At 47.3% G+C, this 72089-nt stretch overlaps 1 protein-coding gene and 1 long non-coding RNA gene across 2 annotated transcripts in view; both read right to left on the bottom strand.

The window, feature by feature from the left end:
• Positions 1 to 3416, bottom strand: part of LOC139274766 (uncharacterized) — an 8079-nt gene extending 4663 nt beyond the window's left edge. Inside the window, exons 1-3 of the long non-coding RNA XR_011595597.1 lie at positions 3349 to 3416; positions 2753 to 2871; positions 1 to 95 (exon numbers count right to left, since the gene is read on the bottom strand). The exon at positions 1 to 95 is cut by the window's left edge and continues 62 nt beyond it. This is a non-coding gene — a long non-coding RNA (uncharacterized lncRNA). The remainder of the gene's footprint in view (positions 96 to 2752; positions 2872 to 3348) is intronic.
• A 13084-nt stretch (positions 3417 to 16500) lies between these two features.
• LOC139274606 (collagenase 3-like) lies at positions 16501 to 66031 on the bottom strand. The gene is made up of 8 exons (XM_070891284.1): positions 65854 to 66031; positions 65067 to 65128; positions 61417 to 61565; positions 49427 to 49572; positions 48938 to 49063; positions 18078 to 18239; positions 17522 to 17720; positions 16501 to 16636 (listed from the first exon to the last, which is right to left on the bottom strand). Exons 1-8 carry the CDS (start codon positions 66029 to 66031, stop codon positions 16501 to 16503), a joined length of 1158 nt encoding a protein of 385 aa, XP_070747385.1.
• Between the last annotated feature and the right edge of the window lie 6058 nt (positions 66032 to 72089).

Here is a 72089-nt window from a genome sequence, read left to right as displayed (position 1 = left end):
TATTTTATTAACACTGTTTGGAAAACCAAGGTCAGAGATGGGCTTTGGGTACCCTGATCGCAGAACAGTCCCACGGAAACTCCAATATTGAGATCCTGCAAGGTGAAGAGCATATAGTTTTTAAAATAATCGCAATATGATTGGCCAATCTTATCACTCAGTTTTATATTAAACAGACCTTATAATACTGTGTATAATTGTGATACTCTATTGTGCTAAAAATATTTGGAATAACTCCGATTATTAACAACTATGAGGAGGAGTATCCTCTAATAACTTGAAAATCATTACTGGAAGGACAATCACGATAATCTTGCAAGTACTAAGTTATAAAGATTGTTTTCTGCAACAACTTTTTGGTTTATATGCACAACAGCAGTGACATGATGCATGTGAATCCAGCCTGTTGTATCATTTCTCCTGGTTTACAAAGCTGCTCATTATTACATTAAATACCATCTCAACTGATCCCACACTCAACTTCACTTAGATTGGTTAGGTATTTTTCCCAAAAGCAGCTACGTTTTTTGTTCGAATGGTGCTGTGAATAATTGCATCAAATTTAAGGAAGTTATTCCAGGAATTAACTCAAGATTGTGCATCAATCAACAACCACCTACCCACAGTACAAAACACCACTGAAAGTGGTATTGTGGAAGTGGTGAGACACTGAAAGGCAGAGAGAAAACAGATTCAGAGATGAAACAGCGAGGAAAAGGAAAATGTAAAGAAAACATAATGAAGAGTGGTTCAGAAATGGTGAGTGCAGGCTCAATAGTTTCTCTACAGGAATAGGAAAATAAATCAACACCACCCTCAGTCGCTGCCGATTTAGATAGAGAGGGTTATATTCCAACCATTGCACTTCAATATGTTTTGCACCACTGTCTTATAGTTCGTATACATAAGTGAGCGATTGGTCAATATATGGAACTCCCTGGAATGTCCTATATTGCTTTGATATGATGGTAGCAAATATTTATATTTCTGAAGATTCTTAACTTTGTTTAAAAGCCTCAGAGATACATTGTAAAGTATGTAAAGTCCATGTTTTCAGTTGTACTGCTGTACAGGAGACTCGAGTGGTGAAGTTACATTTACATTCTCAGGTGTAGTTGCTCCACATATATTTTTGTTCCACAATTTCAGTCTGATAGACAAATCCAACATAATGGGGCTAAAATTCAGACCTCGCCGGGTCTGTATAGAGTAAGTACGCACTCGGCGAGGCCCCGCAAAAGCTGGTTTTCGGCACGCAATGCACATGCGCCGAAAACCGGCTTTTCCGATCTGTCAAGTTTTGGCTTGACAGATTGAATGCATCCCCGCAGCCAGGACATTCGCACAGGAGAGATTGGGCTATTTGCCCAACTCTTGCCCAGCGAATGTCCTTAAAATTCTTGCACCTGGTAAAAGCACCAGCGTAAGAGTTTTAAAACACATAAAAATAAAAATTAAACAGACATTTTATGTTAAAAATATTGTCCACTTACGTAAATTTATTTTAAACCCTATTAAAATACTTTTAAAAAATCCAAAAAATATATATTTTTCCTAAAACATTTAATGAACTTTAATTTCAATTAAATTAAATTATGTGAGGTGTGTTTTTTACTTTTTATGTGTTTAGTGTGTTTGTTTTTTTTCACATTAATAGCAATAAGAACTTGGAGATATGGAGTTCTCATTGCTATTAATGAGAATACAGTACCGGATTGGTTGTGCAGTGCACCATCTGCGTCTGAACCTCAAGGACGGGAGCGCGCTCTGAAGCGTGGGAAGAGAAGGCCTCTGCACTGCAATCACAGGCGCCTCCGGGACCACTGGGTAATTTCGTTAAAAATTCTCGGGTCGGAGGCGTTTGTCCGAAGGAAGCCTCCGACCGGAATTTCTGGCCCATTATAGAGAGAACAGTCTAATCCTGATAATTCAAAATTATTTTGTGTGTTAAAAACTGAATTATCCAATAATTTGAATTAAGCAATATAGATAACACAACAAAGTAGGAATTAAATGTGAATTATCGGATAATATGAACGAAACAATTTTGAATTAAGAAGAGTAAACTCTGTGGGCAGAATCGTCCAGTCAAAATAACGGTGAGTTCAAGACATACACCGTCATTAATGCACAAATCGGCCAGCAAGTTCAGAGGATTAAAAGATACTCTGGGAGTTGCAAATCTCCAGGTCTATTCATGCCGCTCCGCCGTTTGCTTCACAGAAAAGGCATCTTGCCCTTGGCCTCTCCATTATTTTTAAGAAGTTGCTGGATTCGGTCATTAAACTCGCCGCAGAATGTTATGGTTCATAATTCACAGCGTAAGTTTACTTTTAACAACATGATCATTGTTAAATCAATGCCGATCAATCTCTCCAGCCCAGAAGGGGAACAATTTAAACTGTTGAGTCTCATTTCTGCATGTAGTAAATTCATTTTACAGATTTTAACATTTCAAATTTCACTAAGGTCCCAGATGCTCTGTTGTCCTCGCCGTACCGTTATCAGCTCTCACTTACAGCAACTTACAGCACAAATTATATTCAAGCTGAACGGTGAAGGAAAACTTTCAATAATGGTGCATGCTCCAGCAGGATTTGTCCAGGCATTATGCTTGATTTGAAAAACATTATAGAGAAATATCCAAATCAACCAACGTTGCAGCATTACTTTTATGTATCACAGACAGTAGACTATTATTAACATAGCAATAGATATTTTACTAAAAATAAATAAATAGGCAATGTCTAACCAGTAAAAAAATACAGGTTTCTTCTTCCTCTTGCATAGGCAGCATCAATATTTGATTGGGGACTTGGCCACGTGGCTTCAACTGGGATTACCTCTGAAGACCGTGTACTCGTATAGTACCTATATAACAATGAACAAAATTGCATCACTGGTTATCCTGGCGCAGAAATTGATGACATTATTTTCTATGTATGTGTTTATGCCTGGAAACCTCATCAGCTGTCAGTATATACTCAGAAATAACCTCAATATTCTTTAATTTGTCTTTATCGGGGTAGACTTGCTGTGGTTGCTATGTGCAGTAAAGTTGCAAACATCTTGGCCTGGAAATGTTGGGCAGTTTTTTCAGCGCAATTCGCCTGAAATCGGCCAAACCAGCGTAAAAGATCGAGGTATTTCAAGCACAAATTACGTCCAGTGCAACTCAAGTTTCTGTGGTATTTTGCACTAGTTATTTACACATAGAAATCTTTCCCCATATAAATGACCCTCTTGCAGATTTTAAAACTAATTAAATTATCAATAGCCTCATTTAAAGAAAGTTCAGTCGCAGAAAAGATTATGGCCCTCATTTTATGGTGCCTATGTGGTGCATACGTGGTGCGTATAAGGGCCCTGCAAGTTCTGGGTTACCACACGCGAAGAATCTTCTTGATAGATCATAGCCATTCCCGGGAAATGGACCTCCGTGGGCGGAGAGTTGGGCTATTTGCACAACTCATGCCCAGCGAATGCCTGTGAAATTCTTTTATCAGCATAATGTAAAGTAAGGTAAGTTTATTTTTGGCCCCTTTATAAGATTTTAAATTATTTTTCAAAAATTATATTTTTTTTAAATGTTCAATTTAATTGTATTTGAATTAATTTTAAATATGTAATTTTTTTCCATTTATTTTGTATTTAAATGTGTTTTTATGTGATCCTCATTCATGCTTATTGGAATCGCTCTTCTTTCATTGATTGAGCTGGCCCACGTATTCCCACATGTATACCCGTAGAGGCCCAGGAGCACGAGTCTCTGTGGATTCTGAGACAGAAGGTAGACGTGGATTTTATTTGCGGATCGGAGCCAATTCCCCGTGGGAAGCCTCCACCTGCAAATCCAGACCCATTATACATAAAAAGAAAACTTCAACTGCTAGCAATCTGAACTAAAAACAGCAAATATTGGGAAATACACAGCAGATCCAACAGCATCTGAAAAGGATAAACAAACAGGTTAGCACTTTGGGTTTAAACCCTTCATCTGTCGTAAGCCCTTCTGGCAAGTATCGAGCTATCATATTTCTAGTAATTTGATGTTTCATAGCAAAGCTATTGCACTTTTTTTTTAGCTTGCTACCAGTTGCTTGTAGTCTTTTCACAACCTAAAATGAATTTGCACTCTATGGCTGATTTTAGGATCACTGGGTGAAAGGGGGAGTAAGCAGCCCTGAAGTCAGTCCACTGCAGCTTCACGTCCCATTCCATCTCCAATCCTACCCACTGTCTGGTCCTTCACAAGGGCAGCCCTGTAGGGTGTTTGTTTTACACTCTACCTTGATTCGTAGACCCTGGGAATTACAGGAAACGACGACATGTGACGCAAAGTTTAGGCTTAATCCAGTGTCAGTTTTATTACGCAAAAACTAACTAAAAACTACAGAACTAGACTTCTGAGAGAATAGACTGAAGATATACAATTACCCGTCCAGTTCGTAGCTCTAATCGTAGATTGTAGGTTTGTGATCGTTAGTTCCGTGACCGATTGTTCCCTCTTCTGATCGTTCTTTTCAGTTCTGTTCCTTCCGTGTTCATTCCGTTCCTTTCCATTTGCTTCCGTATTTCGCTTCTGAGCTGCTTCTAGCTCATATACTTATATCCATTTTATGAGCTGCGTTTTCCGATAATGTGTTTGGATCAATTCGCTGTTTGTGGTGATCCATTTGACTGACCTGGATGTCCCCAATTTACACACGGAGTCGACAGGGCAAAAGATAATGCCACATCTTAAGTACCCTGTTCTTCAACGATGTACACCTTGTGGGGTCCCTTTGTGTTCTGGTTTCTTGCAGACTTGGAGACTCCAGAGGGAATTGTTTTTCCCCCTCTGGCCAATCAGTTCAGGGGTTCTTCTGTGAGTTTATATCAAATGTATCAAACCCATTGTTTCTATGCATAAAACCAGTCTGGCTCTCCACCGTAGAGATTGTCCTTAATTGGTGATGAGTCACCACCTGCCCCAGGCTGGCGCCCTTTTTCTCCCTTTGTCCACTTAATCCCAAAAACTTGTATTAAATCAATTTAATCAACTGTTTGTTTGTGGCCTCTTTCTGTGCCTTCTGGAAAAGGTGTAACCTTACACACCCCCCTTTAATGTCTCTTAATATAAACTCAGAGATATTACTTTCGGTGATTTCTTATTTTTCATGAGCCTTTTTGGGTGCATTGCAGCCTTCAGTCAAAACTCCAGGTTACATTCCTTTTTACAACAAAACAGCACTTTTCCTGACAAACCAATGCTTTTTACAACAACGCAATGTTCGGCCTTGATCTGACTTTTTCTTACATACAAACACTTTGGCCTTGGTTCATTTTAATAACCCTTCAAGATTCCCTTCCTTCATTTTCTGTTTTAACTTAGAGGATGAGATAAATATTACCAACTGTACAATTACTAATGCGCGTGATACGATTTGAACACAGGGGGATCTCAATATTGAGTCCCAAGTCCCATCGTGGAGGGGCCATCATTTCCTTGATTTCCTCCCTCACTTTCTTATTCGTTTGGTGTAACATGTAATAGTGTTTGTGGGATAGCTCGATGTCCTTTAATAGCTTGGTCAAATGTTCAGGGAATGGCGGGATATTGTATCCAAAACGCGATATGTATTCCTGGAGGTTCAGTAAAGTACTGTTGACTGTGATACTTATGTGTTTGAGGTCTGAGATGGGAATTATCCTTTCTTGTGTTATGAGTGTCTCTACCTGGGGTTTGAAACAAAAGGTAGAATCTGTCACTGGACACCAAGTGTCCTGGTGTACTCTGTACCGACTTTCGCTGGTGGTGACACAGTACGTCCCAATTCCCTTGTACGCAACCTGTGGCAGAACATGGTCATGAGCCGTCACTTCCATGATACAGCTTATCTTGAACCCACGTACCAGCCAGTCGAAAGGATTCAGATGATAGGGGCCAAATATCACTTCTGTACCTCCTCTCTGGCATCCCTCCAGACTAGCACCAGTTATTGAGTCTCCCAATTTCACCACATACTGAGGGGTTCTACGATACTTCACATGTACCCCAGTGTTTTCCACCCAATATAGCGGTAGGGGTCATTGCGACTGATCGAACACCGGTATTCTAAGCACTATCCTCATTCTTTAATAATCAGGGCCATCCACAGGCCTATCCACAACATCCACTTCATCTCATATCCCTGGCTCGATTCGCTCCTATAAAGACAAAATGAAAGAAATACTTTTGCTCTGTGGGGGACTCCCCCTCACAGGTCCTTCTTCAGTTATTCACATAAGTACATGTTCCCTTTTTAAGATCACTGCTTCCCCCTCCTTTTATCCTGATGCTTGGTCTTTCGGAGGCCCGGGGGTGGAGATGGAGGAGGCGTCCAGGGCACCCTAGGTCATGGCACCCGACCACTCTGCCATACTGCTCCATCCCTTACCTCTCCATCATCATCATCCCACAGCATTGGTGGAAGGCTTACATCGATCAAACCCATCACAGTTCCTTGGGTCTTGGCCCGCTTTTTACTTTTCTTTCCGGGGTTGTACAGCTTACACTGGTTTATATGAATCCACTTTATTCGTTTTGGCAGCTGGATCGCGTACACCATAGGGCTTGCCTTGTTTACAATGCTATATTGTTTGGTGTTAGTTGATCTTTTCACAAAATGGGTCGAAGCTTTTCCTTGTAGGGCGTCCACCGCAGTAGTCACAGCAAAGATTCTGGTGTGAGAAGTATTTTCTCGATAGGGACTGCCCTTGATAGTGGAATCAGATCAAGGGAGTCATTTCACCGCAGCGGTAATGTAGGTCATTCTAAAGCTGTTAGGAATACAGGGGAAATGGCATGTGGTGTATAACCCCCAATCATCAGGTCCAGTAGAGAGGACAAACCGGATCTTAAAAGAGAGGCTTAGTACAACGGTTCAAATGCCCCTATTCTGATATAATTCCTGACCATTACCTGATCCCCTACCTTCCATTCCTGTGTAACCCGGGATTCCAGCAGCAGTTTATTCTGCTGGTGCTGTCTGTCCATATTGTTAGCTGCTTCCCAATGCAGCCCCTTCAGAGTACCATACAGATCTCTGACAAACCTATCCCTTCTGACCTCTTTAACCTGCTTTTCGGTCAGGACTGGTGCTAGGATATGGGTCGGGGTCTCATGAGTCTCCCTGTCATCAGTGCATGTGGGGAGTGTCCCGTACTCTTAGAGAGACTGGCTTGGTGGTTCATCAGTATTAGGGGTAGGATCTCATCCCATTTCTTCGGGGTATCTCCTATCTCCTTCCTAAGCCTCTCTTTTAAGATCCGGTTTGTCCTCTCTACTGGACCTGACGATTGGGGGTTATACACCACATGCCATTTCCCCTGTATTCCTAACAGCTTTAGAATGACCTACATTACCGCTGCGGTGAAATGACTCCCTTGATCTGATTCCACTATCAAGGGCAGTCCCTATCGAGAAAATACTTCTCACACCAGAATCTTTGCTGTGACTACTGCGGTGGACGCCCTACAAGGAAAAGCTTCGACCCATTTTGTGAAAAGATCAACTAACACCAAACAATATTTATTGCCTCTGCCTGAGGTGGGCAGTGGCCCAATGTAATCTATCTGTATAGACTGCTATGGCCCCTCTACCCTCCTCGTGTGTCCCAACGAAGCCTTTCTCCGATGGGGGGGGTCTGGATTGTTTGCGGCACATATCAGACAATTCTGACAATAATCCCTTACATCACTTCTATGCCCGGGCCACCATCCCACGGCCTCTACTTTATTCCACATCGTTTCTGGCCCTGGATATCCAGCTCCTGGACCCCCATGAGCTAGCTGCAAGAATTCTTCCCTGCACTGCCCAGGCATGATCCAACTATTTCCCTTAAACTGCATTCCCTGCTTTACTGCTATGTCTGCAGCTCCCAAAGGTCCCACTACAGACTTCCCCTCTATCTTGTCTCTAATTGCTGCTCTAAGGTCTGCATCCCGTAGCTGAGCCTGTTTTAAATCAGGCAATGGTACTTCTTTGGGCCCCTCTCTGCCGGTTACAGCATGATCTGTCCACAGTGATATGGGTCCCAAGGTGTCCCTTCTCCTGCCCCTGTTTTAGCCAGTGTCTACCTTTTTACTCCCTTTCCACTTGGGGTCTGTTTTACAATGTGCTTTGATCTTTTGGATGTAGAAATCCTTCTGGTCCCCACCCATGACGTTCAAAATGACTTTTAACAAAGGAGCCGTCGCCAACGGCTTTCCGTCTGAGGATTTAAACCCTCGCCTAGCCCATATTGCTAAATACTCTGTACAGGAGTTGCAAGTGAACATGGAGTACGAACATATATAGGGAGTTGGGAATTTGTTCGGATGTGTGACCCCGTACGCTACAACTGCCAGCTCGTCCTGCTGCGCGCTTAAAGTGTTGGGGAGTTTTATGGCTTTCTCTATCCCTGCCTCTGGATCGTAAATCTCACAACCTGTTTTTCTCTCTCCTTTTATCAATGAACTAGACCCATCTACATAGATGTCCCTGCCTGTCGGGTGTTCCCTTGCTCGGAATCCCACATCTACATCCCACACTCCTTCCACTGAACACACGTGAGCTGCCCCCGGATAAACCAGGTTCAGGGCTAGCTTTGGTTCTCCTAACCTCTCAACCTTCAGGTCTAACTGAGTAAGCAACAATGTCCAGCGGGCAATCCTGTTACTGCTCACTGTCCCATCTTTCATCCTACCATCCAGTAACATTTGTGTCGGGGTGTGACAGGTCAGCAGAGTCACTGTAGCTAACCCTGTGAGTGACCAAAAATGCTTTACTGCCCAAAAGTTTGCTAACAGATATCGCTCGCAATTTGAAAAGCTCTTTTCTACTTCAGTGAGAACCCGGGAGGCGTAGGCCACCGGTCTCAGCTTGCCGTGTCGCTCCTGGAGTAACACTGCACTCAAACTGTCCCCAGTCGCTGCTACCTCTAGCCTAAAGTCCTGGTCCCCATTTACTGCTCCCAACGCTGGTGTTGTCTGTAACACCTCTTTTAACTGGATGAAAGTTTCTTGACAACTCTCACTCCATTCCTACTCTCCTCCTTTCCTAAGAAGCCTCAACAAAGGAGCTGCCATTGCTGCATATCCTTCGATAAATTCCCTGCAGTAACCCGTTATTCCCAGGAAAGACCTTACTCCAGATACGTCCTTAGGAATGGGTAGTTCCTGGACTGTCTTTCTCTTAGCTCCATCTATGGCTCTCTCTCCTGCTCTAATGGTCAAACCTAGAAACTGCACCAACTCTTGGCCTACCTGAGCTTTCTTGGGATTTACTTTGAAACCTGCTTCTTTCAACAAATGCAGTAACTCACTCAATAATGATCCATGGTCCTCCGCACTTTCGGAGAATAACAACAAGTCGTCCAACCGATCTGGCTGAATATGACCTTTTAGTGCCTCAGCCATACTCTGGTGAAAGATCGAGGGACTATTGTGAAACCCTTGTGGAAGACATGTCCACGTGTAAGGCTGACCCTTAAAGATAAAGGAAAACTTATACTAGTCTTCCGTCTCTGGGGAATGGACCAAAACCCGTTTGAAATGTCCAGCACGGTAAAAGTTATTGCGGCTGCAGGGATACTCCCTATCAAATCTGCTACCATTGCTACCATGGGTGCACAGGCTGGAATATTTTTATTCAGGACTCGGTAATCTACCATCGCCCTCCATGGGTTGTCGGAATTCTTTACTGGTCATAGGGGTGAGTTTACATGCGTGGCTATGGTCCTCAACATACCTTGATCCACCAGGGAATTTAAAGCAGTTTCCAAATTCTTTTCTGCTTCCCGAGGAAAATTATACTGCTTCTGGGGGCATGTCATCGGATCCCCATCTATCTTCACCTCTACCCCAGTTACTCTCCCGTAATCATGCTTGTGCATTGCAAATGCATCCATATTCTCCCGTACATACCCTTGATACCTGGCCGGAAGGTTATTGACTAATCTTTCTAAGTCATAACTCCCTTTCGGCTTCATCATGCAGGTGCTGCCTTTGTCTGTACTGTCCCTGGAATCACTACAATCACTCCCATCCTATCTGCATCAATATCAACTGCCCCCCATAGACAATTGTTCTTCATATCCACTATGGCGTGGTGTGCCAACATTTAGTCGGCTCTGAGAACTTCTTAACCGGGCTGTTCCTACTTCACTAAAATGCATTCACAGTTTGTTATATTAGGTCCTAACTCTATGGTTAAGGGTTTCAACACTGCTCCAGCCTGCTCATTACCCGTAAAACCCACCAGTGTAAATGGGACTCCACTCGACCATGGGGACGTGGTCGGATTCGGTGAGCGGACAACCATGCTAAAGGATCCTGTATCTACTAGATACCTTTCCCTAACTGCTTCCACCTTCACATCAACACATGGCATGCCCCACTCATCATTCATGAGCGGACACAGGTATTCTGGCTGGGCGCAACATCAAAGTGGGGGCGCCAATGCATTGGGTCCCTTTTCTCCCACTGCAGCGTCTAGCCTTCCTCCCCCCATGCCCATAACCTGCTGCAATGCGGCCAATAAAATCGGTACTGGGTCGTCGGCTACCTTCTTTAAGCCTTTTTCTGCCTCAGCACTCTCATACCCTGGCTTCCCTCCTCTCGAGACGCTACAATCCTTGCTCCAGTGTCCCAACTTCCCACAGTTAAAACACCCTCTGGGTCGACCCCCATTACCTCCCTCTTGTCTCCATTCTCTCTTTGGCCGAACCTCTCCTTTTACTTCGTGCACCTTCCCGTTTAGTTTCTACTCCGCCTCTTGCCTGGACTTAAAAGCTAGAGTCAAACGCGTGTGGGAGTTGTGTATAGACCACCAAACAGTAGTAATGAGGATGGGGACAGCATCAAACAAGAAATTAGGGATGCGTGCAATAAAGGTACAGCAGTTATCATGGGCGACTTTAATCTACATATTGACTGGGCTAACCAAACTGGTCGCAATGCGGTGGAGGAAGATTTCCTGGAGTGTATTAGGGATGGTTTTCCAGACCAATATGTCGAGGAACCAACTAGAGGGCTGGCTATCCTAGACTGGGTGATGTGTTAAGAGAAAGGACTAATTAACAATCTTGTTGTGCGAAGCCCCTTGGGGAAGAGTGACCATAATGTGGTAGAATTCATTATTAAGATGAAGAGTGACACAGTTAATTCAGAGACTAGGGTCCTGAACTTGGGGAAAGGTAACTTCGATGGTATGAGACGTGAATTGGCTAGAATAGACTGACGAGTGATACTGAAAGGGTTGACAGTGGATAGGCAATGGCAAACATTTAAAGATCACATGGATGAATTTCAACAATTGTACATCACTGTCTGGAGTAAAAATAAAACGGGGAGGGTGGCTCAACCGTGGCTAACAAGCGAAATTAAGGATAGTGTTAAATCCAAGGAAGTGGCATATAAATTGGCCAGAAAAAGCAGCAAACCTAAGGACTGGGAGAATTTTGTAATACAGCAGAGGAGGGGGAAAATAGAGTATGAGAGGAAGCTTGCTGGGTACATAAAAACTGACTACAAAAGCTTCTATAGATATGTGAAGAGAAAAAGATTAGTGAAGACAAACGTAGGTTCCTTGCAGTCAGATTCAGGCGAATTTATAATGGGAAACAAAGAAATGGCGGACCAGTTAAACAAATACTTTGGTCCTCTTTTCACGAAGGAAGACACAAATAACTTTCTGGAAATACTAGGGGACCGAGGGTCTAGTGAGAAGGAGGAACTGAAGGATATCCTTATAAAGCGGGAAATTGTGTTAAGGAAATTGATGGGATTGAAGGCCGATAAATCCCCGGTGCCTGATAGTCTGCATTCCAGAGTACTTAAGGAAGTGGCCATAGAAAAAGTGGATATATTGGTGATCATTTTCCAACAGTCTATCGAATCTGGATCAGTTGCTATGGACTGGAGGTTAGCTAATGTAACACCACTGTATAAATAAGGAGGGAGAGAGAAAACAGGTAATTATGGACCAGTTAGCCTGACATTAGTAGTAGGGAAAATGTTGGAATCAATTATAAAAGATGAAATAGCAGTGAATTTGGAAAGCAGTGACATGATCGGTCCAAGTCAGCATGGATTTATGAAAAGGAAATCATGCATGACAAATCTTCGAGATTGGTGTGCAAAATCAAAGCACATGGTATTGGGGGTAATGTACTGATGTGGATAGAGAACTGGTTGGCAGACAGGAAGCAGAGAGTTGGGATAAACGGGTCCTTTTTAGAATGGCAGGCAGTGACTAGTGGAGTGCCGCAGGGCTCAGTGCTGGGACCCCAGCTCTTTACAATATACATTAATGATTTAGATTAAGAAATTGAGTGTAATATCTCCAAGTTTACAGATGACACTAAACTGGGTGGCGGTGTGAGCTGTGAGGAGGACGCTAATAGGCTGCAGTGTGACTTGGACAGGTTAGGTGAGTGGGCCAATGCATAGCAGATACAGTATGATGTGGATAAATGTGAGGTCATCCACTTTGGTGGCAAAAACACAAAGGCAGAATATTATCTGAATAGCGGCAGATTAGGAAAAGGGAAAGTGCAATGAGACCTAGGTGTCATGGTTCATTAGTCATTGAAAGTTGGCATGCAGGTACAGCAAGCGGTGAAGAAAGCATATGGTATGTTGGCCTTCATAGCTCGGCGATTTGAGTATCGGAGCAGGGTGGTCTTACTGCAGTTGTACAGGGCCTTGGTGAGGCCTCACCCGGAATATTGTGTTCAATTTTGGTCCCCTAATCTGAGGAAGGACATTCTTGCTATTGAGGGAGTGCAGCGAAGGTTCACCAGACTGATTTCTGGGATGGCGGGACTGACATATGAGGAGAGACTGGATCAACTGGGCCTTTATACACTGGAGTTTAGAAGGATGAGAGGGAATCTCATAGAAACTTATAAGATTCTGACGGGGCTGGACAGGTTAGATGCGGGAAGAATATTCCCAATGATGGGGAAGTCCAGAACCAGGGGACACAGTCTTAGGATAAGGGGTGGGCCATTTAGGACTGAGATGAGGAGAGTTGTTAATCTGTGGAATTCCCTACCGCAGAGAGTTGTTGATGCCAGTTCATTGGATATATTCAAGAGGGAGTTAGATATGGCCCTTACGACTAAAGGGATCAAGGGATATGGAGAGAAAGCGGGAAAGGGGTACTGAGGGAATGATCAGCCGTGATCTTATTGAATGGTGGTGCCGGCTCGAAGGGCCGAATGGCCTACTCCTGCACCTATGTTTCTAATCTTCTCAGCAATCCTGCCTCGGTCTTCTGGAGATCGTCTGGGTCAAACCATGCTTCGACCTTTGCTCTGAGCCCTGGCAAACTGTTATGGTTCTCAGCCAATGATTTCTGGGTTCCCCTATTAAGTCTGCCTGTACCAAATTTCCTCCAGTGGCCCTTAAATAAATAGGCCACAGTCAATCTGCAAACGTATCGGGTGATTTCTTTACTTGTTGCCTAATCTGTTCTTCTTGCCAGAACGGACTACCCTGACTGTACCTTAGCGCTGCCAAGATTTCCTCCTTTAAGCTCTGCGGGGTTACTCCCCCTAACTTAGTGGCTGTCGACAAGCTCTGATAAAGCTTCCCTTCCAGGGAGAGCAGTGTTAACTTCACTTTCTCCTCTTGCTTCAGCCATTGATACCCCCTATCTGCTCTATATTAGCAAAATGAACGGAGGCATCCTCTCCTTGCTTTAATTTTGCCATACCCATCAGCATCTCTTGCAGCTGAAGCTGTGTGTATGGGATCACATAGTCACTCTGTAATGGTGTCGGACCACCATCTGGTGGGGGTAGGCCGAATTTCTGCTGTCTCAAGGGACACATCGGTTTCGGGGGCCCCGATGCTCGCTATACTGGGGCCCATCGTCTGACTCCTTCCCTTCTGGATCCCAACCATCCTTGCCTTCTCCTGGTGCCATGCGACAAATCATCTCTTTGGCCCCGTCTAACTCTGCCATTACCTGGCGGATCTTTTCTTTACAAGGTCCATAATCTGCCCTCTCGTAACCCTGTTTCTGCGCTACCTGATATGCTATCTTAATTTTCCTGAGTTGTTCCTCTGGCTCTTTCTAAGTGCCTTTCACTTTGTTCGGTGTACGTCTGCTGCTGCTTTTTGCACTCGATCACCTGGCATTGCAAATACTCTAAGTGATTACGCACCATTTCTTCCTTCATACCCTGGTCCTGCTTTTCTTTCTCAAAACTGTTTATCTCGCCTCAACTTCTTATTCTCCTCCTCCAGCTGTCCTACCTTTTCTCTTAACAGCTTTTGCAGGCACATGAGCTAAATCACCTCTTTTGACCCTTTGTGGTTGCTACTGACTGTCCACTCTGCTGCTTTTCCCTGCGGATCCCCAGAGTGCAGCATTTCTCGTCTCCATGGCTCTGAAATGTCCAGTTTGTTGCATATATATGCAGCTACCTTAACCTCCATGGACTTCCTATGACTGCTCTTAGCCACAGGCTCTACCGCGTTTTACTGCGTTGAGTCCATTTCTAGTGCCTCTGGCTGGGAAATTATCCCTGACTACCTTGGTCTCCCCTGAGACCACCTCGCAGTGGTTACTGTTACTGTTACTCAGGCTTTTCTCTGTGGCTACCCTAGTCAATCCGAAACTACTCCAGCCTGTCCAAGACTGTTTCTCTCCTCTGGCTGCCCTTGCCGCCCTTGAGATTACCCCTGGCCTCCCTGAGACCCCTTCGCAGACTCCCCGCGACTACTTCTGGTTTTTCTCTGTCATTACCTGAGTCAACCGAGATTACTCCAGCCTTTCCGAGACTGTTTCTCTCCTCTGGCTGCCCTGGCCATCCATGAAATTCATTCCTAGCCTCCCTGAGACCCTTTCGCAGATTACCCGCGATTACTTTTCCCGGTGGCTACCCTAGTCAGCTGGAGCTCTTCGGCTACCCAAGTCACCCTTGAGAGTAATTTGGTCTCCCCGAGACCCCTTCGCAGACTTCCTGCGACTTTCTCGGTGGTTACCCTAGTCAACCCTGGATTACTCCACTCTACCCAAGACTGTTTCCTTCCTTTTCTGGTTGCCCTAGCCGCCCTTGAGAAACTTATTTTCTACTTACGACTACCTTAGCCGACCTGAGACTTAACCAAGCCTCCCAAGGGTTTATTGCCCTTGCTTTGTGTCCATGATCCTATTCCAAACACCGAGGTCCTGCAGCGGTCACCATTTTCGGTAGGGTGTTTGTTTTACACTCTACCTTGATTTGTAGACCTTGGGAATTACAGGAAAGAGGACTACATGTGACGCAAAGTTTAGGCTTAACCCAGTGTCAGTTTTATTACGCAAAAACTAACTAAAACTACAGAACTAGACTTCTGAGAGAATAGACTGAAGATATACAATCACTCGTCCATTTCGTAGCTGTAATCGTAGATTGTAGGTTCGTGGTCATTGGTTCCATTACCGGTTGTTCCCTCTTTTGATCTTTCTCTTCAGTTCTGTTCCTTCTGTGTTCATTCCATTCCTTTCCGTTTACTTCTGTACTTCGCTTCTGAGCTTCTAGCTCGTATACTTATATCCATTTTATGAATAATACCCCCGCTGAGCTGCGGTTTCCGATAATGTGTTTGGATTGATAAGTTGTTTGTGGTGATCCATTTGACTGACTGTAATGATGGGCCTGGTTGTCCCCAATTTGCACACGGAGTCTACAGGGCAAAAGATAACTCCACACCTTAAGAACCCCATTCTCCAAAAATGTACACCTTGTGGGATCCCTTTGTTTTTCTGGTTTCTTGCAGACTTGGAGTCTCCAGAGAGAATTGTTTTTCCCCCTCTGGCCAATCAGTTCAGGGGCTCTTCTGTGAGTTTATATCAAATGTATCAAACCCATTGTTTCTATGCATAAAACCAGTCTGGCTCTCAACCGTAGAGATTGTCCTTAATTGGTGATGAGTCACCACCTGCCCCAGGTTGGCACCCTTTTTCTCCCTTTGTCCACTCAATCCGGAAAAGTATGTAGCCTTACACCCAAGCACCACCTGAATCAGCCTGGTAATAATTAAATTAAAATTATGCAAATCGGGTTCCTATGATGTAGATAGATCGCCGCTTGCAATTTCGAGGTACAAATGTGTGAAGCATACACTGCGCACACTCTGTCCATTTGTATGTGAGCTGTGGGCTGTGAGCGGTCTAACTTGTGGCCCTTAAAGGGACAGCTGGCGACCACACACACACTGGACCAGGAAATATCTAACTCTTGGTGGGCCCAGGAGCAACAGGAGCTTCTGCTCCCCCTCCCACAGGGTCTGACCATTGGCCATTTCAGCAAGAAAGTGTAGGGGTAACCTTCGCTGCTGTTAGTTAAAATTGGCCCACCTGAATTTTTTTTTAGTTGAACTGTGCATAAGCATAAATAATTAAAAACTAACATAAGATTTAAAAAGTACATTATTTACCCATTCTTAAAAAAATAAATCCTTCCTCCTGTTCTAAAGGCAGCATCTGCGAAGAGGTTTGGGTCACAGGTTGGTGGTTCCTCTGTTGGGGGCTGGCTTGGTGCTTGTGTTGGGGACTGGCTTGTTGCTTGTGTTGGGAGCTGGCTTGGGGCTTGTGTTGGGGGCTGGCTTGGTGCTTGTGTTGTCGCAAGTGCGGGTCCTGAATTTAAAGAGATATGATTATAATATCAAGAAATTAAAGGAAAAAAATAATTACAATGTAAATATCATTATTTGGCACACAGAAGGAAAGGCCTATTGTCACTTTAAATTCATTTTCATCCTTATGAGTATTAATTATTGGACTTTAAACTTTTGTGGAATATTCTACCTTTGTTCAATTTACTTGATTTGAACATATATTGCAAAATTAGTGCGTTTTAAAATGTATTTTCATGTCATGAAACTTGAATAAATAATTCACATTAATCTGTCACACTTCAGCAATTAATGTGCAAAGCACACATGTCTTCCTTGGACTGAAATGCACTGCAAAAACATAAGCAGAACTTGCATTTATATAGTGAGGGGGAAAAAAAAATTAAATAAAGACATAGGGGCCAAAATTTGTGAAGGCCAAGGCCCACCCAAATGCCGCCCAAAGGACCTCCGATGGCCGCCGCGATACCAGGTGGTACTTTGCCTGAAGATTCCTCGAATGGAAGTGGCAATATCGTCCGGCGGCAAAATAATGGCTTATGCCGTCAATCTGGGCGGCAGCAGGTTGGAGCTCTCAATCTCAGCGGCAAACGCTCTTGCCACAAAGTGCCGCCAAGGATAGAGTCGGGCCCAGGGAGGGTGGAAGACCTGAAAATAAAAATCACGGTAAACAAAAACACCGAAACACCTTCAGGGGACCCCATCCAGGTAAGTCAATGTAAAAAATGTTTTTTAAATATGGTCACTCAAATTTTTTTCCATTCTTCATACCTACCGTCGGGGTTAGAACAGCCTCCATGCAGCGGTCTTTCCCCCTGCTGGCGCCAACTCCCGCCGACTCCCACCTGCACCAATCTGGCAGCTCGGTGGGCGGGAGGCCACTTACGCTACTTGACTGCCAGAGGATGTCAGCGAGCGGTTCCTGCCAGTATTCCCCTCCCGCCCACTCCAGCCCAAGTGGAAAATGGCAAAGAGAGGAAAACGGCAGCAAAACTCGGCGGCAGCCGGCGGCAGCAGACGGCAGTGGACGGTAAGGCCACCAATATCGGGGCCCTGGAATTTCCATGGTGGCTTCTCCAGAACTCCTGCATAATTTAGGTGGAAAATTGGCAGAAAACCCAGAAACACAGCATATAGTACTGTCTGTGCTGTTACGCTAAGGTTTCCACCAATTATCTGCTGAAGCTATGCAAGAGATCGATAAAAAACTTGTGGAAATGTTACCCCAAAAGTCACAAAAGGGAGAAGGAAACAAACCATGTGGCAGAATTAGGAGAGGTGAAAAAAGCTTGGTTGACAATAGTTCTGAGGCAGTTTTTAAGATGAAGAAAAAAGTGGAAAGGAGGAGAGTCTTAAGGAGGGAATTCCAGAGGATAAAGCAAGGCGGGTAAAAGGCTTTGGTGGGGCAAAGGGAGGTGGGGATGCACAAGTTTTGGGTGTACCGTATAAAGACTGGATTCCTTGAACATCATCATTTGGAAGAGTATACCCATTTGTGTCCACAAATGTATAGAAGGGAAACATCAAAGCATTTTCATCGTTAGAGTGACCGAGTCCCAGAGAATGTCCAAACTCATGGGCAGCAACAAGGAACAAGTTGATTCCTAGAAAAACAATGTTAAAGTATTTTGCTCAAATCTGTTTAATCTAAACATTATTAAGCAAAACTTTTCATTATTTATATGCATGATATCTTAGTTCTTTTGTCAATTATTTTGTTGCTATTGAAACTATTCTAAAACTACAGACCAACACATTTACAGTGATGATACTGAGACTATTGCCTCTCATCAATAATTATCAGGGAAGCTACATCACACATTTTCAGTGATCCAGGTTCAAATGGATCAGAAAGTGATCACAGGAATGAAAACAAGCCGATTACCAGCTGAACATACTTTACACAGGCAAGTCAATCTATACACACTAAGGTACATTTTCAGACCCTAAACTTCTGACAGAGTTCAGAGCCCTTGGTTCATGACACTGAATTTTCCAGTTGTTACAGGCAGAGGGAGTTGACAACGCCCCAGAGTGGTCACATTAATTCCTGAAATGAATGTAAATGATATAGTGGGAAGTTAGGCTACATGTCAGTTCTACAGTCTGACAGCAGCTAGAGTGCATAACCTGAATGAATCTCATTAAGTGATGTATCAATGCCATTTGTCTCACCTCCCACCAGAAGAAAGCAGAACAAGGCATCACAGTATATCTGACCATCACTTTCAAATATGTACAGCTCAGGAAAGTTTTCATTTTGACCAGCTATCAGCCGTGGTTCTTTGGTGGCACTCTGGTCCTTGATTCAGAAATATGAGGGTTCAAGCCCCAGTAATGAAGGAGTGCTGCACTGTTGGATGTGCAGTCTTTTGGATGAGACATTAAATCAAGGTCAATATTTGCACTCGCAGGTGGTCAAATAAGCTTCATTAGAAGAAGAGCAGAAGTTCTCCTGACTATTATTTAAAACACAGCCAACACCTCCAGAACAGATGATCTGATCATTCAACTCAATGTTGTTTGTAGGATCCTGTTGTCAAATTTCCCTAAATTGCAACAGTAACTACACCTCAAAAAGAAAAATTAAATGCCTGACAGGATCTTAGGACGTCCGCTATTCTGATACAAGTCCTTCCTGCTTACTCTTTCCTTTTGGTAGTGAAGGTGAAGAGTTGGTGTAGCATATAGAAATATCGATCGAAAGCTGGTCGGGTGGGAAGTTTGAAATAAGTTGGAGCGGGTTGGGAACCCGCTGTCATTCCACTCCCACGCGCCTTTTCTTCAGGTGCATTTTCTGTTCCGGCAGCAACCCAAAGGGCAAAGGCATGTGACCCAATTCAAATCATTATCAGCTTGTTGTCAGGCCGTTAAGTGTTTTTTTAGCCTACCAGTCAAATTTCCCTGGATGACCACGGGATTCACACAGCTCGAGAACCACGTCTGTCAACCTGAGGCAGGAGTTGAGTTACCATTGCTCCAGTTGATTAGTTGACAGCATGAAACTCTTTTGAGTTTACCTGAAAATAAACATAAACATTAAAACCATGCCACCCGCCTGGGTGACACAGCAGACATTTTCAAGGCCCCTTTTTTTTTTCCTTTTTTTTGTTTTTTTTTGGGGCGCTAAAATCAAAATTTTTTCCAGTGCCCCCTACAAAAGGGGAGGGGGACACTAAAAGCACCGGCAATTAAAACAAATTAAACTTTAAAACGTAAAATCAAGTTAAAATTTGGTTGCCGGGCGTGATGATGCACTCCAGTCCCTCCGGTGCCCACCTCTCGCGGAAGGCCGCGAGCGTACCGGTGGACACCGCGTGGTTGACAGCATGAAACGTATTATAAAAGCTCACACCTGGCAGCTGATCACTTTCCTCAGGCAGAAGCTGTTGCTGACTGCATTCCCAAAACAGTTTGAGCTTTCTACAGGCTGCAAGTGCTTCCAGCAAAGTTGCCATCAAGTCTCATTTCATTGGTAGAATCTGCCACATCATTGACAGATAGCTTCTCTCATCTCGACTTGACTATTCCGTCAGCATGAGTGCCATTTATAGAGTCTCACCTTGGTCCTCAGAATTGAACCACGATTAGCCCCAACACCAGCAGCACCACAAACCTTCTCTTCAATGCCCTGATGCTGCACAGGAGAGAGGGCATCAGCGCAGGGTTGCATCACGCTGGAGGCGATACCCCCAACTCAGGGTATACAGGCAGAGGATGAGCTTCCTCAACATGACTGAGCCACAATGCTAAGGGAGTCTCAGGCTATTGTGCCAGGCTGTCGCAGATATTTTCACATTGCTGGAGCAAGACCTTCAGCCCAGAGGAATGGGTAGATATGCTTTACCAGTGGCTGTCAAAGTCACCAGCACCCTCACCTTCTTTGCCTCAGGCTCCTTCCAGGGATTTGCAGCAAACATTTGCTGCATCTTACAGTCGGCCACACAGATCACCGATGCCATGTTTGACAAGTCAGCCAATTATATCAACTTTGCCTTTGATTAAGCCAGTGTTACTAAGCGGCTGTTCAGCTTTGCCACTCTGGCTGGCTTCCCACGGGTGCAGGGCATCATCAACTGTACCGCAAGGGCTTCCAATCCCTTAATGTGCAACTGGTCTGCATCCACAGGAAGATCATTATGCATATGTGTGCCAAGTTCCCTGGCAGCTGCCATGATTCTTTCATCCTTCACCAGTCCACCCTCCCTCAGTTCCTCCAAACAGATGTTCTGGCTAGCTGCTTGGGGACAAGGGCTAGCTACTGAAGATGTGGATACAACTTTGAGGAGGCCAAGTACTGAGGCAAAGGAGAGATACAATGAAAGCCACATTTCCACCCGATGTGTCATGGAGCAGACAATAGGCATGCTCAAAATGCGCTTCAGATGCCTTGGCCGATGTGGACGAGTCCTTCAGTATGCACCAGCCAGGGTCTCCAGAATTGTCGTGGTTGGCTGCGTACAACGTTGTTCAGCAGTGAGGATTAGCGCTGCATGAGGAGCAAGGCACTGAGTGCACAGCCTCTTTAGTGGAACAGGAGCAGGAGGAGCATCAGTTGGAAAACAATGAGGAGCAGCTGGAGGAAACTGAGTGCCAGATCCCAAACACTCAAGGGGTTACCCTTGTGAATCTACTTGTGTGTCATCTTTCTCTTATGTGTGCTTCTACGAGGTGCTACCCCTGTAGCTTCAGCAGAGGTAGAGGCAACCTGCTCACTTTCCTGCTGTGACTGCTTAGACACTCTTGACAGACGTCTTCTGGGTTTTGGAGCCTGTGATCGTCCTGCTCGATCTGCTTCTCCTGTGCCTGTACAGGGGCAGGCTCAGTCATTGCTCTGTGAGGAGGCACCTAGGGTTCTGACTGAGGGTGTGGCAATGGGGGAGAAGTGTAAGCACTTTGAGAGGAGTCCACACTTACATGTTGCCTCGCATGGGCCACATGCACTTTCCTGCTAGCAAGGAGCTGCAGAGCACCCTGCTGCACAACAGTGGGGTCATGAGGACCCATGTCTATGGTGACATCCCTCCTAGAGAGGAGGGCTATGAGCTTCTGCCATCTATTCTCTATAGATAGCATGTGCTCCTGTGAGTGGCGCATTAGCTGCTTCATGCAGGTGGCCACCCTTTCCATGGAAGAGCCTACAGTTGTCATCACCTGTGACACGGTGGTGCTCATGTTGAAGATAGAGCCCTCCATTCTCTGAACGTTTGCAGACATCCTGCTCACACAACCTGTCAAACCCTTTCTTTCTGCACCTCCAGGATTGCCCTCTTTCTGGATGCCCCCCCCCCCCAGGCTCAGCTTCTGCATGCAGCTGAGCAGAGCTGGAAACATCCTGCACCCTTCAGCGAGGAGTCTCCACTGCTGCCTCTGTCTCCACCGTCTCCTCTTGCTCACTTGTGACTTGTGACTCACATGAGGCTGGAGAGTCCTCAAAGGAGTCATCTTCCTCTTCCTTCTGGACAGTGGGTGGATTCTTGATGGATCTATAGACATGTAAAGAGATGAGTTAGATATGTCATATGAAGAGTGGGTACAGACACCATTATGCACATGATGACCATTCAGTGGCTGATGATTTCGATCCTCATATGAGTGACTGATGTATGCCATGTAGCTGTATGACATGCAATTCTGTCACCAGGTTGCTGAGATGTCCCCCTCTGTCTGTCTCCCACCTCCAGCTGCTCAGCGACTCCGGATACTTCTAACACAGCCTCCTCTGCTGTTGTGAGGATCGCAAATGATGGAGAGCCACATCCAGTTCCCTCCCTCTCCCATTTATTGTGACTCTCTTTTCCTGCAAGGAGGTAAAGAAGAGAAGTTTGAGTGAGAGTGATGGAATGAGTGCAAGGAATGGATGGATTACATCTTTAGAGGGAGATTACGATGGAGTGGGGTGGCAATACCAAATTGTCTCCTTGTGTGTTGTTAGTTGGCAAGATTGCATTAGGATGCGCATGACTGTGAGGGGTGGCGAGTGAGATGGGGATGTGATAATGCAGATAGAGAGAGAGGGATGGGTGGATGTGCAAGGTATGTTGGTGTGAGTAAAGATGTGCAAGAGTAGGATTGGGAAGGCAGAGTGATGGGAATATGATGAGAGGCACATCAGGATGAAGCTGATTGTGGCTTTGTACTCACCTTGCCTGCTCTAATGAGATAATTGAAACGTTTCTGGCACTGTACCCAGGTCCTCCTGACCTCAGCCCTGCTGTTCACCTCCTCTCGATCTTCCATGCTGCAATGCTCTATCTAACTCTCAACAAGCTCCCCGCTGGAGTGGAGCTAAACTATACAACCAATGGGAACTTGTTCAACCTTTGCTGCCTCCAGGTTAGATCCCAGGTCGTCCCATCCTCTGTCATCGAACTATAATATGCCGATGACACTTGCCTCTGCACGCACTCAGAGGCCAAACTCCAAGCCATCATCAAAACCTTCACCGAGGCACGCGAAAGCATGGGCCTTACACTAAACATCCGTAAGACAAAAGTCCTCCACCAACCTGATGCCGCCACACAGCACTGGTCCCCCGTCATCAAAATCCATGGCGCGGCCAGGGACAACGTGGACCATTTTCCATACTTTGAGAGCCTAATATCAGCAAGGGCAGACATTGACGATGAGGTCCAACACTGCCTCCAGTGCGCCAGCGCAGTCTTCGGTCGCTTGAGGAAGAGAGTGTTTGAAGACCAGAACCTCAAATCTGGTACCAAACTTATGGTCTACAGGGCAGTAGTGATACCCACCCTCCTATGTGGCTCAGAGATGTGGACTATATACAGCAGATATCTCAAAGCACTGGAGAAATACTATCAGTGCTGCCTCCGCAAGATCCTGCAAATCCACAGGGAGGATAGACGCAACAATGTCAGTGTTCTCGCTCAAGCCAACATCCCCAGCATTGAAGCACTGACCACGCTCGACCAGCTCCATTGGGCGGGCCACATTGTCCACATGCCCAACATGAGACTCCCTAAGCAAGCGCTCTACTAGGAGCTCTGACATGGCAAGCGAGCCCTAGCTGGGCAGAGGAAACGTTTCAAGGATACCCTCAAATCCTCTGTGATAAGGTGCAACATCACCACTGGCACCTGGAAATCCCTGGCCCAGGACCACCCAAAGTGGAGGAAGAGCATCTGGGAGGGTGCTGAGCACCTCGAGTCTTGTCGCCAAGAGCATGCAGAAACCAAGCGCAGAAAGCGGAAGGAGCGTGCGGCAAACCAGGCACCTCACCCACCCTTTCTTTCAACCACTGTCTGCTCCACCTGTGACAGAGACTGTAATTCCCACATTGGACTGTACTGTCACCTGAGAACTCACTTTTAGAGTGGAAGCAAGTCTTCTTCGATTTCGAGGGGCTGCCTATGATGATGATGATGTTTAGAGCCAGGCTCTTTTTGTCTCCTGGGGAGGTCCCTTCCACCCATTTGAAGGGAAGAAGAGATCCCTGCCTGCTCTGACTCCCTCTGCAAGCATATGGAGGGAGTCATCGGAGCACCTGGGTACAGCCCTCTGCCACTGTGCAGTCATGTGTCCAAGTGTTTGGAACAATCAAAACCTCCAGTGCAGTGACTGCACATTCCTAGATGAACCATCAAATGCAATGTGGCCATGGCTCCTTTAAATATCCTGCCTGAAAAGGTATCATAGATGATATCATCAGACCCGCACCATTTAATAGAGCCGAGTAACAAGTAGTGTAAGGACTGGAAGCCTCGAAACCTCAAGGATTTATTGGATATTGGGCATTGCGTTTAGTATTTTTCTCACCACAGAAAGAAAGCTGGAAGTTGTTTGTGGGAGGAGCCCAGGTGCGGCTCCATGTTGGACTTAGAATGATGGACAGGGAGTCTGGAATGACAATGGCCAACATAAGGCAGGAGGTGGGCTAATGGAGTCCATTGTTAGGCAAGGTGATCTCGTCAATTAGTGATTAGCTGGATGACTTACCAGAACAACAGAAAGCCATTAAGCCCAGACTGCCTGGAAGCGAAAACCCATCACTGGACTCAAACACAGAAAGCGTCGAAAACAAGGCACTTTATTGGGTAAAAGCAGAAGACACGCCTACTGGAAGCCTTGAAACAAATTTTATTCAGCCTGAAAAGGCAAATTAACTTGGGATATAAAAGCATGCCATGTGTGTCATGTATCTTACATTATCATATATAACTGTATCTTAACATGCTATACATGACTGTAATAAGATATGACCTGTAACCACCAGCATATCTTACCATCAGGGGTGCACTTGCAAGAGACAGGTATATAAGGGCAGGTCTCAGGCAAGTGCAGCATTCCAGAGCTGTGAAATAAAGGTGCAGGTCCAGAGTGACCTTGACTTCACTATATGCCTTGTGTGAATCTGTACTGAGGGGACAGGACTTTACAGTGGCGACGAGTTACAGGATTACAGAATCCACAGAATGGCGAACAACGGATCAGATGAAAAGTACAATGCGGGAGACAATTGGGAGGACTTTATAGAAAGGCACCAGAAAAGCTTTGTAACCAAAGACTGGTTAAGTGACGATAAGGCAGACAATAGAAGAGCCCATCTCTTGACCAACTGTGGCTCGAAAATGCACTTTAATGAAGGATCTGTTGGGCGGATTCCATCAGCGGCAATCAGCAGAAGGATTGCCGCTGATGGAATTCACCCAACAGAGTCCAAAACCAAAGCAATTCGCCTGGCACCCAGACCCCGGAATGTTTCAGAACTGCGCGCCTTTCTTGGGCTACTCAATTACTTTGGGAACTTTATGCAGAACTTAAGCACGCTGCTGGAGCCTCTCCACATGCTACTCAGAAAGGGGTGCGATTGGTTTTGGGGGAATGCCCAGGAACATGCCTTCAATAAGACATGCAACCTTCTGTGTTCCAACAGTGTTTTGACTTTTTTTGACCCAGGTAAAAAGCAATTCTCACATGCAATGCGTCAGCATATGGGGTCGGGTGCGTTTTACAACATGTCAATAGTGCGGGCAAATTACAACCCATAGCTTATGCCTCCAGGTCACTTTCACGGGCAGAGCGCGGGTACGGAATGGTAGAGAAGGAGGCGCTCGCATGCGTGTACGGTGTCAAAAAGATGCACCAATATCTTTTCGGGGCCAAGTTCACGTTAGAAACCGACCACAAGCCCCTCACGTCCCTCCTATCTGAGATCAAGGCAATAAACGCCAACGCCTCGGCGCGAATTCAACGGTGGGCACTCATACTGGCGCCCTACGACCAAACCATAATGCACAGACCAGGCACAGACAATTGTGCCGGCGCGCTCAGCAGGCTACCCCTGGCGACCACGGAAGGGTCTGACGAACAGGACTGTGAGATAGTCCACAGGTTCGCCCATGACGGCTCGCAAAATCAGAGCCTGGACTGCCAGCGACCCCACGTTATCCTTAGTAAAAAGATGTGCCCTAACTGGTGACTGAGCAGAGGCTCGCGATGCCTGCCCCGAGGAATTAAAACCCTTTCACAGGCGCATGCATGAGCTATCACCACAAGCAGACTGCCTGATGTGGGGTAGCCGAGTAGTCATGCCTCTGCGACGCAGAGAGGCATTTGTCCGGGAGCTCCACTGCGAGCACCCGGGGATCGTTCTCATGAAGGCCATAGCCAGATCCCACGTCTGGTGGCCTGGTATTGACGCGGACTTGGAGCTCTGCGTCTGAAGGTGCACCATTTGTACCCAACTCAGCAATGCCCCAGGGAGGCTCCACTGAGCCCCTGGCCCTGGCCTACCAAACCGTGGTTACGGGTGCACGTAGATTATGCGGACCCATTCATGGGCAAAATATTCCTCGTAGTTGTAGATGCATTTTCAAAGTGTATCGAATGCACCATTTAAACTCGAGCACAACCTCCAACACTGTGGAGAGCCTCGCAACCATGTTTGCAACGCACGGAATCCCTAACATATTGATCAATGACAATGGTCCGTGCTTCACCAGCGCAGAATTCCAAGACTTTATAATTGACCACGGCATAAATCACGTCAAGACGGCACCGTTCAAGCCGGCCTCCAACGGCCAGGCAGAGAGATCAGTGTAAATCATTAAACAAGGCATGCTTAAAATCCAAGGTCACGCTGCAGGGTCGCCTGTCGCGACTGCTGCTGGCATACAGCTCTCGTCCGCACTCACTGACTGGGATGACCCCCGTGCAACTGTTGATGAAAAGGACTTTAAAAACAAGGCGCTAATTAATCCTCCCAGACATGCACAAAATCGTTGAGGCAAAGCGCCGTAAGCTGACTGAGTACCATGACAGAAATTCGAGGGGGAGATGGAATGAGATAGGGGACAAAGTGTTTGTACTTAACTATGGCAGGGGTCCCAAATGGCTTGCAGGGACAGTAACGAGTAAGGAAGGAAACAGGCTACTGGCAGTACAAATGGACAATGGCAAAACCTGCCGGAGTCATGTAGACCAAGTCAAAAGCAGATTTGGCAACAACAGTGCAGAACCAGAGGCAGGCTGTGGGTCTCACACCACACCTGGTGGACAGACAGAGGGAACAACCTGAGGAAAGGGCAATCCCAACAGACAGCCCAGGCGAGTCAACAACAATCACACCAATCGAAACAGACAGCCCAGGCGAGATACCAGCAATCACACCTAAAGAAAAACAGACACCAAGGCAAACAACTGAACCACAACTCAGATGCTCCACGCGAGAGCGTAGACCACCTGAGAGACTGAACCTATAAAGACAATAAGACCTTGGGGGAGGGTGATGTCATGTATCTTACATTATTATATATAACTGTATTCTAACATGCTATACATGACTGTAATAAGATATGACCTGTAAGCACCAGCATACCTTACCACCAGGGGTGCACTTGCAAGAGACAGGTATATAAGGACAGGTCTCAGGCAAGTGCAGCATTCCAGAGCTGTGAAATAAAGGTGCAGATCCACTATATGCCTCGTGTGAATCTGTACTGCGGGGACAGGACTTTACAATGTGGACACAGCTCTCTCTTTCCTCGCTGCTTCGCCCCTACAAAAATCCAACCCTTCGTATTGTGACGGAAAGAAGTAACCAGAAGAGACACCTTTTCATCAGAAGAAGAAGTGAGTAAGCTAGTGAAATCACTGAGCATTTCTGCACATACATCTTTTAAGATCACAGCCATGGTGTGAGGGGGTATCATGCGTTCTCCCAACCAAATTCTTAGGGGTTTACAGGGGAGGTGTTTTAGACATTGGGGTACTTCACGTTAGGGGGCTGTTCGACAGGCCACACTGTGTATTGTACTGCATTTGCTTGTTTTACACACCAGGGTGTGTATGGTTTTACTGGGTGCAGGTTTTGTTTAGTTTTAATAAAGCATTGCCTGTTGAGACCGAGGTATTTGTCCATGACTCATTCATCTGTTCAGTACAGTAATCACTCCCAGGTCAAGAACTAGTGTAATGTGGGGGTGTGTCGAAAACACTTAAGGGAAGCCACTTACAGCAAGCGGGTTTACAGGCTCCATTAGTGCAAAGTCCATTTCTGCAGTGGGATGGAAGCAAGAATAACCCGCCACAGCGACCGCCCGCAGTGGACCTACCCAGGTAAAGAACATTTTGGCCATTGATTGTAAAGTTTACATTACACTTAACAAGGGTTGTTACTTTTTAGCTGGTGTTTCAGTTTTAGAAAGTGCTGATGTAATAGCTATTTGTTGATCATTCTTCTTAAGCAGGTAGTGAATGAGGTTATACTCTTAATTAGGATCCTTTTCCAATAGACAGTAATGAGGTTGGCTCATGTTTTAAGCCTCATTTGGCAACTTTATTCAAGTAAGGACTAGGTGCTTCAAATAAGACAGTCTGGGCAAGGGCAGGAATTTGGGGCATAACTCTTATGCCAGGTATTCATTCTTTTCTTCCCAGGTACAAGAGTTGTGATTTCAGAGCTAACACTACCTTCATCTGCCTCCACCTCTGTTGTGACATTACAATATGAGGTGGGACTGGCAGGGTGACAGTCCTCAGTAATCCCATCTAATATCGAGTATGTCTGAATGGAGCAGGTGGTATTTCCTGTGCAACAACCATAAGTGGGACCCACAATGCCATTTCCCTTTTTTTTTAAAGTGGCAACTTATCAAAGGAGCACATCAGGAGGTAATTTTCTTTTTCAGCTACTTCAGCCAGCCCATCCCACAAATTCTCTCAGGGTCTAGCATAAAGCTACAGGCAACTCTCGATTATCTGGGGCCCTCGGGGATCGGACTATTCTGGGTAAACGATTTTGATGCTAGGGCAAGTGTACATACTTGCCGAGAATGTTTGGGTCCCAAATTTATACTTTGATGCTTTTCTACTTCTGCTTCCAGGATGGGATTGTCCACCTATTCATTTTAATATAAAGTGAAGAGATCCATGTTATACTGTCTACTTTTTCTTAAAATGACCAGTCTAAAGGCTTCAACCGCTGGAGGTCGAATGAGACTCGGCTTTACTTACCCCCAAGGCCGGGCAGCACCCTCAGTGATTGCCTATGAATAGAGTTGCAGAGGTGTCAGAAAACAGAAAGACGGCAGGGAAGGGAGTTGAATAAATCGTTTGCCCCTCTGAACTTGCTTCCAGCGTGATGATCTGGACAGTGCCCAAAAAGAACGGGGTTGGGAGCAATGCCTTCAATCTGATAATGTGAGGATGGGTTGCAGTATGAGCGGACAGACTGTCCAGGTCCGAGTTACAGTAATCTGATTGACGAGTTTGATTGGAAGTTTATAAATACTGTATATAAATCGGAATTAAGAAGGGACACATGTGCATAGGCTTGACTCCCGAACTGCGTGCCATCCCTAGTCATATTTCATTACTGGTTGGATCCATGCTTAGTGCATGGGACAGAATCACAGTTTTTAAAAGCACCGTTGCAGTGGGTTCTCCGTTAGATCCGTGTACAGATAATCGAGAGTTGCCTGTACTATAGTAACCATCAACATTTTAACTCTCACACCCGGCCCGCACGCCACCACCTCATGTTGGCCTTCCTCCTCCAACAGAATTTACATCAGGGGCACTGCTTGCCTCACAGCCAGCGTAAGTCGCTCCAGATAAAACTGGTGAGCTGCCTCAGGAGGCCCGAAAGATGTTATAACTCGCCGGAATTATTCAGATGAGGCCTGAAGCCCAAAAAGATTTACAAGAATGATTCCAGGGATGAAGGGCTTCCATTATATGGTTGGACTGGAGAAACTGGGGTTTTGATAGAGGTATTCAAAATCATGAGGGATGTAGACAAAGTAGATAGAGAGAAAATGTTCCCATTGACGGCAGTGTTGAGAACCAGAGGACAAAGATTTAAGGTGATTGGCAGAAAAACCAAAGGCGACATGAGGAAAATCTTTTTTATGCAGCGAGTGGTTATGATCTGAAATGCACTGCCTGAAAAGGTGGAGGAGGCAGATTCAATCATGGCTTCAAAAGAGAATTGGATAAATAACTGAAGGAAAAAAATTTGCAGGGCTACGGGAAAAGGGCGGGTCAGTGGGACTAGCTGAGGTGCTCTTGCCTAGAGCCGGCACGGGCTCTACAGGCTGAATAGTCTCCTTCTGTGCTGTAACCATTCTATGATTCTATGATTTCATGATTCAATTTCGGACACACCTCTGGTCTTCAACTTCTGGTGCATGCTGCAAGCACAATGATAATTTTGGGGCTGAGATCAGGCCTGAATGAATTTACCCCCAACTCTCACTTTCATTAATGACTTGTGCAAGTGCATCAGTGCCCTACACCATGCACACAATATACTCGAAACCTAACACATGAGGATGTAGGTGGGTTTTAATTAAGAATTAAATGTATCAAAACAGAGGAAAAATTCTCCACTGGTTGGAGTCATACCAAGCACAAAAGAAGATGGTTGTGGTGGTTAGAGGTCAATCATCACAGCCCCTGGACATCGCTGCAGGAGTTCCTCAGGGCAGTGTCCTCGGCAGAATCATCTTCAGCAGCTTCATCAATGACCTTCCCTCCATCATGAGGTCAGAAGTGAGGATGTTCGCTGATGATTGGACAGTGTTCAGTTCCATTCTCAGCTCTTCAGAAAATGAATCAGTCTGTGCCCGCATGCAGCAAGACCTGGATGACATTCAGGCTTGGGCTGATAAGTGGCAAGTTACATTCGCGCCACACAAGTGCCAGGCAATGACCATCTCCAACAAGTGATAGTCTAACCAAGTCCCCTTGATATTCAACAGCATTACCATCGCCGGCTTCCCTACCATCATCATCCTGGAGGTCACCATTGACCATGAAACTTAACTGGACCAGCCACATAAATACCATGGCAACAAGAGCAGGTAAGAGGCTGGGTATTCTGTGAGGAATGTTTCACATCCTGACTCCCCAAATTCTTTCTGTCATGCATCTCACACTACAGTACATAACTGTATCTTACCATGCTATACATGACCTGTAACCACTAGCTTACCTTACCACCAGAGGTGCACTTGCAGGAGACACTGGATACCTGTCCCAGACAGGTATATAAAGACAGGTCTCAGGCAAGTGTGGCATTCGAGAGCTGTGTAATAAAGGTGCAGGTCCTGAGTGACCTTGACTTCAGTATGTGCCTCGTGTGAGTCTGTACTGCAGGGTCAGGACTTCACAGTGGTGACGAGTTACGGGATTACAGAATCCACAGAATGGCGACCAACAGCTCAGATGAAAAATACAATGCTGGAGATATTTGGGAGGACTTTATAGAAAGGCTCCAGCAAAGCTTTGTAACCAAAGACTGATTAGGCGACCATAAGGCAGAAAAGGGAAGAGCCCATCTCTTGACCAGCTGTGGCTCGAAAACATATGCCTTAATGAAGGACTTGCTGGCACCCGAGAAACCAGCAAGCAAGTCGTTTGAAGAGTTGAGCACACTGGTAAGAGACCACCTGAAGCCAGCGAGCAGCCTACACATGGCCAGACACAGGTTCTACAACTGCAGATGCTGTGTGGGCCAGAGCATACCTGACTTCGTGGCGGAACTTCGGAGGTTGGCTAGTTTATGTGAGTTCTCCGATGAACTAAGGAGAGAAATATTGAGAGACTTTTTTATTGAGGGAATAGGCCACGCAGGCATATTCCGAAAGCTCATAGAGACCAAGAACTTGACCTAGAGGCAGCAGCACTGGTTGCACAGACATTCTTGGCAGGAGAAGAAGAAACGAGGTTGATCTACACTGCGGGAACGACAACGAAACATCGAAACAAGGGGTTCACAGCGTGAAACAAGCCGCTACCCTGACACACAGCCAAAGACAGGAGAGCAGGTCCTCAACAGCAGGCAGTGGTGCCAGAAGCCATCAAGGGCCACATGAACGGCCATTCACACCTCATCAACCCACAATGCGAGCAATTAACTACAAACTGAGAGAAGCTCAAGAGAGATCAGCCAGACGCAGCTCATCCTTCGGAAACAATGGAAGCGGTCTGTGCTGGAGATGTGGGGGAAGGCACTCATCAAGAGGGTGTCAATTTCAGCATGCTGTTTGCAGAAACTGCGACTATGCAGGACATCTGGCCCACATGTGCAGAAAAATGGCAGCTCGGCTGATATAGCAATCGGAAGGGTCGGAAAGCGGACCAGAAGACGGTGGAGACAGTACCCGGGACACCGAGGTACAGCGGGTCAACACGATCAATGGCCACTGCTTTTACAACAAGACACCTCCAATAATGATGAGGGTCCTACTCAACGGGATACCCGTCAACATGGAGCTGGATACAGGAGCGAGTCAATCTCTCATGAGCGCTCAACAATTTGAAAAGCTGTGGCCGCACAAAAGAGACAGACCAAAGCTCACAAGGGTCGACACCAAACTAAGGACCTATACCAAAGAAATCGCCCCAGTCCTTGGCAGCACCATGCTCTCTGTCACACACAAAGGGACAGTGAACCGACTTCTCCTGTGGATTGTCCCCAGAGATCTCCTAGCACTGCTGGGGAGAAGCTGGCTGGCAAAACTAAACTAGAAATGGGATGATGTTCACGCTATGTCGTCAGAGGAACGGACCTCCTGCTCAACAGTTCTAAGTCGATTTGAACATCTCTTTCAGCCAGGTGTGGGCACCTTCAAAGGGGCTAAAGTCAAAATCTACATCACACAGGATGCTCGAACGGTCCATCACATGGCTAGAGCTGTGCCCTATGAGATGAGGGAAAAGATTGAACACGAACTAGACAGGCTCCTGCGGGAAGACATTATCTCACCCATGGAATTTAGCGACTGGGCAAGTCCCATCGTCCCAGTCATGAAGCCTGATGGATCCATACGAATCTGTGGGGACTACAAATCTACCATAAACAGAGTCTCCCTTCAGGACTAATACCCGCTGCCCAGAGCGGAGGACTTATTTGCCACATTGGCTGGAGGAAAATTTTCTCAAAACTGGATCTCACATCTGCAAGAATTGACCGACGAGTCTAAGCTACTCACCACCATCAACACACATCGAGGCCTTTTCATGTACAATCGATGCCCATTCGGCATCAGGTCGACAGCTGCTATATTCCAGCACAACATAGAGAGTCTGCTCAAGTCCATCCCGGGGATGGTTGTATTTCAAGACGACATACTTATCACGGCAGGGACACCGACTCCCATCTCTGCAATTTGGAGGAAGTACGAAAGTGGTTGGATGGGGTAGGCCTAAGAGTAAAAATCCAAGTGCCTGTTTCTCGCGCCCGAGGTTGAATTTTTGGGCAGAAGGATTGCCGCTGATGGAATCCGCCCAACAGAGTCCAAAACCGAAGCAATTCGCCTGGCACCCAGGCCCTGGAATGTCTCAGAACTGCGCGCCTTTCTCGGGCTACTCAATTACTTTGGGAACTTTATGCAGAACTTAAGCACGCTGCTGGAGCCTCTCCATGTGCTACTCAGAAAGGGGTGTGATTGGTTTTGGGGGGACGCCCAGGAACGCGCCTTCAATAAGGCACGCAACCTTCTGTGTTCCAACAGTATTTTGGCTTTCTTTGATCCAGGTAAAAAGCTAGTTCTTACATGTGATGCGTCAGCGTATGGGGTCGGGTGCGTTTTGCAACATGTCAATAGTGCGGGCAAATTACAACCCATAGCTTATGCCTCCAGGTCACTTTTGTGGGCGGAGCGCGCGTACGGAATGGTGGAAAAGGAGGCGCTCGCGTGCGTGTACGGTGTCAAAAAGATGCACCATTACCTTTTCGGGGCCAAGTTCATGTTAGAAACTGACCACAAGCCCCTCACGTCCCTACTATCCGAGAGCAAGGCAATAAACGCCAACGCCTCGGCGCGCATTCAACGGTGGGCACTCATGCTGGCCTTTTACAATTACACCATAAGGCACAGACCAGGCACAGACAACTGTGCCGACGCGCTTAGCAGCTACCCCTGACGACCATGGAAGGGTCTGACGAGCAGGACTGTGAGATAGTCATGGCAATCAATGCATTTGAGTCCACAGGTTCGCCCATGACGGCTCGCCAAATCAGAGCCTGGACGACCAGCGGCCCCACGTTATCCCGAGTAAAAAGATATGTCTTAACTGGTGACTGGGCAGAGGCTCGCAATGCCTGCCCCGAGGAGATCAAATCTTTCCATAGGCACATGCATGAGCTGTCACTACAAGCAGACTGCCTGATGTGGGGCAGCCAAGTAGTTATGCCTCTACGAGGCAGAGAGGCACTTGTCCGGGAACTCCACCGCGAGCACCGGGGATCGTTCTCATGAAGGCCATAGCCAGATCCCACGTCTGGTGGCCTGGCATTGATGCAGACTTGGTGCTCTGCGTCCGACGGTGCACCACTTGTGCCCAACTCAGTAATGCCCCCAGGGAGGCCCCCCTGAGCCCCTGGCCCTAGCCCACCAAACCACAGTCGCGGGTGCATGTAGACTATGCGGGCCCATTCATGGGCAAAATGTTCCTCGTAGTTGTAGATGCATTTTCAAAGTGGATCGAATGCACCATTTTAAACTCGAGCACCACCTCCACCACTGTGGAGAGCCTTGGAACCATGTTCGCAACACATGGCATTCCTGATATATTGGTCAGTGATAATGGTCCGTGCTTCACCAGCGCAGAATTCCAAGATTTTATGAGTGACCACGGCATAAATCATGTTAGGACGGCACTGTTCAAGCCGGCCTCCAATGGCCAGGCGGAGCGAGCAGTGCAGATCATTAAACAAGGCATGCTCAAAATCCAAGGTCCCACGCTGCAGGGCTGCCTGTCGCGACTGCTGCTGGCATACAGATCTCGTCCGCATTCATTGACTGGAGTTCCCCACGCGCAACTATTGATGAAACGGACCTTAAAAACAAGGCTCTCATTAATCCTCCCAGACATGCATAAAATTGTTGAGGCAAAGCGCCGCAAGCTAACTGAGTACCATGACCGAAATTTGAGGGGGAGGTGGAATGAGATAAGGGACAAAGTATTTGGCAGAGGTCCCAAATGGCTTGCTGGGACAGTAACAGGCAAGGAAGGAAACAGGCTACTGGTGGTACAAATGGACAATGGCCAAACCTGCCGGAGGCATGTAGACCAAGTCAAAAGTAGATTTACCAACAACACTGCTGAACCAGAAGCAGACTACAATGTGGAACTCACACCACACCTGGTGGACAGACAGAGGGAACAACCTGAGGAAAGGGCAATCCCAACAGACAGCCCGGGCGAGACACCAACAATCATATTGAACAAAACAGACAGCCCAGGCGAGATACCGAAAGAAAAACAGGCTCCAAGGCAAACAACTGAACCACAACTAAGACGCTCCACGCGAGAGCGTAGACCACCTGAGAGACTGAACCTATAAAGATAATAAGACCTTGGGGGAGGGTGATGTCATGTATCTCACACTACTGTATATAACTGTATCTTACCATGCTATACTTGACTGTAACTAGAGATGGCCTGTAATCACTAGCTTACCTTACCACCAGGGGTGCACTTGCAGGAGACACTGGATACCTGTCCCAGACAGGTATATAAGGACAGGTCTCAAGCAAGTGTGGCATTCGAGAACTGTGAAATAAAGGTGCAGGTCCTGAGTGACCTTGACTTCAGTATGTGCCTCGTGTGAATCTGTACTGCAGGGTCAGGACTTTGCACTTTCTACCATCTATACGGCACAAGTCAGAGTGTGATGGAACACTCTCCACTTGCCTGGATGAATGCAGCTCCAACAACACTCAAGAAGCTCGACACCATCCAGGACAAAGCAGCCCGCCTGATTGGCATTCCATCCATCACCTTCAACATTCACTCCTCCACCACCGGCACACCGTGGCTGCAGTGTGTACCATCGATAAGATGCACTGCAGCAACTCACCATGGATTCTTCGACAGCACCGCTCAAACCCCCAACCTTTATCACCTAGAAGGACAAGGGCAGCAGGTGCATGGGGAGTACCATCATCTGCAAGTTCCCCTCCAAGTCACACACCATCCTGACTTGGAAATATATCAGTGTTCCTTCATTGTCACTGGGTAAAAATCCTGGAACTCCCTCCCTAACAGCACTGTGGGTGTTTCTTCATCACAGTGACTGCAGCAGTTCAAGAAGGTGGCTCACCACCACCTTCTCAAGTGCAATTAGGGATGGGCTTAAATGCTGTGTTCCCAGCAATGCCCACATCCCTGAACGAATAAAAATAAATGCAAAAGTCACAGGAAATTATGGTGAGGCATGAATATTGGTGTACTTCACTTACATCATAATTTTCTGGGATTTTTGCATTGGGAAACAAACCCAACACCTCAGATGCTGAGATTATAATGGTACAAGTCTCCAGGAAATTCAGGGCCTCCATGTTGGGGACACAGTAAAACTATTTTTATATGCTGCAATATATTTAGATATTTTGTTGCCAGTTCAGATTCCTAAGGGACAAATTCAAAACCCCCAAATTGCCTGAGTGTACTTCCAGCACAGAGTCTCTCTGAGGTAGGTCAGTGCCGAATTCTCCACTTTGGCCAGAAATCCAGGGACTGGCGCAAATCAAGCAAGGCCGAGCTCCATGCCCAATTCTCTGATCTGTGCTCCTGGCAGGTTACACTCTACAGGTTCATCAATAAGACATTTTCTGTTAAATGCACTAGCCTGGTAATTGTACTGTGCAAAATCGAGGTAAATCTCCGCAATGTGGGCTCCCACAGCAGAGCTCGGCCATTGGGAGCACAGATTGTGAAATTTGACCAGGTGAAACATCAAGGACTACACGTGGTTTCCTGATACGCATTCCTGGGTTATGGCTCTGTGCCAGGAACAGTTATCACAAAATGTTCCATTTATTGTCCAAATACTGAATGGCCTGGAATTTGCGGTCAGCGGTGAAGCAACTGCGTTCGCCGTTGGCCCCGAAAAGACCAGCCGACAGAAATCTCGACATCTCTGTCGTGACAGCTTTGCCTTTTTCGATGCACAAGTGATTTCAGTGCAGCATAGTGGGGATTCCCTAATGTGACCTGCTGTTACATCAACAATCTGTCTAAGCAGCCAATCACATTGCAGAGTTCTCAGAGACAGGGAAGCACAAAATGAGAGCCTGATTTTATCCTAACTTTTAAAAATATTACAGACGCAAAAGATTATGGCTCACACATAGGGTTAACAAATTGTAGTTGTTAGCATAATGGAGATATTTGCCAGAATTGAAATGAGCTTTTAGGGCCATATTGTTTGGTTAGCAGTAAATATGCTGTTAAAACCCCAATTATACCTAATCTAACAATCTAACATTTAATGGGGTACTTCACAGTGATATAACCAAGAAACACCCAAGTGCTGGATTTTAGATTCTGCTCATTTCGGGGCGGTAATGGCGGCGGAACGGTAACGTTTGCATCCAGGAACAGTTTGCGCCTCAGTAAGCAAAATTCATGCGTTGGGCCCTGAGTGTGGGGCGGCGCGCTAAGGGAGGCGGTACACACATCTCTTAGAGCGCTAGGCCGGCTGAGCAACTTAAAATCCCGAGCTAAACAGCCAGCCTCGGAGCGCTGTCTGAGAGGCCTGGGGTGAGGGGAAAACTGAAACAAAAACATTCCCAATAAATAACTCACACCACCACAACATAAATTGCAAAAAAAAAATAATCACACTTACCTGAGGTCGACATTGCTTACCTCACTGCAGAAGCTACAGCTCGGACCGCCCGCTTTCACAGGTGGGCCCAGCAAGGTACTCTACTGAGCGCTACGGATCGGATGGCAGCCAAAATTCAAGCCGGTGTCGCAACCAGGGGCGATGCACACCTGCTCGTCTCTTCTGGATGGAACTGCTCCATGCCCCCTCAAAACCAACACCGAAAGTCCCGGTGAGGCGCAAGAAGCTGGCCGCCTGCCCGGAAGTGCTTATCACCATTGCTGCCCCTTCGAGGCACTAACGGGTGGTAGAAGACTGAAAATCCAGCCCCAAATGTTTGTCAGTTTCACTAATTTCGCTGATTAAAGAAATGGCTATGGTGGGTTTGGGGTGGAAGAGGGGTGGGGGGGCGAAATGGCCACAGCGCAGCCAGTATCAGAATACTGAATAACTGACTACAACTTCAGGATATATGTGTTTAGATGTGCATGTGCTATATCCTGAAGTTGTGGTCAGTTTCAAAGGGGTAATAACAGTGAACTCTGTTAGTGTGCTGTTATTATCCATCGCAAATTCTGGTCCATTATGTTCGGGTCAATTTGCTCTGTGCTGTTTTAAAGAAGACTTTATTTTAAACAGGCTAATGCCTCTGTTAAAATAGAGAACATGGGAATGTGATATTAATAAGGATGCACTTATTTGTACTGCAAAGATGGCCACCATGCTCCACCCTTTGTCTATGATTGGTCCCCTTGGAGGATAAGCCAAACCCTGAATGTCATGTATGCTTGGGGTTACTAGCCACCAGGTGGTGCCACTGTCGGAGGTCATTGGGCTGTACGCACGTATGTGCAGCCCAGGTATAAAAGGCAAGCCATCATGTAATGTAATCACTTTGGGCCCAAATAAAGCAGAGCCAGGTTCGTACCTGTGTTAGTTTACAGTATTCAGTCTATCGAGTTAGTACATACATAACATTTGGCGACGAGGTAACTTAAGAACCTTCGCATGCAAAAATGAGCACAATTAGAATTCTGGAGAGATTCGTGGAGGGAGAGGACTGGGCAGATTTTGTAGCTCGCCTGGACCACTACTTCGTGGCAGACAAAATGGAGGAACCCACAGACGCAGTTAGTTGCAGGGCATTCTTCCTCACGGTTTGCGGTCTGAAAATCTATGTACTCATAAAGAATCTTCTCTCACCTGCAAGTCCAACGGACAAGGAATATGAGTAATTGTGTGCTCTGGTACATGACAACCTCAAACCAGAAACAGGCATCATCACATCATCATCTCATGATATCGATTCTATATGCACGTTCGTTCTGAGGGCCAGTATGTGTCGGAATTTGTTGTCGACTTAAGACGTCTAGCAGGACCATGTAAATTTGAAAATGCGTTGGGAGATATGCTGCGGGACTTCTTTGTAATCAGCATCAACCACGAGCTGATCCTGCGTAAGCTACTGGTGGCAGAGGCATTGGATTTGAGCAAGGTCATCACGGTTGCCCAGGCATGCATGACGACGGACAAAAACTTACAGCAGATATCATCGGAAAATCGGAACTCGGCAAGTACTGTAAACAAGAATGTATCGTCGTTTGGCAGAGCTCCGTATGGCAGGGCCTACTCGACTGCGTATGGGAAACCTGTGGTTGCTCAAAGTCCGCCAACGGGAATGAATCCGATTTCACCGTGTTGGCGTTGTGAGGGCAATCATCGGCCTCATCAGTGTCTGTTTAAAAAGTACATTTGTAAAGGGAGATACCAGAGGAGGAAGTGTATGGACTGTATTCATTCCTAACAAAGAGCCAACCGATAATGACTAATGTGAAACTTAATGGTGTGCCGGTACAGATGGAATTGGACACGGGTGTGAGTCAATCAATAATGAGCCAGAGGACATTCAACAAGCTGTGGGACACAAAGGCTGTGAGGCCTAAGCTGAGTCCAGTCAATGCCAAGTTGCATACGTACATTAAAGAACTCATAATGGTGATTGGCAGTGCGGTAGTCAAGGTGTCATATGATGGTGCGGTTCATGATTTACCATTATGGATTGTTCCAGGCAATGGTCCAAATTCGGCAGGAATTGGCGAGAAAAAATCAAATGGAATTGGAACGATATCAAAGCGTTGTCGTCGGAGGATGATACTCCATGTGCTCAAGTACTGAGCAAGTTCCCCTCGCTGTTTGAACCAGGCATCGACAAATTCACGGGAGTCAAGGTGCAGATCCATGTGGACTCAGATGCAAGACCCGTCCATCATAAAGTTCGGGTGGTTCCGTACATGATGAGGGAGAAGGTCGAAATCAAACTGGACAGACTCCAGCATGAAGGGGTCATATCACCGGTCAAATTTAATGAATGGGCCAGCCCCATTGTTCCTGTGTTGAAGAATGATGGCACTGTCAGGATTTGTGGAGACTACAAGGTTATGATCAACCAAGTTTTGAAACAGGATCAATACCTTTTACCGAAGGCTGATGACCTGTTTGCAACGCTAGCCGGGAGGGAAGTCGTTCACTAAACTGGATCTGACACCAGCCTAGATGACACAGGAGCTGGTCGAGACTTCAAAGAAACTTATGTGCATCAACATTCATAAAGGTCTACAACAGGTGCCTTTTCGAAATTCGCTCGACTGCAGCCATATTTCAGAGGAACAAGGAGAGTCTACTGAAGTCCGTCCCTTAGAAGCATATGCGACAGGTTTTAGTTTACCCAACTCATTAGCTTGTTGGAGCATGCAACCAACTCCATATGATGAAGCATAACAGGCTGACAGGATGACATCCCCGTCACGGGTCGTGACACTGCCGAACATCTGAACAACCTGGAAGAGGTTCTACATCGTCTGGACAAAGTGGGACTCAGACTGAAATGTTCGAAGTGCGTCTTCATGGCACCGGAAGTCGAATTCCTGGCAAGGAAAATTGCTGCTGATGACATCAGGCCTATGGACTCGAAAACCAAGGCCATCAAAAATGCACCCAAGCCTCAGAATGTGATGGAGCTGCGTTCGTTCCTTGGTCTACTCAACTACTTCAGTAACTTCCTACCTAGATTGAGCACTTTGTTAGAGCCACTGCACATGCTGCTAAGAAAAAGCGACAACTGAGTTTGGGATGCGTCTCAAGAGAGAACTTTTGAGAAAGCTACTAATCTGCTTTGCTCAAACAAGTTGCTGGTACATTATGATCCATGTAAGTGTCTAGTATTGGCCTGTGATGCTTTGTCATATGGAGTTGGTTGCATGTTCCAACAAGCTAATGAGTTGGGTAAACTACAACCTGTTGCATATGCTTCTAAAAGTTTGTCAAAGGTGTAAAGAGCCTACAGCATGGTAGAAAAAGAAGCATTAGCCTGTGCGTATGGGGTTAAAAGATGCATTAGTACCTGTTTGGTCTTTGGTTTGAACTGGAAACAGATCACAAGCCACTTATTTCATTGTTTTCGGAAAACAAAGGTATCAATACCAATGCATTGTCCCGCATCCAGACGTGGGCGCTGACATTATCTGCCTATGATTATGTCATTCGCCATAGACCTGGCACTGAGAATTGTGCCGCTGCACTGAGCCGTCTGCCGTTGCCCATACCGGAGGTGGAGACGCCACAACCTGCAGGCCTACTGTTAGTCATGGATGCTTTTGAAAGTGAAGGAACCCCTGTCATGGCTCAACAAGTTAAGACCTGGATTAGCCAGGACCCAATATTACCAGTTGTGAAACGTTGTGTCCTTAGTGGTGATAGGTCTGCCATACCCAAGCAAATGGGTGATGAGACCAAACCTTACAACCATCGCAAAGACGAACTATCCATTCAGTCAGATTGTTTACTGTGGGGTAATCGTGTTGTTATGCCTAAGAAAGGCAGCGAGAAATTTGTACATGACCTACATAAGCACTCATCCCGGTATTGTCATGATGAAAGCCATTGCCAGGTCTCATGTAGTGTGGCCTGGAATTGACTCTGATCTGGAATCATGTGTGCATCAGTGCAACACTTGCATGCAGCTAAGTAAAGCACCAGCAGAATCGCCGCTGAGTCTGTGGTCGTGGCCATCTAAACCATGGTCCAGGATCCACATCGACTTTGCAGGTCTCTTCCTGGGAAAGATGTTTTTAGTTGTGGTGGATGCATATTCCAAGTGGATAGAGTGTATAATCATGTCTTCCAGTATATTCACAGCAACTATTGAAAGCCTTCGTGTCATGTTTGCCACTCATGGTATGCCCGACATCGTTGTAAGCAACAACGGACCTTGCTTCACTAGTCTGGAGTTTCAAGTGTTCATGAAACTTAATGGTATCAAATATGTGAGGTCAGCACCATTCAAACCCGCATCTAATGGAGTGTGCTGTCCAAACATCAAACAGAGTATGAAACATGTAACTCAAGGTTCACTGCAGACTCGCTTGTCACGCATGTTGCTTAGTTACAGGAGAAGACCCCACACTCTTACCGGGATCTCCCCTGCTAACTATTGATGAAGAGAGGTCTCAAGACCAAATTCTCTCTTGTCCACCCTGTTTTGAATGATCATGTTGAATACAGATGTCAAAGTCAGCAATGGTATCATGATCGTGATGCTGTGTCACGCGACATTTCTATCAATGATCCTGTGTATGTACTAAATTATGGTCAAGGTCCCAAGCGGATCGCCGGTACTGTTACAGCCAAGGAGGGTAACAGAGTGTTTATCGTCAAGCTCAAGAATGGGCAAACATGCAGGAAACATGTTGATCAGATAAAGCTGCGGCACACGGATGAACCGGAACAGTCTGAGGAAGACACAATCAGTGACCAACCAACCTACCCTCAGTCATCAGAGGACTCCTCTGTCATCAATGAATCTGGACTTTCAATCACTGACATGGTCATTGCCACTCCCATCAGATCGGCTATCCAGCCCCCAGTCATAACAGACTCAGAACGCTCGCCCAAGGCTGGAGTTGAACTGAGACGATCAACTCGGGAGCGGAAAGCCCCGAAGCGTCTCAATTTGTAAAAGACTGTTACTAATATCTTAAAGGGGGATATTGTCATGTATGTATGCTTTGACTTACTAGCCACCAGGTGGCGTCACTGTCGGAGGTCATTGGGCTATACGCACGTGTGTGCGGTCCAGGTAGAAAAGGCAAGCCATCATGTAATGTAATTACTTTGGGCCAAAATAAAGCAAAGCCAGTTTCGTACCAGTGTTAGTTTACATTATTCAGTCAATCGAGTTATTACTCACATAACACTGAAATTTCACAGGAATGTGTAACTGGAACCGCCCATCCCAAGGTCTCACTGCAAATTGTAACTCAATCCACTTTGACTTCCTGAAGTGACAGAGGACAGAGCTCCCCAGAAAACAGCAAGGGCCAGCCAAAGTGCCTTACCCCAGTTCAAGTGCATGCCTCCCCCAGCAGAGGTGCCTTACCCTACCCCAGCCCAACTGCATGCCTCCCCTGCCGAAGTGCCTTACCCCAGCGCAAGTGCATCCTCCCCCCGCCCCCCCAACCATAGATGGGGCAGGCATTGTGTACAGATTGTTAACAGATTTATGGGGTATGAAGTGAATAGTGACAGAGTCGTGACTTCGAGATATCATCCACTGCAATGATGTCCCTTGTAGGGGATTGGAAGAACATTATCCGTCTTCTCTGAGTTCCCTCTCTCCCCTCCAATCTCCCCCAGCCTCTCTCTCTCTCTCTCCCCCCCCAGCCTCTCTCTCTCCCTCTCTCCCAGTCTCTCCCTATCTCCCAGTGTCTCCCTCCGTCTCTCTCTCTCTTCCATCCCCTCTCAGTCACTTGCTGGGTCTCTCGGCCCCCCCAGCAGCCCGCCGCTAGGGGTCAGGGTCAGAGCTGGGGAAGAGAGTCGGGGGGTTGGGGGGATGCGGAGAGAGCCGGGGCTGGGGCCTGAGTGGGCGAAGAGAGTCGGGGCCTCAGCGGAGTCTTGAGTCGCAGGTCCTGCTTCTCGGCACCATGTGGAGGGAATGATTCGTGGCTGGGATGTGGGGGGAGGCTGAACTTGACAGGGGGGCAGGCTTTACAGACACATGTCTGTCAAAAAAAATGCAGTACAAATAGTTACACTGTATTATTAAGCACTATTATTGTCATGTATCTAATTGTCATTGTAACCCAAGTATAAACTAACCTAAGTTGTACACTGTGAGAACATTGGCCACTAGGTGGTGAACTTGTGGGAGACACTCCTAACCTGGACTTTCAGGTATAAAAGGGGAAGCTCCACCAACCTTCATCACTTCAGTGCTGGCTAATAAAGGTTGCTGGTCACAGAGTGACCTTCTCTCAAGTATGGGCCTCGTGTGCATTTATACTGTATAGTAAGGACATATCATTGGTGATGAGAAACTGGGATTTAAACCACACGAGCATGGCCACTAGCAGCACAGACGAGAGGTACTGTGTTGGTGATGATTGGGATGATTTTATTGAGAGACTACAGCAAAATATCGTCACTAAGGAATGGCTGGGACAGGATTTGGCCGACAAACGCAGGGCTCATCTCCTGACGGTTTGTGGATTCAGGACGTATTCCTTAATGAAGGACCTTCTAGCGGCAGACAAGACTTTTGAAGAGCTCAGTAAGTTGATCGGGGAACACTTTAAACCAGTGAGCAGCATGCACATGGTGAGACACCGGTTTTACACGCACCGGCGGCGAGAAGGGCAAAGCGTTCCAGACTTCGTGGCAGACCTCCGGCGACTGGCGAAACTATGTAAGTTCCCAGATGCATGCTGAGCGGAGATGCTGCGAGACTTTTTTATTGAGGGCACCGGGCACGCTGGGGTTTTCAGGAAACTTGAGACCAAAGACTTGACCCTGGAAGTGGCAGCTTTGATGGCCCAGACATTTATTTCAGGGGATGAAGAGACCAGAATGATGTTTGACAAAAATTTTGGTTTAAATGCAGCAAATGGACAAGGAGTCAACATTGTTAACGTGGGACACAGTTCCCCAGGCAGACAGGGGCAATTGGACATGCCCGAGCATGTAGTCGAACCCAAAGGGGAATTCAACAGAGACAATGGCTAGCTGAACGGCGATTCATGCCATCGCAAGGGACAATGCGGCCAGTAATAGGGCCATCAACATCTGTCAATGGTGCGCTTAAGGACAGTTACAGAGAAAGTCAGAGATAATCGACTGGTAATGGACCTTTTGTTTCCAACAACGGCTCATGTTGGAGGTGTGGAGGCAAACACACAGCCAGAGCTTGCAGGTACCAGCAATATACCTGCGGAAACTGCAACATCAGCGGTCACTTGGCACGTATATGCAGGAAGCCTGCAGCCAGGTTGATGTACGAGGAGGGCATTGGCACTTTCATGGGGACCAAGGTAGTGATTCACGTAAACCCGGACACCAGGCCAGTACACCACAAGGCCAGAGTGGTGCCGTACGTGATGCGGGAAAAGATAGAAGGCGAATTGGACCACCTGTTGAGGGAAGGCATCATCTCGCCAGTCAAATTAAATGACTGGGCAAGCCCGATTGTGCCGGTGCTCAAGGCGGATGGGTCGGTCAGGATATGTGGTGATTACAAGGCCACCATCAATCGGGTGTCACTCCAAGACCAGTACCCGCTGCCGAGAGCAGAGGACCTCATAGCGACGCTATCCGGTGGCAAACTTTTTTCAAAATTGGACCTGACCTCAGCTTACATGACCCAGGAGCTGGTGAGTGAGTCGAAGAAGCTGACCACCATCATGACACACAAGGGGTTGTTTGAGTATAACAGATGTCCGTTTGGGATTCGCTCGGCCGCCGCGATCTTTCAACGAAATATCGAAAGCCTCCTCAAGTCGATTCCAAGGACAGTGGTTTTTCAAGACAACATCCTCATCATGGGTTGTGATACTGAAGAACACCTCCACAACATGGAGGAGGTGCTACACAGACTGGACCGGGTAGGTCTGCGACTGAAAAAGGCGAAGTGCGTCTTCCTAGCTCCAGAGGTAGAATTCCTGGGGATGAGGGTAGCAGCAGACGGGATCAGACCTACTGCGTCCAAAACAGAAGCAATCCGGAGAGCACCCAGACCCCATAACACGACGGAGCTGCGTTCATTCCTGGGGCTCCTAAACTATTTTGGCAACTTTCTTCCCAAATTGAGCATGCTGCTCGAGTCACTACACGTGCTCCTAGGCAAAGGTCGCGAATGGGTCTGGGGGGGGCAGCCAGGAAAGGGCATTTGATAGAGCACAAAATTTGTTATGTTCCAACAATCTGTTAACGCTATATGACCCATGTAAGAAACTCGTTTAAACGTGCGATGCATCGTCCTATGGGGTCTGGTGTGTGTTGCAGCATGTTAATGCCAAGGGTCATTACAGCTGGTAGCTTATGCATCCAGAAGTCAGTCTCAGGCAGAACGTAGCTCCGGGATGGTAGAAAAAGTGGCGCTCGCATGTGTATATGCTGTAAAAAAAAACAGTACCTGTTTGGCAGGAAATTTGAGCTGGAGACAGCACAAACCCCTAACATCCCTTTTGGCCGACAACAAGGCATAAATGCAAATGCATCGGCCCGCATACAGAGGTGGGCACTTACGTTAGCCGCCTATGGCTATACAATTCAGCACAGACCGGGCACTGAAAACTGCGCCGATGCACTCAGCAGGCTCCCACTAGCCACCACCGAGGGGGCAACTGAGCATGCTGCTGAGATGGTCATGGCTGTTGAAGCTTTCGAAAGCGAAGGCTCACCCGTGACAGCCCGTCAGATTAAAGTCTGGACAAATAGAGACCCGCTATTGTCTCTAGTCAAGAAATGTGTCCTGAATGGGGACTGGGCAGCCACGTACGGGCATGTCCTGAGGAATTTAAACCATTTCACAGGCGCAAGGATGAACTCTTGATTCAGGCCGATTGCCTACTATGGGGAAACCGAGTAGTCATGCCCCAGATGGGCAGAGAGATATTCATCAGAGAACTCCACAATGAGTACCCGGGCATTGTCATGATGAAGGCAATTGCCAGGTCACACGTTTGGTGGCCAGGGATAGATGCAGACCTGGAACTTTGTGTTCGCAGGTGCAACACGTGTGCCCAGCTGGGCAATGCGCCCAGGGAAGCCACCCTTAGCCCCTGATCCTGGACAACCAAGCCATGGTCACGCATCCATGTGGACCATGCAGGTCCTTTCATGGGAAAAATGTTTTTGGTTGTAGTAGACACCTACTCCAAATGGATCGAGTGTGACATTCTCAATTCAAGCACATCCTCTGCCACGGTAGAAAGTCTACGGGCAATGTTCACCGCCCATGGTCTACCGGACGCATTGGTCAGCGACAATGGCCCGTGCTTTACAAGCATTGAATTCCAGGACTTCATGGCAGGAAATGGTATCAACCATGTCAGAATGGCACTGTTCAAGCCAGCCTCAAACGGCCAGACGGAATGAGCAGTGCAGATAATCTAACAGAGGATGCTCAGAATCCAAGGGGGTTCCCTACAAAGCCGCTTATCACACCTCCTGTTGGCCAATAGATCTCGACCACACTCACTCACAGGGGTCCCACCCGCAGAGCTACTAATGAAAAGGATGTTCAAAGCCAGGTTATCCCTTATACACCCCACCATGAAAGAAATTGTTGAGGGCAGGCGCCAGTCACAATGTGACTACCATGACGGGAACGCGAAGGCGCGATGCATTGATGTCAATGACCCTGTCTTTGTCCTCAACTACGCTGCAGGGCCTAAATGGCTCACAGGCACTGTGATTGTCAAAGAGGGGAATAGGATTCTGGTAGTTAAACTTACCAATGGACAAATCTGCCGCAAACACGTGGATCAAACTAAAAGGAGGTTCAGCAACCCTATAGAAGAAGCAGAGGAAGAACACAATGTAGAGTTCACTCCTCCACAGGTGACCGAACACCGGAACCAAGCGGAGGAGAACCCAGTCACTGTGGGCAGTCTGGACAGGCCTGAGGCACCGCCATCAGCAGACACTCAGGCCAGCGCCCAACAACCGGAGCTCCAACTCAGGCGCTTTACAAGGGAGTGTAAACCACCAGAGAGACTTAACCTGTGATCCCAATAAGACTTTGGGGGGAAGGTGATGTCATGTATCTAACTGTCATTGTAACTCATGTATAAACTGACCTAAGTTGTACACTGTGAGAACATTGACCACTAGGTGCTGCACTTGTGGGAGACACTCCTAACCTGGACTTCCAGGTATAAAAGGGGAAGCTCCACCCACCTTCATTACTTCAGTGCTGGCTAATAAATATTACTGGTCACAGAGTGACCTTCTCTCAAGTATGGGCCTCGTGTGCATTTATACTGTGTAGTAAGGACATATTAATTATGAAAATAGTACATATTTTAATTTCCAGGTTTACAAGCTAAGATTTCTTTGCATACTTGGGTGGTTGTTGCCAAAGCATAATTCCAAGATCGACAGTAATACATCACTGGCTGGATTTTCGGTTTGTTACTTCCTCTATTTTTGCGCCAGAGGGCGACAGTGGCGGCGGGAAGCATTTCCGTGCGGGTGGCCAGTTCCAGCACGCCGCCGGGACATTTGGTAGCGGGTTTTCGAGGGCGCGGAACAGTACCACCCGGGAGAGGCGAGCTATTGCTCCTGGTTGCGACACCGGTTCGAAAATTAATGCGCGGCCGATCTGTACCGCTCCGTTGCGCGCCCTAGTGGGATCGGCTGTGAAAGCTGGTGGTCCGAGCTGTACCGGCCGCATTGAAGGAAGGAATGTTTACCTGAGGTAACTGTGATTGTTTTTTTAAAAATTTTTGCAATTTATGTGGATGTAGTGTCAGTAACGTATTTTATTTTCCATGGAAGCCTCTCTTGGAGCACTCCGAGGCCGGATGTTTAGCTCTGAATTTTCTGTTGCTCAACCAGCCTAATGCCCTAAAAGTGGTGTGGAAAACCTCCCTTAGAGTTCTACTCCACACTCAAGGTCCAGCTGGGGAATTTAGCGGCTGGAAAAGCATAGCATTTCCCAGCGCAACCTTTACCGGTCCGCCTGGATTAACGCCGCAACAGAGGCACAACCGAGTTTCCACCCCGACCTGTTTATCATATGTTTATCCATTTTCAAATCCATGCTGGTGGCAAGCAACCTGCCCATGACTTTCGAAGGTGCACTAGTGGCAGTAGAGGGTGCTATCCCTCTGCAAAGATTCGAGAAATTTAGCTTTTTGAGTTTTAATTAATAGTGAAAACATTTACCAGTAGAGTCTGTTGTCCAAGTTTCAGCCTCATCAAAATGAGCATCACCTCCAAGGCCTGGTCCAGGACCAAAGGCATGGGCCAGTGTCCCAGATCGTCCATCAAATGGAGCGCCATCGCCATGCGCTAGCAAGAAATATTGAACAAATACGTCAGTAAAAAATAATTGGCAGCTCAGCATGGAAACATCGTAACAGTTTGTTTGAACATATGAAATAAAATTTAAATTGCTGGAAACACACAATCGACCAATCAGCAGTTGTAAAAAGACAATGTTAGTGCTTCAGGTCTGTATCCTTCATCAGACTGAAGGCCTGTTTTATCTCTTAGCCTTCAGACCAATGAGGGGTACACACCTGAAGCATCACAACCTGTCTTTTCTGTTTTCACATGCTGACCGGTCCATTATGTACTTCCAGCATTTACTGTTTTTATTTCTGACTGCCAGCATTTGCAGTTTTTACTGATAATTGTATTGTTTCAACATACCTCCAGAAACAAAGGTAATTTCAATGTCTGCCATGGATTCTGATTTTGTAAATGTCAATGGAGTAACATCACTCCAAATTTTGAAAGCCTGCTTCAAAACATCGTCCACAATGGCCTCCGATAAGTCACTTGTATATTGATTAACTCTGTGTAGAGACAAAGTCAATTACATCACTGTTCTAAAAACATGAGGGGGAATTATGTTGATTGTACACAGTTGTGTCTAAGATCAATGTTTGTCCTTCAGAAAACACCTCACAGCACCTGCACCAGTCCCTTCTATACTGGCATCCAATCGAGTGCTTCAGCTGCTGCATTGCAAGCGGAACACTATGTGAATCACTGAGCAAGAATTTTGACAGGAGAACGAGCTTCAAGTTTCTTTTAAATGTGGATCCCAGAGATTTAGATCTCAAAGGGCCTGCCTTCAAATTCAGTTTTGAAGCTCCACATAAGCAATTTATAAATTAATTTGTGAGTGTGCCGAGCAGTGTGAGCATGAAAGATTTGGGGGCATCTATGGAGGAAACCATACAGTGCAGCATGACCCTCTGACAGAGCTGCACACCACTATGCAGACCCTCTTGGCCAAAGTCCTAAACTCAGATAAAGTTTCCTTAAGGTTATGGTAGCCCAGTGGTTATGGTACTACTTGTAACCCAGAGGTTTGTGAGTTCAAATACTCCATGGCAAATGCAATTGAATTCAATAAATTTGATAATTTGTGGGCTAGGATCAGAAAATGACAATGAAAGCTGCTGGATTGCTGTAAAATCCCAACTAGTTCACTGATGTTCTTCACCCCTACCCACAATGGCCCACATGTGATTGCAATCTCAAACTTTATGATAAACTCTTTTTGCCCTGTGACAACTAGGGGTGGGAAATAAATATTGCCTTTTCAATGTTACCCACCAAGAATCAAAGATTATACAGATCTTCTTGGACATGTCCATGTATAATTATCTTGGACTGTATATTGAGCTGAGGCAGGCAGGTAAAGGACAGCTACATCTTGAGCACTAAGGTACAAATAAACTTGATGTGTATGTCTTTTCTGATTCTCCTCTTCCTCCTCCAGAAACTTCGGGCCCAAGTTTGCCCCCAGGGTTAAAACAGCGCATCTCCGTGTGGTGTGCTGACCTTTTAGAACAGAAATGATGCCTATTATTTACCTTGGTATTCTTCTCTCCATCCGGTTGATCCAGGTCCTTGGCGCAGCGCAGCAGAACGCGTGAGGGACGGAGCCAGGTCCCGCCGCTGAAAACAATACTGGGACCTCTGCACATGCGCCCTAGAGTGTGCGCGCATCTGCAGTAGCTCTAGGCCCCCAAGGCTGCGTCAGAGGAGCCCGAAGCACGCCGCCCCTAGCCCTGGCCGAATGGGCTCACCGGGTCGGCGAAGATCGGACTCGGGCATCCCTCCCTCCCGTTCAGCTCCCGCTCCCCCCTGCTCCCTCCCTCCCGTTCAGCCATTCCCCCTCCTCTCCCCCCCCTCCTCTCCCCCCCTCCCTCCACCTTGTCGTCGGCAGGGCCCACCCGCCCGGCCTCTCGCTGGAGGTGGATCCTGTCCAAAGTATTCCGTGGGAGCCCGGTGGCGGCAGCGGCAGCGGGGCCCGTTCAGCCTCCCCCCTCCATTCAACCTCCCCCCTCCATTCAACCCCCCTCCTTCCCCCTCGTTCAGCGCCCCCCCCACCCTCATTCAGCCTCTCTCCTCTCCCCTCTCCCCCGCCCTCCCATCCCCTCTTCCCCCCTCCTCTCCCTCCCCTCTCCTCCACCACCTCCTCTCTCCTCCTCCCCTCTCTCCCCCCGCCCTTCCCTCCATCCCCTCCATCCCCTCTCCCTCTCTCTCTCCCCCCTCCCCCCTCTCTCCCCCCTCTCCCCCCTCTCCCCCTCTCTCCTCCCCTCTCCCCCCTCTCTCCCCCCTCTACCCCCTCTCTCACCCTCTCTCCCCCTCTCTCCCCCACTCTCTCCCCCTCTCCCCACCTCCCCCTCTCTCTCCCCCCTCTCCACCACTCTCTCCCACTCTCTCCCCCCACTCTCTCCCCCTCTCCACCACTCTCTCCCACTCTCTCCCCCCACTCTCTCCCCCTCTCCCCTCCTCTCTACCCCCTCTCTCCCCCCTCCACCACTCTCTCCCCCCACTCTCTCTCCCTCTCCCCCTATCTCCCCCCCACTCTCTCTCCCTCTTCCCTCCTCTCTACCCCCCTCTCTCACCCCCTCCCCCATCTCCCACCTCCCCCTTGCCACCTTCCCCCCCTAACCGACCCTTCCCCTCTCCTCTCCCTCTCTTCCCCCACCACCCACTCTCCCCCTCCTCCCTCTCTCCCCCCACCCTCCCTCTCTCCTCCCACCACTCACTGTCAGAAACAGCAAGAGACACTGAGAGAGAGAGAGACACTGACAGAGGCAGAGAGAGAGACACTGGGGGGGGGGGGGGGGGTGCATCCCAGCACAACGCTGTTGGAGGGTTCCCAGTGCTGCAGTCGGTGAGTAGAAACTTAATTTTTTATTGATTGATTTTTTAATTTATTTTTAATTTTTTTATTTTTTTCATTGATTTATTGGTTGACTTATTGATTTATTTATCATTTATTATTGATGATGGTTCTTTATTTGCAAAAGTGAAGTGTTTAATGTTTGTAAACCCCTCTTCCCCCCCCATCTCTCGTTCCCTACATCTGATTTATAAGTGTAGGCAAGGTTTTTCTGAGTGTACAAAAATCTATACTTACTCCATTCTAAGTTAGTTTGAAGTAAGTTTTCGCTGCCTTAACTTGCAAAACAGGTGTAAGTGGCTGGACACGCCCCCTTTTGAAAAAAAAATCTGTTCTAAAATGGAACTATTCTAACTCACTAGAACTGGAGCAAACTAAATACTGACAATTGCAATTTCTAAGATGCTCCATTCTAAACTAGTTTCTCCAAAAAAATAGGAACAACTCAGGCTGAAATTTGAGCCCATAGAAACATAGAAAATAGGTGCAGGAGCAGGTCATTCGGCCCTTCGAACCTGCACTGCCATTCAATATGATCATGGCTGATCATGCAACCTCAGTACCCCATCCCTGCCTTCTCTCCATACCCCCTGATCCATTTAGCCTTAATGGCCACATTTAACTCCATTTTGAATATGTCCAACGAATTGGACTCAACAACTTTCTGTGGCAGAGAATTCCACAGGTTCACAACTCTCTGGGTGAAAAGGTTTCTCCTCATCTCGGTCCTATATGGCTTACCACTTATCTTTAGAGTGTGACCCCTGCTTCTGGACTTCCCCAACATCGAGAACATTTTTCCTGTATCTAACCTGTCCAGTCCCATCAGAATTTTATACGTTTCTATGAGATCCCCTCTCATTCATCTAAATGCCAGTGAGTATAAGCCTAGCCAATCCAGTCCTGCCATCCCGGGAATCAGTCTGGTGAACTTTCGCTGAAGGACGTGCTTGTTATTCCTCAATAGCAAGCATGTCTTTCCTCAGATTAGGAGACCAAAACTGTACACAATACTCAAGGTGTGGTCTCACCAAGGCCCAGTACAACTGCATTAAGACCTCCCTGCTTCTATAATCAAATCCCCTCGCTATGAAGGACAGCATGCCATTTGCTTTCTTTACTGCCTGCTGTACCTGCATGCCTACCTTCAATGACTGATGTACCATGACACCCAGGTCTCATTGCACCTCCCCTTTTACTAATCTGTCATCATTCACCTAACCTGTCCAAGTCCACCTGCAGCCTCTTAGCATCCTCCTCACAGCTCACACCGCCACTCAGCTTAGTGTCATCTGCAAACAGGAGATATTAATTCAATTCCTTCATCTAAATCATTAATGTGTATTGTAAATAGCTGGGGTCCCAGCACTGAACCATGTGGCACCCCACTAGTCACTGCCTACCATTCTGAAAAGGACCCGTTTATTCCCACTCTTTGCTTCCTGTCTGCCAACCAGTCAGGAATTTGTGTTGGGGACATTGATGGGATTGAAGGCCGATAAATCCCCTGGGGCCTGATAGTCTGCATTCCAGAGTACTTAAGGAAGTGGCCCTAGAAATAGTGGATGCATTGGTGATCATTTTCCAACAGTCTATCGACTCTGGATCAGTTCCTATGGACTGGAGGATAGCTAATGTAACACCACTTTTTAAAAAAGGAGGGAGAGAGAAAACGGATATTTATAGATCAGTTAGCCTGACATCAGTAGTGGGGAAAATGTTGGTAATCAATCATTAAGGATGAATTAGCAGCGCATTTGGAAAGCAGTGACAGGATCGGACCAAGTCAGCATGGATTTATGAAAGAGAAATCATGCTAGACAAATCTTCTGGAATTTTTTGAGGATGTAACTAGCAGAGTGGACAAGGGAGAACCAGTGGATGTGATGTATTTGGACTTTCAAAAGGCTTTTGACAAGGTCCCACAGAAGAGATTGGTGTGCAAAATCAAAGCGCATGGTATTGGGGGTAATGTACTGATGTGGATAGAGAACTGGTTGGCAGACAGGAAGCAGAGAGTCGGGATAAACGGGTCCTTTTCAGAATGGCAGGCAGTGACTAGTGGAGTGCTGCATGGCTCAGTGTTGGGACCCCAGCTCTTTACAATATACATTAACGATTTTGCTGAAGGAATTGAGTGTAATATCTCCAAGTTTGCGGATGACACGAAACTGGGTGACGGTGTGAGCTGTGAGAAGATGCTAGGAGGCAGCAGGGTGACTTGGACAGGTTAGGTGAGTGGGCAAATGTATGGCAGATGTAGTATAATGTGGATAAATGTGAGGTTATCCATTTTGGGGGCAAAAACACGAAGGCAGAATATTATCTGAATGGTGGCAGATTAGGAAAAGGGGAGGTGCAACGAGACCTGGGTGTCATCGTTCATCAGTCACTGAAAGTGGACATGCAGGTACAGAGGGCAGTGAAGAAGGCAAATGGTATGTTGGCCTTCATAGGTAAGGGATTTGAATATAGGAGCAGGGATGTCTTACTGCAGTTGTACAGGGCCATAGTGAGCCCTCACCTGGAATATTGTGTTCAGTTTTGGTCTCCTAATCTGAGGAAGGGCGTTCTTGCTATTGAGGGAGTGCAGTGAAGGTTCAGCAGACTCATTCCAGGGATGGCTGGACTGTCATATGAGGAGAGACTGGATCAACTGGGCCTTTATTCACTGGAGTTTAGAAGGATGAGAGGGGATCTCATAGAAACGTATAAGATTCTGAGGGGACTGCACAAGTTAGATGCGGGAAGAATGTTCCCGATGTTGGGGAAGTCCAGAACCAGGGGACATAGTCTTAGGATAATGGGTAGGCCATTTAGGACTGAGATGAGGAGAAACTTCTTCACTCAGAGAGTTGTTAACCTGTGGAATTCCCTGCCGCAGAGAGTTGTTGATGACAGTTCATTGGATATATTCAAGAGGGAGTTAGATATGGCCCTTATGTCTAAGGGGATCAAGGGGTATGGAGAGAAAGCAAGAAAGGGCTACTGAGGGAATGATCAGCCATGATCTTATTGAATGGCGGTGCAGGCTCGAAGGGCCGAATGGCCTACTCGTGCACCTATTTTCTATGTTTCTATGTTTCTATGTTTCTAAACCCTTAGTCCTTCTCTGCTGAATTTTAAATTTCTCCCAGTTCTCAGGTTTGCTGCTTTTTCTGGCCAATTTATATCACTCTTCTTTGGATTTAACACTTTCACTAATTTCCCTTGTTAGCCACGGTTGAGCCACCTTCCCTTTTTTATTCTTACGCCAGACAGGGATGTACAATTACTGTAATTCATCCATGTGACATTTAAATGTCTGCCATTGCCTATCCACCATCAACCCTTGAGTATTATTCTCCAGTCTATCCTAGCCAATTCACGTCTCATACCGTCGAAGTTTTCTTTCTTTAAGTTCGGGACCCTAGTCTCTGAATTAACTGAGTCACTCTCCATCTTAATGAAGAATTCTACCATATTATGCTCACTCTTCCCCAAGGGGCCCCGTACGACCAGATTGCTAATTAATCCTCTCTCATTACATAATATCCAGTCGAGGTTGGCCTGCTCTCTAGTTGGTTCCTCGACATATTAGTATAGAAAACCATCCCTTATACACTCCAGGAAATCCTCCACTACAGTATTGCTACTAGTTTGCTTAGCCCAATCAATATGTAGATTAAAGTTACCCATGATAACTGCTGTACCCTTATTGCACGCGTCCCTAATTTCCTGTTTAATGCCATTCCCAACCTCCTTACTACTGTTTGGTGGTCTGTAAACAACTTCCACTAATGTTTTCTGCCCTTTGGTGTATCACAGCTCTACCCATATAGATTCCACATCATCCACTCTAATATCCTTCCTTATTATTGCGTAAATCTCCTCTTTAACCAGTAATGCTACCCCACCTCCTTTTCCTTCCTATCTGTCCTTCCTGAATATTGAATACCCTGGATGTTGAGTTCCCAGCCTTGGTTACCCTGAAGCCATGTCTCCATAATCCCAATTACATCATATCCGTTAACATCTATCTGCGCAGTCAATTAATCCACCTTATTACGAATGTTCCTCGCATTGAGACTCAGAGCCTTCAGGCTTGTTTTTTTTAACACTCTTTGTTCTTTTAGAATTATGTTGTAATGTGGCCCTTTTTGATATTTGCCCTTTATTTCTCTGCCCTCCACTCTTGCTTTTCTCCTTCCTACCTTTTGCTTCTGCCCCCTTTTTACTTTCCTCTGCCTCCCTGCATAGATTCCCATCCCCCTGCCATTTTAGATTAAACCCTCCCCAACAGCACTAGCAAACACTCTGCCTAGGATATCAGTTCCTGTCCTGCCCAGGTGCAGACCTCTGGTTTTTACAGGTCCCACCTCCCCTAGAACCGGTTCCAATGTCCCAGGGATTTGAATCCCTTCCCCTTGCACCATTCCTCAAGCCACGTATTCATCTGAGCTATTCTGCAGTTCCTACTCTGACTAGCACGTGGCACTGGTAGCAATCCTGAGATTACTACCTTTGAGATCCTACTTTTTATTTAACTCCTAGCTCCCTAACTTTAGCTTGTAGGATCTCATCCTGTTTTTTACCTGTATCGTTGGCACCTATATATACCACGACAGCTGGCTGTTCACCCTCCCCCTCCAGAATGCACTGCAGCCGCTCCGAGACATCCTTGACGCTTGCATCAGGGAGGCAACATACCATCCTGGAGTCTCGTTTGTGGCCGCAGAGATGCCTATCTATTCCCCTTACAAAAGAATCCCCCTATCACTATAGGTCTCCCATTCTTTTTCATGCCCTCCTGTGCAGCAGAGCCACCCCTGGTGCCATGGACTTGGCTGCTGCTGCCTTCTCCTGATGAGCCATCTCCCCCCCCACAACATTACCCAAGGTGGTGTATCTGTCTTGGAGGGAGATGACCGCAGGTGATCCCTGCACTACCTTCCTTCCACTACTCTGCCTGATGGTCACCCATTTCCTATCTGGCTGTGTAACCTTTACCTGCGGTGTAACCAACTCAGTAAATGTGCTATTAACGACATCCTCAGCATCATGGATGCTCCAAGTGAATCCATCCGCAGCTCCAGTGCCGCGGTCTGTCAGGAGCTGCAGCTAGATACACTTCCTGCACATGTAGTTGTCAGGGACACTCCCTGATTTCCCACATAGCACAGGAGTAGCATGACACGAAGCAGTAGAAAGAGTGGTTTGCCTAGTGAGATAGATATACATACCATCATCATCATCATCATCATCATAGGCAGTCCTTCAGAATCGAGGAAGACTTGCTTCCACTCTTAGACTGAGTCCTTAGGTGGCTGAACAGTCCAGTATGAGAGCCACAGTCCTTGCCACAAGTGGGACAGACAGTCGTTGAGGGTAACGGAGAGTGGCACAGGTTTGCCGCGCGTTCCTTCTGCTGCCTACCTGTTTTCTGCAGGCACTCGCCGATGAGACTCGAGGCTCAGCACCCTCCCAAATGCACCTCCTCCACTCAGGGCGGTCCCTGGCCAGGGACTCCCAGCTGTCGGTGGGGATGCCGCATTTTATCAGGTTTCCTCTGCCCACCCTTGGCTCATTTGCAATGAAGGAGCTCCAAGTAGAGCGCCTGCTTTTGGAGTTCCGTGTCTGGCATGCGGACAATGTGGCCCGCCCAGTGGAGCTGATGAAGCGTGGTCAGTGCTTCAATGCTGGGGATGTTGGCCTGGTTGAGTACGCTAACGTTGGTGCGTCTGTCCTCCCAGGGGATTTGTAGGATCTTGCGGAGGCATCGTTGATGGTATTTCTCCAGCGACGTGAGGTGTCTACTGTACGTGGTCCATATCTCTGAGCCATACAGGAGGAAGGGTATTATTACAGCCCTGTAGACCATGAGCTTGGTGGTAGCTTTGAGGGCCTGGTCTTCGAACACTCTTTTCCTCAAGCGGCCGAAGGCTGCATTAGCGCACTGGAGGCGGTGTTGAATCTCCTCATCAATATCTGCTTTTGTTGATAAGAGGCTCCCGAGGTATGGAAATGGCCCATGTTGTCTAGGGCTGCGCCGTGAATCTTGATGACTGGGAGGCAGTGCTGTGCGGTGAGGACAGGCTGGTGGAGGACCTTTGTCTAATGGATGTTTAGTGTAAGGCCCATGCTTTCGCATGACTCAGTAAATATGTTGACTATATCCTGGAGTTCAGCCTCAGAATGTGCGCAGACACAGGCGTCGTCCACGTACTGTAGCTCGACGACAGAGGTTGGGGTGGTCTTGGACCTCACCTGGAGGTGACGAAGGTTAAACAGCTTTGCACTGGTTCTGTAGTTTAGTTCCACTCCAGCGGGGAGTGGAACTAAGCTGGCTGTGAGGTGTAGCATGGCAGCGAGGAAGATTAAGAAGAGGGTTGGAGTGATGACACAGCCCTGTTTAACCCTGGTCCAGACGAGGATTGGGTCTGTAATGGATCCGCTGGTAAGGATCACTGGCTGCATGTTATCGTGGAGCAGGCGAAGGATGTTGACAAACTTTTGGCGGCATCCGAAACGGAGGAGGACACTCCATAGACCCTCATGGTTGACAGTGTCAAAGGCCTTTGTAAGGTCGAAGAAGGCCATGTATAAGGGCTGGTGCCGCTCCCTGCATTTTTCCTGTCGCTGTCGCGCTGCAAAGATCATGTTCGTTGTGCCCCGTAGGGGACGAAATCCACTCTGTGACTCCGGGAGGAGCTCCTCAGCCACAGGGAGAAGACGGTTGAGAAGAACTCTAGAGACAACTTTCCCAGTGGCTGATAGCAGGGAGATTCCCCTGTAATTGCCACAGTCGGACTTGTCCCCTTTATTAAAGATGGTCATGATCACTGCATCTCTTGAGATTTCCCGGCATGCTCTCCTCCCTCCAGATGAGAGAGATGAGGTCATGTATCCGCGCCAACAGCGCCTCTCTGCCATACTTTAGCGCCTCAGCAGTGATTCCATCCGCTCCCGCAGCCTTGTTGTTCTTGAGCTGTCGAGGTTTTCCTACCTCGTGCAACGTTGGGGTTTCACTGAGGTGGTGGCGGATCGCATGCTGCAGGATGGAGTCGAGAACATCAAGCCAAAGACAGAGTCTCGATTGAGGAGATCTTTGAAGTGCTCCTTCCAGCGGGCCCTGACTGCCTCGGTGTCCTTGATGAGTGTTTCCCCGTTCTTGGCCAGCAGTGGGGTGGGGTCTTGGGAGTTTGGACCATAGGTGGCCTTGACTGCGATGAAGAATCCTTGCATATCGTGGCTGTCGGCCAGTTGTTGTGTCTCCTGTGCTTTCTCCATTCACCACTCGTTCTTTAGGTCCCGGGTTTTTTGTTGGACCTCAGCCTTGAGCCGCCTATAATGTTGCTTTGCTGCTCCCTAGTTGGATTGTTGCTTGAGGCTCAGAAATGCTAAGCTCTTGCAATCTATTAGTTCTTGGATCTCCTGATCATTCTCATCAACCAGTCCTGATGTTTTCTGGTTGAGTGACCAAGTGTCACTTCGCAGGCACTGGTTATGGAGGCCTAGAGGGCAGACCAAGCGCTGTGGGCATTCTGCATCTCAGGGTCATCAAGGCACGCCAGATTAGCTGTGAGGCGCTAGCTGTATAAGGCTCTCTTAGCTGGCTCTTTAAGTGCCCCAGCATTGACTTTTTTGCAGCACTGTTTCTGCTGTCCCCTTCGCTTTGGGGCTATGTTGATGTCGATGATGGATCGGATTAGGTTGTGGTCCGTCCAGCAGTCGCCAGCTCCTGTCATGGCGCGGGTGATGTGCACATCTTTACGATCCCTGGCTCGGGCGATATTGTAGTCGAGCAGATGCCAGTGTTTGGAGCGAGGGTGTTGCCATGATGCCTTATATTTGTCCCTCTGGCGGAACAGGGTGTTGGTAATGAGAAGTTCATGTTCTAGGCATTTTGTAAGTAGTAGGTTATCGCTGGAGTTGGCTTTCCCTACTCCCTCTCTGCCAATCACGCCTCCCCAGAGGGCTGTGCCTTTGCCGACCCTGGCATTGAAGTCACCTAGGACAATCAGTTTGTCACCCGCGGGGATGCAGGACAGGGATGTTTCGAGGTTGGAACAAAAACCCTCTTTGATCTCATCCATTGCATCGAGTGTTGGGCGTACGCACTGATGACTGTGCCGCATTCCGGGATAAGGTGAGTCGAAGAGTCATGAGGCGTTCGTTAACCCCACAGGGGGAGTCTTTGAGGCGGTCGACCAGCTCATTTATGATGGCGAAGCCGACTCCGTGAAGGCGGCGTTCTTCCTCTGGTTTCCCTTTCCAGAAGAAGGTGTAACCTCCACCTTGTTCCTTGAGCTACCCCACGTTAAAAGAACTCATGCACAGGCATCTTCCCCTCCATTAACATAAAGTTCTGGACCTGGAACGTCAGGACCCTCATGGACATCTCCAACAGGCCGGAACGCCGCACCGTCATAGTTGCCCGGGAACCTCGACGCTTTGTCATCGACATCGCTGCCCTAAGCGAGACCCGGTGGGCAGGGGAAGGCCAGCTCAAGGAACATGCATACCACTATAGTTCTGGATAGTCAGAGCACCTTTGTGCAACACTCTCGGATTGGAAATCAGTTGCAGCTTCAAAAAATAAATATCACGCAAATAAACAGAGAAACTGAAAATTTGCTATGTTACTGTGTAGAAACGTTACTCCAACACCTACTAAGTAGACTACCTTTTAGAGCACTCATATGGCTACATGGACAAAGAAAGCAATGGCCCTTTGATAGGCGCACTAAGCAACTGGAACACCATTAACAGGCAATGGTTGCATTGAAGCCATTGGTAATTTTACATAATTTTCTGGGTCTTTACGAGCCTGCCCATGCCAAGTGTACAGTCTCTCAGTGCCACATGTTCTACCCAGCTGCAGAACAGTGCGCAAAGCAGAACGGGCACAGAGTAAGCCTAGTGCCTAAGTGATGGATAATCTGTGTCATTTGTACCTGATGTACTGACCACACTTGACCAACTCTGCCACATAGTTCTTATGCCAGACACGAGACTCCCAAAGCAAGCGCTCTACTTGGAACTCATCCATGGCAAATGAGCCAAAGGCGGGCAGAGGAAATGTTATAAGGAAACCCTCAAAGCCTCCCTGATAAAGTGCGACATCCCCACTGACACCTGGGAGTCCCTGGCCAAAGACCGCCCCAAGTGGAGGAAATGCATTCGGGAGGGCGCTGAGCTCCTCGAGTATCATCGCCGAGAGCATGCAGAAATCAAGTGCAGGCAGCGGAAGGAGCGTGCGGCAAACCAGGCTCCCTGCCCACCCTTTCTCTAAACGACTATCTGTCCCAGTTCTGACAGAAGCTGTGGTTCTCGTATTGGACTGTACAGCCACCTAAGAAATCATGCTATGCTAAGATTGGAAGCAAGTCTTCCTCGATCCCGAGGGACTGCCTATGATGATAATGATGATGACTTGTTACTGAGACCGATCCTCGCAAAATCGTCCAATGTTACTGAATGAACACGGCATGTCACATAACAAGAACTATACCTGTAGGTGAGATCCTTCTGTGCAAACGTTTTTTCACCTGGAAGTATTTTGAACTTTTTGGGATCAACTACTCCACATTGAGGACGCCGATCCCCTGTTCCATTGACCAACCTTTCAGTTATTTTCATATTATAGGCTTTCTGTGTTTCCTAGATGCAAAAAAAGGGTTTATTTCGATGCAAAATTATTTTATTCATTTTTCTCATGAAAAGCAAATGAATGATGCCTGTTTTTATCTATAATTAGCAACCCAATGACAAAATCACAAAATAACACAACTTTGAATAGTTGGATTTTTGAAATTGTTTGTGGATTGTTATTTATGGCAAACTAGGCATTCTCCCACTTTTCATTAAAGGAGAAGCTTCTTCCCAATCTGTAGTTTATTTAGATAAATACTTTCGGTACTTGAAGGTGATTTCTGAAAAGCTAAACATTTTAGAATCTTCTTAGTAGCAATTCATTTTCAAACCCTTTTATACAGGGAAACTAAATAATTCAATAAAAGATTTAGGGGAGAAATTTGGTTGGGCATTATTTGGGGTGGTAACCCAGGTGGAACGATAATTTTAGCGTCTTGAAAAAGTTTGCACCTTCCGTCCAGAAATTTGTCAGAATCGGTCGAAGAACTGACAGGGGCATTAAATCAGCTGTTGCACACTACAGCTGGGGGTCTATAATGAAAGTTTGGTCAGTAAATTTGGCACCCCTATTTTCTGCTCTATGGTGTTGCGGGTGGTGGCATGGCTCTCATTGTAGCATTCCTCCGGCTCTGTGGTGGGTTTGCAGAGCGGGTTCATTAGCCAGGTGGCCAGATCATATCTCTTGTCCCCGAGTTACCAGCCATGGCCTTGCTCTCCCACAGGATAAACGCATCGTGTGCGCTTCCAGGATAGCTAGCGTTGACTGCAAGGATGCGCTACATGTGTTTACACGCCAGCTACGCATTTAGGGAGTGGTATCCCTTTCTGTTTCTGAACACCTCTGCATTCTGAAACAGTACTCGCAAGGCCAGGTGCTTGCAGTCAATTGCTCCTTGGATCCTTAGGAAGCCCGTTATCCTGGCAAACCCACATATGTGCTGATCCTGTTTCTCCCTAGTCATCGGGAAGGTAATGAAGTCCACTCGATGGGTATAGAGAGCCAGCCCATGCGACGTCGCGGATGCAGCGACGTGCTGTGAATTGTAAAACGCTGCATATGTCCCCTGATGCAGCCTGGAAGTAGCCGGAGGCATAGAAGATGAGTGCCACCATGACCTTCACTGCGATGGGCAGCACAGTCCTGGTGCTGATGTGAGGCTGCAGGTCTTCCTGCAGGAGATGGCATATCTCTGTAACGACCTCCTTTCAGATGCGCAGCCTTCTGACACACTGATCCTCGGACAGGCCCAGGTATGAGCATTGCCGCCGGTGAAGCCGTGGGATGTAAAGCCTCCTGCCCCGACGTCTAGGTGCTCTCCTCCTTCGGCCGCTGACATGGACAACAGCTCTTTGCTCTTCACAACACCTTGCTAGAGCATGTAGAATGCAACACTGGCGAACTAGTAATGCAAACATTAAAGTTTTACAAGTCGTTTTCTCTCAAGATCAACTGGTATGTCTGTCTGCCGCTGCAATCTTGGAAGCTCACCACCATGCTGTGTATAAACATTGCACATACTGTCACCGCCAAAGGAAGTGTTTCCTCATCCCTTTAGGTTTCCACCAGTTAACGACTCTGCAAGCCTGTACTGACTGTTTCTCCAGATGTTGTTCTTGGCAGCTACTAAATGAGGTGGCTGCACTGTGATATATTCTTACGACATCACTAAAGTATACACACACAAGATGGCTCCACTCAGGAATTTGTCAGGTGACCTAGTCACATGATGCTTTTATTGTATTTGCAGGAACTGGTGCATTACCATAGTAGTCCAATAGGTAGAGTAGTAATCTACTAGGTGGAGCTATATATTACACTTCTTCGTCTTTAATGAATAAGTAATTATAACAAAATAATCATTGTACATAACTTACATAACAAAAGATATGGACTTAATTTTGCCATATTTACAAATCAAACTTAACCACTTGTTTTCTGTTTCGAAGAGGATACTTTCGCTCTTGAACAGAACTTTCCAAACTTGGTGTCGAACTTAGTCTCATTCTAGGCTGAGCCTGAGATAAGTTTTCCTCCAAGGATGCCCTTGATCTACATTTGAACTCTCTACAACTTCAGACTGCTTGTCTGCCTGACTCGGACTCAGACTTAAATTCTGACTTTCTCTTGGACTTGTTTCTAGTACACCTGATGTAGGATATGCTACTGGTACTCTAATGGTATCAAAACTATCTGATGAGTCGGAAATAATCGAATCATTCCAAATTTCAACTCCTTCCTCATCTGTAGGTAAAATATGATCAATGTGAACAAACCTAACCTGTCCATGATCAAACATCCTAACCAAATATGTGCAAGGACCACATATCTTCACTATTCCTCCTGGTAACCACTTTAACCATTTATGGTGATGGTTCTTCACTCTAACCTTCTGATTCAATTTCACACTTCTCTCTCTTGCTCGACCTCCATCATGATTATTTTTCTGTCTTAATTGTTTCTCTTCTACTGACTGTGCCAAATTTGGCTTTAACACCAAGCATCTGGTTTGTGGTTGTCATTTGAGAAACAACTCTGCTGGTGTTCTACCAGTAGTTGTGTGAGTATTACAATAAGTAATCAGAAAATTTCTAGTTTGTGGTCCAACGACAACTGCCATTTCTTTGGATTTGGATGTAAACCATCTTTATCTGCTCTGTGCCCTAAGTACTCCACTGAGCCTTGAAATAACTCACACTTGTAAGCAGTCACTTGTACTCTGTGCTTCTCTAGCTGTTTGAGCACATCATTCAATATGTTAATATGAATTTGCCTGTTTAGCGCTGAAAAGAGTATGTCATCGAATTATATATCACCCTTCAATGCCTAGCAGAATCTGGTTCATCACCCCATGGAATATAGCAGGGATGGAAGACACTCCAACTGGTAGCCTATTAAATTGATATATTTATAGTCAAGCATGACTTGGACTCCTCATCTAGTTCAAGTTGTAAGTAAGCATTTTTGAGATCTAACTTTGAGAAGATCTGACCACCTATCAGTATTGTGAACAAATCTTCTACATTTGGCAATATATTGGGTAAATTACCCTCTAGAACCTGCTTTACGGTTACTTTATAATCACCACACATCCTTACCTTACCAGGTGGCTTAGGTACAACAACAATGGGTGTAGCCCAATTACATAGCTCTACCTTAGAAATAATTCTCAGTCTCTAGTCATTTGAGTTCTTACTCAACTTTCTCCTTGAGTGCATATGGTATAGGAAGTGGCTTGCATAAACTGATCTAGCGTCCTTCTGCAATCTGATACTCGCCTTGAAGCCTTGGATCGGACTGCCTGTTTCGCAGAACACCTTCGGATAATTTTTGATGACATCATCCTTCAATGCAAATCCCATTTCAACACAAAAAATCTCATTCCAATCCAGCTTCAATGATCCGAACCAATTTCTATCTATTAAGACAGGTTTGTCTCCTGCCATTACTAAGAGAGGCAAGCTCTGAAACTGATCCTTGTATTTCACCGGTACAGTGATATGACCTACCACAGAGATTTGCTCTCCTGAGTAGCCTCGCAGCTCTATCTTTGACTTTTCCAGTGGAAATACTGGAAAAGTCGAAATCACTCAACTTGGCGAGATACACCAATGTCGCTTTCCATGGGTATCCTGGTTCCTGCAATGTCTACTTGGATGACGATACTTCACGAATCGTTGTTAGGTACCCTTGTGTCTCCTGAACCTCCTCGTCCTGTTGCTTCTGTTCAATGCTATGTAGTCTCTGGTGATTTCTACTTATAGCACTGTAAGTTGTTTACTCTTCAGTCGGCATGCCTTTGCAAAATGCCCAGTTTTCTTGCAAAAGAAACACACTGCTTTCACATATGGACAACTTTGAGCAATGTGGTGTCCCAGACATCGATAGCACGACTTCAATGCTCTGTTACCATGGCCAATTGCTGAGGTCTTGGGACCCAACTGCCTTTTACTTTTAACCTGCAGGTGATTCACCTATGTCTGATGACTGGAAATGGTACGGAATTCTTGGGAATATTGGTCGGCCATATGCATTGACATAGCTGTCTGACAAGCTAAACCAAAAGTTAAGTTAGGAATTGTCAACAATTTTTTTCTGATTTGTTCATTTTTCATCCCAGAAACAAAGCAGTCACACAATGCTCGGTCCTGAAAGTTTCTGAAATGACAGTGAATGGATAGCATTTTTAAAGCTACAATGTACTCAATGATACTCTCGTCAGGTAATTGATTGCGTATTCCAACACGATAACTTTTAGCGATTTCCAGGGTCTCAGGACTGTCGTGCTGTTCTAACTTAGAATCTCTTTCAGTGGCTTGTCCTTCGGCTTGACAGGAACAAGCATATTCTTTGGGGTTTCATACACCTTTGGGCCTACTTCCGTCAGGAAAATAGCCCATTTTCCTTCGAAAACCACCTGGTTACGGTTTTCATCATCGGGGACTTCAACGATACTATTCGCAGTGAAATACATTTCTAGCCACTCCACCATGCAGTCCAAAAGTCTGTCAGTCACATTGGAACTCACCCAAGCGCCTTATTATTCCCATAGGCGCAGCCAACTGGATTCTGACAGTTCAGCTAAGTGTGCTTGTAATTTACCTTGAATTTTTAGCTCTTCTGCAAACAAAGAAGCTATCAAAGTCTGTCTGTTGGCTGAATCATCCACCAACAAAAATTTCAAGCTAGCATATCCAATTATCTCATCCTCGTCGCCAATGTGATATATTCTTACAACATCACTAAAGTAAACACACAAGATGGCTCCATTCAGGAACATGGCAGGTGACCTGGTCACATGATATTTTTACTGTATTTACATGAGCAGATGCATTACCATAGTAGTCCACTAGGTGGAGCAGTAGTCTACATGGTGGAGCTATATATTACATGCAACTAATTTATCGACTGTGGCGCAAGTGTGAGCATTGCACTAGAACTGATGTCAGGTTTGCACTGATCCTCAGCAGCCAGGCAGTACTGGTTTGCTCCCCCAGTGAGCCTCTAATCAATTTTCGGTCAGGGCACTAAAAGCTGCGCTCCCAGTCGGTAAACTCTTACACTCCCATTAAGCCCCCTCTGGCCGCTAACTGAGGTGTTAGACAACTGAAAATCCAGCCCTTACAGTGTAACTGCCTATTGCTTTAAATCACTGAAAGTTGCTCTTACTGATGTTGTAATTGATGATTTATTCTCTGACCCTATTTCAATGAACTCCAAGTTGCCACAGCTCTCTCCCATTCTGTTTTCTTATTATATCATTGCTGTCTTTTATTCATCCTCGATGCACTATTCTTTAGATAATTTCACTCCACATTCCTCAGCTTCCTTTAGATTGCACACCCTCAGAGCTCACAACCTCCGGTCCTCTCACGGTGCAGTGGTTAAATCACTACTTCTTCATCTACTCCAAGCCCTTAAATGAGGCAACAAAAATCTTAAGGCCAATGCTGCTTCACCCCCTTTATTGGGCACTGTGTTAGGGTCACTCCTGATGTGACCCGAATCCACCTATATTTCTGGGTTCAAGTCAGTAGCCTGGGCCAGACAATCTCTGGCGCAAGCCTGCTCTACTCACTCATGCTGATTAGCAGAGCCCCGGAAATCAGGACATAGCCCTCGCCAATTCCTCCGGGCTCTTACCCAGACCGGCAGTTTACAAATGGAGACCAAAATTGATCACATTGCTAAAAACTGCTCTGGTTGCTATGTTTAGGAAAACTATAGACCAATTTTAACTCAGGGAAAACGTGTGGATTGTAGAGGCTGACGTTGGTGGCAAACCGTCCAGCGCCACAGCCTGAGGCCTGGCAGATTTTAACTCTCAGGCCTCATTTAAATGATGGAACTCAGAATCCTGCCCAAACCTGACAGGAATCACTGCCTGACAGTGGCAGAATGTCAGCTGGTCCCTGGATACCTGAGGGAACGGTCCCTCGTGTAAGGTAAGTAGTCATGGGGCAGTCCTGAGGCAATCGAAGCCAGGGAAGAGGAAGGAAACCTGGTAAAATGTTAAAAAAAATTTTAAATGACTTTTGTTGGCCTCTACTGGCTCCATTCCAGCTTAATGCACTCTCTCACTGGACATCACTGCCACGATCCACAGTTAAGATTAAGTTGAGGCCTGAATGAGGTAATCGGACCCTGATTTTTAAACATTAATGAGGCCCTTGCCTGCCTGCAGTGGGGGCTGCTGGAACGTTGGTGAAAACCAAGCAGTTAAGATGGCGCTGGACGCAAATGCATTGGCATCGCAGTGGGGCGCGTTTGACCGCCATTTTAATCATGAGTCCACTCCAATCCCATTGGGCGGGCAGGGTAAAAATCAGAACTTACAAGTTACTTTTTGAATGTATTTACAATTTGCTGAACACACCAATCAGAGCAATTCTTCCCCTAAGTCTATTTAATTTACCGTGCATCTGTACTTTGCAGATGAAAAACTAAATTAATATTAATCCCATGCAATGTATAGTTTCTAAAAGTATTTAAATTGTGTTTTGTACCTGCATTTAAACCAATTGGATATTTTTAATGAATGATAAATTTCAAATGCACTGCCAGTATCACACAAGACAAGAAATTACTTATGGACAAAGAATTATTGCTTTCAGGTGATATTCCCCGTTCCACAATTTAAATGGAAGAGCTTACTCACTTAAAATAAACTGGCTAATGACTCAATTGAAATAGCAGATAATGTTATCACCAGCAGTAATTTCTAGCTTACAATATTAAGACAAAGGGGCAAAAATTTATCTCTTCACAAAAATATTGTGAAACAGTTCCATTTCTTCTTTAATGGTGACCATCCTTATGGAAGATGGGAATCTATAATATTTAACTGTGCGATTCCTGCAAAAGGTTTCAATGAATGAGAACAGTCATCAGCCAATCATGTAGCATTTGCAGTAATAAGAATGTAACATTTTTCAAGCACTTAACGGTGTAAGTGTCCCATGGGTTGTAATATGGGAGTTGTAATGTATGCACCGGTGAGTATGCTCACAGGTGTGTAGAGCTGTTGGAGGCATGGCCTAATCATTTGGAGCTGTGCAGCAGTGAGGGAAGGAGCTCCCTGCTTTAGCTCCTGCCTGAGGCCTGGAAAACCCTGAATATCACCCCAGGAAGAGGAGGAAGGGGCTTGCTACTCTACAAACCATCCAGAGGGAGAGGAGGAGAGAAGAAAATACTACAACATCACTAATTCGACAGAGAGTTGGAGAGAGGGGGAAAAGAATATCACCATGCAGTGTGGAAGGAGGGAGAGTCAATAATATTCTACAGGTGGGTGTACTGGTGCATTCCCCAAAAGACTTTGTTTTATCAGTGGGGGGAGGAAAGAAGATTTGCTCGAGGGCCGGCACATCACGGGGAGGGTGTGTGTGTGGAAGTGTGTGTGGGGGTCTTGTCCACAACTAGGCCCCACACACCACTGAAACATCCCTCCCCCATTGCCTGGCCTGGGATAGCTGGAGCTACCTGGGTGAAGACGTTAATCACCCCAATTAACATCATTGCGAGTGCTGTGCCTGGGTGGCTCCAGCTGCCCCAGGTGAAGACATCTTCTCCCCCCACCCGAAGACCACCTAATAAGACTGTTTTGTTTGCACCATCTGGGGGGTGCACCCCAGTAACACCCACCCATCACTGTGAGGGGAGACCTGCCCTCACAGCTTCACTCTTTCCCACCCCCCACTCTCTCTCGCTCTCTCTCTCTCTCTGAGAGCCCTTTCCTCCTAATTCAAAACAATTATATTTAAAGATAACTGAGCAGAGGGAGCAAGGCCCCTCCCCAATCGTCAACTAGGGGAGAGGTGTGCCTCTTTAAGAGCTCCCTCTGCTCAACATTTAACGAGGTCAATTAAGACCTTAAGGCCTGTGACTTTGGGGTGAGTGTAGCCCTTAAAGGGACCCCTTGATGGCGTCCCCATCCACGCCGGTGGCAGGGCCAGCGAGGACGTATGCGCAGGCGGCGTCCGCAGCCACGGCACCTCCTGTGCCTCCTGCTGCTCTGCCACCTTTTCGATTAATAACCAAAAGAACGGGGTCAAGAGCTACACTCACCCCACTATGAGCATTGAGGAGTGCATGCAGACGATGGCTGGGGTAGTCGGCCCCTCGGCCATTGTCGCAACCACCAAGATGTCCGGGAAGGCTGTGTTCTTCCTGGGGTCGGAGCGGGTGGTGTCCCTGGCCCTTGAAAAGGGGCTCACGGTGGGCGGGATGTTCCTGCCGGTGGACCCTCTCGAGACCACCGCGCAGAGGGTCATTCTTTTGAACGTCCCGCTCTTTGTTCCTGCTGAGCTCCTCCTCCCCCACCTACATCAACCGGGGGAGGTAAGGTCGGGGATTAACCCCATACCGCTCGGCCTCAGGGAGACCAGTCTGCGTCACGTATTCTCCTTCCGCCGCCAGCTCTTTGTCCGGCTGGCGCGAGAGGAGACGATGGAGGGTACCTTTAGTGTGGTGCACGAGGCGACCGCCTACCGCTTCTTCTGGACGTGAGACGGCGTGCTGTGCAATGCCTGTAGGGAGGTGGGGCATGTTCGTAAAGGCGGCCAAGGCTGGCGCCGCCGCCACCCCTCCCCCTAGTAGCGTCCGCGTGGGTGCGCGGACATCGTCGGAGGCCTTCGTCTTCACGGCCTCTGGCGGGGGGGAGGGAGAGCATCTGGTCGGAAGGAAGGCACAGAGGAAGACAAAATACCTCGAGGCGAGTCCCCTCAGTGCGCTAGACAGCCCAATCACCGCGCTTGGCCCAACCCTGTCACCAGCGAGCGCAGGGTGCCCTGAGCCCGTGCCCGAGCCCTCGATCAATACCGCAGAGGGGCTCGGGCGTGGGCAAGAAAAGCAAAAGGGGGGAGTGGAGCAGGAGGCCTCGGCAGACATGGAGGTCTCCCTGCCTCCGCGCACCCCAGGCACAAAAGGAGGCGCCGCTCCAATGAGGCGGAGAGGGAGCAACATCCCTCCGCAGAGGAGTCGGTGCCCGCCGCTTGTCCTGCGTCCCCACCAACGCCCCCAAACTGCACCATAGGAGGGGGGAATCTGTCCCCGGGGAGGGTCAGACAGTCGAGGCTGGCCCGCCTCTGCCTCCCAGGGATGGCGAGGAAGATCTGCCTGTCATGGGGGGGCGTGGGGCCGGCAGGGAATGCGTTGCTGCCGGGTCAAGCGTCCCAGAGACTGAGACGTGCGGGGCTTAAAAGGCCGAACCTGAGCCCGCCCAGCCAATATCCAACTTCCCCCGGGATTTGCTCGATCCGACAGAAATAGAAAATTTTAAAAAATTTTATGAATCTGCACACGCTGGGCCGTGGGGTGGCGGCGGGGAGCGGGAAGAACACCAACCCTCGCCCCCAACTTTGGAGCTGGGGGAATTGGAGGACCTGGAACATTTCTTTGACCAGGTTTCTCCATGTTCCCCGGTCCCTGGGGCGGAGGAGGAACCCCTTCCGCTGCCGCTTCCTGAACAAGCACCACAAGTAAAAGAGCCCAGTGGGGACTCCTCTGCCGATGATCCTGGGGGTGGGATCGGGGCAGAGCCAGGGCCGGATGGAGCGGCCGGGCCGTTTGCCGTACCTCGTGCGGTCGGCGGACCTGCTGCTGGCGGCGACCTCCTGGAGGGAGACGGGAACTTGGTGGAGGACGCGGAAGAAGATCTGGAGTCCATCGCCAGTGAGGCGGTGGATCTCCTCGTGCCCGCCGCTGAGTCCCCCCTCGTTCCTGTAAAGGAGCTCCGGGACTTTTTGGTCCAGAGCCAGGGTCGCCGCAACCGAGCCCATCTGGCCCTGGAAAAATGGTCTGAGCCGGCGCTGCTCATCACGTCCGTCCGCGCCGGCACTAAAAGCATGGCCGCTGGTGGGTCCTTATCAAAGGCGCAAAGCCTTGAGCTGCGTCGGCTCAAAACGTTCCTCACTGGGTTGCTGAGGGAGTGGCGGTCAACAAATGACTCCACTCCCCGTCCCCCCCCCCACCCCACACTATGCTTTTGTCATGAAGATAACCATAGCCAGCCTCAACATCAATGGCGGCAGAGAGGCACGCCGTAGATTTAACAACTTTTCGCTCCTGTGGGAGGGGAAATATGCGGTGTGCTTCCTGCAAGAAACCCTCACCATTCCGTGACGAAGCCACGTGGCTCCTGGAATGGCAAGGAGAGGTCCGCATGAGCCACCTCTTGTGGGGTGGCCACCTTGCTGGCCCCGTATTTTCAGCCGGAGATCTTGGGGGTCGAGGAGCCCGTGCCAGGCCGCTTGCTGCACGTCACGGTTCGCCTGGGGGACGTGCCGCTCCATCTCGTGAACATGTACGCCCCTCAGCCCGGCCCGCAGCAAACGCGCTTCTTCGAAGAAGTGTCCGCTCTTCTTGGCTCCGTCGACGTCGGCGACTGCATTGTCCTCGGGGGGGATTTTAACTGCACCCGCGAGGTGAGGGACTGCTCCGGTGCCCCGCAGAGCATGACGGCAATCGAGAAGTTGAGGGATCTGGTCGGGTCCTTCGACTTGGTGGACGTCTGGCGAAATCTCCACCCCGAT

Source organism: Pristiophorus japonicus, chromosome 10 (assembly GCF_044704955.1).
Source record: "Pristiophorus japonicus isolate sPriJap1 chromosome 10, sPriJap1.hap1, whole genome shotgun sequence".
NCBI lineage: Eukaryota > Metazoa > Chordata > Chondrichthyes > Pristiophoridae > Pristiophorus > Pristiophorus japonicus.
This window is presented reverse-complemented; position numbering and strand designations above follow the sequence as displayed.

Excerpts from the sequence above, each read along its gene's own strand:
- LOC139274606 (XM_070891284.1), bottom strand. The coding sequence starts at position 66,031 with ATGTATTTCACTGCGAATAGTATCGTTGAAGTCCCCGATGATGAAAAC. Across the intron at positions 49,064-49,426 it reads AATTACCTTTGTTTCTGGAG|CGCATGGCGATGGCGCTCCA; the intron begins GTATGTTGAAAC and ends ATTTCTTGCTAG. Across the intron at positions 18,240-48,937 it reads TTGGACAACAGACTCTACTG|GAATCAACTTGTTCCTTGTT; the intron begins GTAAATGTTTTC and ends TTGTTTTTCTAG.